The sequence below is a fragment of the Sorghum bicolor genome, chromosome 9 (assembly GCF_000003195.3).
Source record: "Sorghum bicolor cultivar BTx623 chromosome 9, Sorghum_bicolor_NCBIv3, whole genome shotgun sequence".
NCBI lineage: Eukaryota > Viridiplantae > Streptophyta > Magnoliopsida > Poales > Poaceae > Sorghum > Sorghum bicolor.
In genome coordinates this window covers 54,944,174-55,012,942 of record NC_012878.2, presented here as the reverse complement: position 1 = coordinate 55,012,942, position 68,769 = coordinate 54,944,174, and the positions used below count along the sequence as shown (strand labels likewise).

The 68,769-nt window shown below is 44.8% G+C and overlaps 9 protein-coding genes and 1 long non-coding RNA gene across 12 annotated transcripts; 6 read left to right on the top strand and 4 right to left on the bottom strand.

The window, feature by feature from the left end:
• Positions 252-8,562, bottom strand: LOC8082983 (alpha,alpha-trehalose-phosphate synthase [UDP-forming] 1). Its single transcript, XM_021447682.1, has 18 exons — positions 8,174-8,562; positions 7,508-8,028; positions 7,286-7,383; positions 6,792-7,180; positions 5,992-6,106; positions 5,697-5,798; positions 5,253-5,403; positions 4,127-4,215; positions 3,836-3,884; positions 3,574-3,674; positions 3,281-3,468; positions 3,049-3,166; positions 2,462-2,641; positions 2,246-2,368; positions 2,079-2,166; positions 1,870-2,000; positions 1,677-1,775; positions 252-900 (listed from the first exon to the last, which is right to left on the bottom strand). Exons 2-18 carry the CDS (start codon positions 7,995-7,997, stop codon positions 478-480), a joined length of 2,934 nt encoding a protein of 977 aa, XP_021303357.1. The 5' UTR covers positions 7,998-8,028; positions 8,174-8,562; the 3' UTR covers positions 252-477.
• On the top strand, positions 9,763-13,412 carry LOC110430568. Its single transcript, XR_002447916.1, has 3 exons — positions 9,763-10,867; positions 11,053-11,091; positions 11,192-13,412. It is a non-coding gene; the product is annotated as an uncharacterized LOC110430568 (long non-coding RNA).
• On the top strand, positions 37,687-39,408 carry LOC8082982 (GDSL esterase/lipase At5g45670). 2 transcript variants are annotated; one of them, XM_021446809.1, is made up of 3 exons: positions 37,687-38,065; positions 38,186-38,376; positions 38,492-39,408. In XM_021446809.1, the coding sequence occupies exons 1-3, from the start codon at positions 37,813-37,815 to the stop codon at positions 39,212-39,214; spliced, it is 1,167 nt and encodes a 388-aa protein (XP_021302484.1). In that variant the 5' UTR covers positions 37,687-37,812; the 3' UTR covers positions 39,215-39,408. The 2 variants fall into 2 exon arrangements, with proteins under 2 accessions (XP_021302484.1, XP_002441391.1); XM_002441346.2 differs by having other exon boundaries at positions 37,689-38,065; positions 38,252-38,376.
• LOC8067524 lies at positions 39,722-44,711 on the bottom strand. Its single transcript, XM_021448195.1, has 3 exons — positions 44,385-44,711; positions 43,721-44,287; positions 39,722-42,611 (listed from the first exon to the last, which is right to left on the bottom strand). Exons 1-3 carry the CDS (start codon positions 44,709-44,711, stop codon positions 39,876-39,878), a joined length of 3,630 nt encoding a protein of 1,209 aa, XP_021303870.1. The 3' UTR covers positions 39,722-39,875.
• LOC8082981 (protein HEADING DATE 3A) lies at positions 48,588-50,709 on the top strand. The gene is made up of 4 exons (XM_021446821.1): positions 48,588-49,414; positions 49,619-49,680; positions 49,767-49,807; positions 50,480-50,709. The coding sequence occupies exons 1-4, from the start codon at positions 49,220-49,222 to the stop codon at positions 50,707-50,709; spliced, it is 528 nt and encodes a 175-aa protein (XP_021302496.1). The 5' UTR covers positions 48,588-49,219.
• LOC8082980 (cyclic phosphodiesterase) lies at positions 51,003-52,380 on the bottom strand. The gene is made up of 3 exons (XM_002440038.2): positions 51,809-52,380; positions 51,570-51,624; positions 51,003-51,482 (listed from the first exon to the last, which is right to left on the bottom strand). The coding sequence occupies exons 1-3, from the start codon at positions 52,232-52,234 to the stop codon at positions 51,277-51,279; spliced, it is 687 nt and encodes a 228-aa protein (XP_002440083.1). The 5' UTR covers positions 52,235-52,380; the 3' UTR covers positions 51,003-51,276.
• LOC8067523 lies at positions 53,577-55,997 on the bottom strand. Its single transcript, XM_002440037.2, has 2 exons — positions 55,752-55,997; positions 53,577-53,928 (listed from the first exon to the last, which is right to left on the bottom strand). Exons 1-2 carry the CDS (start codon positions 55,901-55,903, stop codon positions 53,850-53,852), a joined length of 231 nt encoding a protein of 76 aa, XP_002440082.1. The 5' UTR covers positions 55,904-55,997; the 3' UTR covers positions 53,577-53,849.
• Positions 56,147-58,721, top strand: LOC110430006 (non-symbiotic hemoglobin 1-like). 2 transcript variants are annotated; one of them, XM_021446819.1, is made up of 4 exons: positions 56,147-56,514; positions 57,805-57,928; positions 58,038-58,154; positions 58,308-58,721. In XM_021446819.1, exons 1-4 carry the CDS (start codon positions 56,192-56,194, stop codon positions 58,515-58,517), a joined length of 774 nt encoding a protein of 257 aa, XP_021302494.1. In that variant the 5' UTR covers positions 56,147-56,191; the 3' UTR covers positions 58,518-58,721. The 2 variants fall into 2 exon arrangements, with proteins under 2 accessions (XP_021302494.1, XP_021302495.1); XM_021446820.1 differs by lacking the exon at positions 56,147-56,514 and adding an exon at positions 57,318-57,690.
• LOC8067522 (50S ribosomal protein L27) lies at positions 59,277-62,209 on the top strand. The gene is made up of 4 exons (XM_002441344.2): positions 59,277-59,506; positions 61,111-61,208; positions 61,301-61,422; positions 61,593-62,209. The coding sequence occupies exons 2-4, from the start codon at positions 61,130-61,132 to the stop codon at positions 61,830-61,832; spliced, it is 441 nt and encodes a 146-aa protein (XP_002441389.1). The 5' UTR covers positions 59,277-59,506; positions 61,111-61,129; the 3' UTR covers positions 61,833-62,209.
• On the top strand, positions 65,637-67,149 carry LOC8067521 (LOB domain-containing protein 42). The gene has a single exon (XM_002441343.2). The coding sequence runs from the start codon at positions 65,822-65,824 to the stop codon at positions 66,821-66,823; it is 1,002 nt and encodes a 333-aa protein (XP_002441388.1). The 5' UTR covers positions 65,637-65,821; the 3' UTR covers positions 66,824-67,149.

The following is a 68,769-nucleotide window of genomic DNA, read 5'->3' as shown; positions in this document are numbered from 1 at the left end:
CTGTACAAGTTGATTCCGTCAGGGCCTGCAATCCCTGTCCAGCCTCACGTTGCTCCAAACCTCCTTTCAACCTCACCTCCTCTAAGCATGCATCCAGACAAGATTTCAATCTCTAATAACTATAATAAGTTGGTAAGACAAAAGAAAAAGAGACGTGGCAGGCGCTGGCGTATTTCAGAAGAACTGTAGCAAACCAGCTCAAATTCGTGATCTAAAAAATTCGCAATGAGAAATCAAAAGCCGGAGAACGATTGTATATCATACCAGAAGCAACCGAACTCTCTAAACTCCTTTATCCTTTTCCCATTTGCTCCCCTCTCGCAGTTTTATCATCAGGAGCATAAATTTTGTACAGGATTGTACAGCACGCTGGCTAGCTACGGGTGTAACTCTGTCGCGCAAATGAGGAATGAATATATTTTTTTTTCTTGCCAAGGTGCTTCTCTGGTAAAGCCCGGAGGCTCTCCACCAATCTACTTACTGCCTATCCAGGAACATGTAATCAGCACAGCTGGATTGGAAGCCAGCTGTTGCTGTTGCCAGCTCCTTGAGGAAGGAGACAACCTCCTCTGACGAACTCAGCAGGTAGCGGGCGTTGGACCGTTTCCTTCCAACGGCGCAGGAGAAGTAGTTCTCGCCCTTGAGATCAAGGACCGAGGACCCTTCGCGCCAGTCATGGTTGCTGCTTGCGCTGCTGTGGCTTGAAGAGGATGACCTCTCGGATGCAGCCTGAGCCTGCTGCGCCTTCTGTGTCCTGGACTGTGGGTTCCTGGAGTTGCTCCTGCCGTTCGATGGTGGCCTTCCGTTGGGCCTCCGGTCAAGTGAAGCTGAGCCACCCTCTGGTTTTATTTTGGATTCAGAAGGGTACTCGGGATCAAAAAAGACATAGATATCCTCATCCTGAAACACGAGGAAGCAGATGTTAGCAAACGAACCAAAGTCGAAAAGAATAGGCACAGAAATCATAAATCAAGAATCATCAGTATCAAACTTAAATAAGAATTTCTAGAGTATGAACTTAAAAAGATGGAAATATGTGGAATCCATAGAGAAAGCTCAATTTTGCAGAACTGCCATCTGCATGCATATCCAAACTGTCAGCAACTTTGCTTGGAAGGATATTCCATAGAGACTCAGTCTATTCATTAATTCTGACTACTAGACTCATCTTGTATTGTTGGATTAGAAGATTGACGAGGATGCTTGCATTAGTGACAGTATTTTCATTAGCGTAACAGTATCAAACTTAATGTTTTATATGAACAATTGATGGTTCTTCTTAAGACGTAACTATCCTAACAATGATTTGTAAATGAGGGTAACAGGGTACTTACAATTTTACCATAGTTGAGCAAGTAAACGAGAGGAAAGACACAGTTCCCACCTTCACTTTGACAGTTTGACTTTGATCCATGCATATTTCAATTTTCATATAAAAAGTTTTTATTTGATTGTAAATGTCAAGAGCTCTACCTTTCAAATAAGGGAAAGAGTTTTATATACAAGATTTTCACATAAAAGGTAAACCACGAATACTGAATTTTCTAATAAGTCCACATCCTTCTGCCTAGCATTAAAAACAAATGCATTTTGAAAACCCTTTCATTTCTTCATTCAGTTTCTTTATCCTAAATAAAACCAGATCAGAGCAACAGCGTGAAGCATTGGAAAATTACCTTCCCAAGGAAATGCCCTATACACAGGACATAGTCAATTGGAGTAACCATGTTTTCGCTGTGAACTATCTCCCCTAAAATGCGATCAATTGCAGCACCCTATAGAAAGGAGACAAATGATCTGTAAAACCTCAACAAGGCTAACATGGAGAAAACCATATATCATCATGAACCATCTTACAGCACCACTGACCTTTGTAACTCCAACAGACCGAACTTCAACTGACCGACTCCCTTGAACAACATCAACAGCTGCATTTGAGATCGGACCTGTCCACAAGTGCTGCAGCATATCTCTTGCTTGTAGCCTTCCAAATTCAACATCTTTGAAATAGAAAGTGGAAATAAAATGTTACTGCACAGACCTTCTTTAAAAAGAATGCTTGGAAGATCAACACTTACCAGCATACTTGTAGTTCCACACAAATGATGTTTCACGATGTTCGAAATGGGATCTTGGGGTTCTTTCTGTAAAGTATTCAAAAACATGCTGGAGAAAAAAGAATGATATCAGAAGCTTCATATTAATTTGATGCAACATAACATTATTATTCATGATACAGACGCACCTTTACGCTGTCAACCCAATCCATGTTCAGATGCTCAGGCATTGTTGTCATCCATTCTCCATAAGTCGGGCGTAAAAACATCCCATGCTCTGCTGCCAACCACATTTTAAATTCTCCGAAATTCTGTACACATGGAGAGATATGTTAGTTCTAATGGAAAATATAAAGGTCAATCGATCAAATCAAAATAACAGACAGGTCTGCTCTGAGTATTACTTCATCAAGAACACTCCTGTCACTGCCACTAAGAACAATAACTGTAGTGCGCTCATCTTCACAGAGGGCTCTCAGAGGACCCTTTAAGTCAGGATGCAACTTGAGTTCCATTTCCTTGATTTGGTCACCACCCCTTCTCCCAGAGGATTCGACTGGTTCAGTCAATGTTGAATTGAAACCCTACATCCAGTCATGTACAAATAACAGGAATTGTTGAAGTTGTTACTGTCAAATAACAGCGAATGTGACTCATAAAGTAGTTGAAAGTGCAAGGGTCCTGAAAGCCTTCTTATGGAAATTCGAAAGTGAAAATTTTACTGGATTCCTATATCAATGTAAAAAATCACTGGAGACTTGAATGTAACACAAATGTGTCATGATGATCTAGTCTACCAGAAAATGTAAGGCAACAACCAGAGTGAAGACAGTAGCTGCATAAGAGCAAAAGATGTAATTGTTCAAAGTGACTCTACAGAGAATAAAGTTGCTACCAGATACAACTGAGCCATTTTCAAATAGAACGACAGTTAACATGGTGAAAAAAAAATCCACAACTATCAAGTATGAAATAAGAAATATAGTATTACCAATATGAGCAGACGATTTTTAGAGCGCAAATATTGCTGGATTGCCGTTTGACTAGGAAGTCCAGGAGGAACTTGTCTTGTCCTCAGTAGTGCTTCAGCAACCGTGTCATTTAGCTCACTACATGAAAAAGAAAAGGATAATCATCCGAAAAATTGAGTGGTAACAAATTTATAACGGAAGGGACTTGGTCCACCGAATGACAAACTTGGCAACTGGAAATGAGAAACTCACAATACAAAAGTTTCAGCCCAATCTTGAGCCGTGTGAGTTGTGACATGAGCATAGTTGTGCCTGTGCCGTTTCTCTCTCTCATCGGATGGCATCGTCAAAGCGTGCCGTATTGAGTCTGCAACTTCTGTAATATTCCAAGGGTTTACTAGAATGGCGCCAGCTCCAAGTGATTGTGCTGCCCCAGCAAACTGAAATTGCAGGAATAGAATAGAATAGAATAGAATAAATAAATAAATAAAACTAACCCCCACCCCACCCACCCAAAAAAAATGCATGCACAATCGGTCAGGTACCTCACTAAGTATCAAAACTCCTTTCTTAGACCCTTGGCATGCAACATACTCATAGCTCACAAGGTTCATCCCATCTCTCAGTGATGTTACAAGAGCAACATCTGAACAAAAACAGTGAAAATTAACGTAGGCATAAACAAAATCCATTAAAACCTGGTGTAAATCGGGTATACTGAAGTTGAAGAAAAAGCATCTGCCCAAATGTCAGTATAAATAGATTTTTTATTTAAAAAAAAAATATAAATAGAATTTTAATGATTACCAGTGACTGCATAAAGAGCACACAAAGCATGGAAATCAAGAGATCGGTCCTGCAAGGAAAACATTGTTTCAGATTCTTGTAAAGAAAATGCATTGAAGTTTTTATGCAAGGAGTTAAAACATTGATACTTATTTGTAATACATAGAACAGCAAATCAGATAATATCAGTTCTTCAAAATTAGAACCTTAAAAACGGGTACTGCCTTCTCAGAAGCAGATGTGGTATAATGCTTAAGAAAAATTAGGTCCTAAGACAGATATGGAGGTAGCAATTTAAAGTGTGAAAACTACCAGATGATGAATAGGGACAGCAGTCAACGTTCCGAATCGACCGTTTATGCGCCCAACAATTTCATGCACTTGGCTTGTTAGCTTTTGATCTGCAGATCATAGTGACTAGTTATTCAGTGATAAAAAACAATCATGTTGAACTTGCAGAACAGATAAATGGCAGTATGGTACAAAACCAGCAAAAATCAATCGTAAAACAATATGTTTAAATTTCTCCCAAAGCAAAGGTTCTCATAAGAGCATTAAACCCATTTTAAAAAGAAGTGGTGCTATGGGATACATGGCAAACCTAGCAAAAGTGATTACTGATTACTAATAAGACTTATTTCAACCACAAACAAATATGTGGGTTCGTTAAGTTGTAGAGCACCTAAAAATTTGACCAGGTATGCATGAAACACAATTATAGAAACATTCATTAACATAAATCTAATATGTTTTTTTTTGGCGCTTATCATACAAAGTGCTCCCTCTGGTCACATTTGTCTTGGATTTCCACAAAGGTTTCTGTGGAAGCTAATAAAAATGTAATATTGTGGACGTGTTTTTTTGAGACAAATATAGTAGAAATTGCAGATACTCTAGGACCAAACTCACCTTTCATCTAATAAAGGAAATATATCATTGTGCATGTAACACAATGTAATTTGACCACTAATCTAGCGCAATAGCCCTATGTAAGTCGCTGAAACCCCCCTTGCTGAGGACAACACAGCATCCCCAAGAGTCAAACATTTTAAGCATATAGAATCTTTCAGAACTCTAATGTCTGCATAACTGAATCATTAGAGCTTACGATTCAGTATGTGAAAGTTGAGTAAGCTCTTTACAAAATAAAGCGTGCAGTAGGATTATCTGTCTCATTATTCAGGTGTAAACATGGATGTGCAGCCGAAACAAAATGTAATAAATACCCAAATAAAGCCTCCTATGATAATGATAATAATAATATAATTTCAGTGCAGCTGACTTGAAAAGGGAATTCATATAGAAGATGTCAAGCTGTAAATTAAGAACTCATGCAAGCAAGCAAATCATATTTCTGAACCTTCTATGCTGCACACATGCTTGCAGACTTGCATTAAGTATTAGCAAATGAAGGGGAGAACACAGAAAGCGCTCATACACTCAGGGACGTCAGTTCTTGTTGGCACAGCAATCTGCAGTAGAACAACTTTGTCGTTCCAGTCTGGGTTTTCCTCAAGAAACTTTTCAAAGGCCAAAATCTTTTGTGGAATTCCCTTAATCATGTCAAGTCGATCAACACCAAGCATTACCTACCACATTAGCAAAGAACACAAAACTATATTAAGGAACAACAATATATTCAGTGCCAGCAAAAAAAATCAAAGTTAAAGGAGTTACAGAGGTAACAACAACGTACATGAAGAGGGGAGGGGGGGGGGGGGGGGGGGGGAGGTAAAAAAATAGTGATGGAAGGTTTAAGAAAAGGTAGCAACTGATAAGAAAATCAGATATGCCAATAGATGATCTTGTTTTCATATCTGATTTCTTATAAAAATGATTTTAAGTTTGTCCTAGAGTAAGTAAAAGGCGAGTGTTTTCATACCTTTCGACCAGCAAAACGTTGTGTCAATTCACTGATGTGCCTTTTTACTGCTGGAAGCTCCAATGCTCGCTTGAAACGATCAGAGTCTATCCCAATAGGAAACTGAAGATTTCAGCCAAGTGAATGAAAAGAATCATTCACTCATTTCGCACATACATTTTGGATAACTCATAAATAATCAACATGACAAAGAAATGTGCATAAGGAATTATCAAGGGAATGGAAATAAGGTTACAATACACTTTAAGTACGTGTACAACATATGGCTCACAAAAACATCAGTTTTGATTTTTACCGCTGCAACCCTGGTTAGTCTTCCTTGATCTTCCACACCCTCAGGGGTACCCTCAAGTCCAAGTATTCTAGTGCAAGCACTCACAAAATGCCTCGCATAGTCGTAAGTATGAAATCTGAAGAAAAATAATAAGAGCACCATCAAATAACTCACAGACATAAAACTGATAATTTCATATCATATGACACATTGGCCTGTATTTTTTTTATCTTGGTCCTTCTTGAATAAATTTCTTGGAAATTTACAGAAAACTAAAAGTTACTAAATACATTTAGGATTTTGAATCTAAACCAAACTTCATGCATAGGTCAGAATCAGTTCAAAATTTTTTAAAAAAACATCACCAAAATTGTGGATCCAATACATTCCTACCGTGATAGCAATATGTCACAGAAACAAAACAAAATCATCACAAACTATAGTACCGCTTCCTCTGTTATACAGTGAGTAAACTGTCAAGCTTTTCATGCTGTCAAATTAGAACCTTCATTTTCACCAGATTTCATATTCTAAAACTTTGTTGGGAGGTTATAAATATACTAGCACTTTGGCTGTCTGAACCCCTCAAAAAATCAATTAACTATACACTGATCAGAGAGTAACTTTATAGTGGACAAGGAAAAGACCCAATTACACTGTTTTTTTCGGACGTTGGGAGCTGAGATTTGCATGCACAAAAAGCAGAATCAAAGTCATAAAGGTACTTTAAGTAAATCAAGAATAAAAAGGATACCCAGTTAAACTTCTTTGACAATCAAATTCAACAGGACAGCCGACAGAAAATCCATAGGTATGCTTACCCGACTAAATCAGCACACAGCACCGAGCGAAGCAGCTCCAAGCGGGATGGCAGTGTTCGGTAAATCTCTGATGATGGGAATGGCGTGTGCAGGAACCAACCGACTTTCATATTGATGTCATGGTCCTTGAGGCACTTGGGCAGGAACATGAGGTGGTAGTCATGGCACCAGATTACATCCCCCTCCTGGTAGTGCTGGTACACGACATCAGCAAACATCTGGTTAGCACGCTTGTACGCGTCGAACTGTGACTCAAAGTTCCTCGTTGTTGCCAGCCTGTCCTCCTGTGGTAGTCCTAGGTAGTGGAACAGCGGCCACAGGATGTTGTTGCAATACCCATTGTAGTACTGGTGCACAATCTCCTCATCCAGGAACACTGGTATGCATCTCTGCCAAGTTCAAGCAATCCACCCAAAAAAAATGTCTAGATTATCAGAGTGATAACAAAAGGTCACTGTTCTATTGACCCAGACGACATGGAACTGCAACCAAACCTTCTCGGCAAGAGCTTTGGTGAGGGCTCGCTGGCCAACCTCGTCTGGAACGTTGACGCCCGCCCAGCCAATCCATTTCGCGTCGACGTCCTTCACCCCTTCAGAATCAGAAAAAAAAAATCATATGAACTAAGGTACTAGCTGTCAGCGCAGAATTCCGTTGCATGCATCTACAGGTCCAGGCCACATCGCATTTGGGAGGAGATTAAATTTCGGAATTACCAAGCAGGGCGCTCACGAGGCCGCCGGCGCTGATCTCAAGCGACCAGTGGTCCTCGCCGCGGCGGTTGGCGGAAACAGGGAGGCGGTTGGCCACGACGAGGAGGCGCTGCTTCATGCCACGGAGGCCGAGGCGGCGGAAACCGCTGCGGGAGCCGGCGAGCGGCGGTCGCGCGGCGTGCCCAGCGGCCGCGCCGCCGGCATCCTCCATGTTGGCGGGTGACACACGGCCAGGCGACTGGACCCCATCCACGGCGAAGGGCCCCGCGGAAGCCGACGCCGGCTCGGCGCCGTCGGTATCCATCGCGTCCGACGCGAAGATGTCGTAGCGGCGGCCGTGCTCCCGGACCATTCGGTCGACGCGGATCGGGGAGCCCGCGCCGCCGCTGCTGTCGCCGACGACAAAGGGCGATGAGGTTGGCATCGCCGCCGCCGCGTCGCCCCTCGTGGAGTTGCTGATGCTGCGCTGTCCCCCCGCGGCGTCAGAGCTCATGCGCCGCCGCGACTCCCCGCCGTGCCCCGGCCTGCAGCATTCATAGGCGGACGCGCTTGGTGAGCGACGACGACGAGGCGGCAACAGGCGGACACAACAGGCAGGCCGCCCATCACGCCACGCAGGGAGGCGGCGGGTTGGTTTCGGACGAAGCGGAAGATGAAACAACGACTCACCCGATCCCGAGTCGCCGCCTCTCCGATCGATCGATCGCCCCCGGCGCGTGTGGGAGCCCGAGCCCTCCTTGAGCCTGGCAACAGCTGTGGCGGCTCGTTCGCAATGGGAGCAGTGATTCGAATCACGAGACGGCCGAGAGGTGGTGGCCAAGGGTTCGGAAGGGGAGGAACACCGGCAGCAGAGCCGCTACGGCATGCAAACGCAACATGCAAAAACGGGCCGCCACGCCTCGAACTCGGACGCTTGTTTGCGAGCACGCGAGTGATATGCAGGTGGGATGGAGGGATTGGGGCTTTTATCGGAGGGAGCCGGAGGGAGGGAGGGAGGCACTCGCAAAGTTTTTGCGGTACAGCTATATAGGCTGGCTATACGATACCCATGGCCTTGTTGGCTTGAGTTATGGCCATGGCTCTCCTTTGCTTCCGGCTTAAAACATTTTCTAGACAGCTATTAACACTGCTCGTAAAGGTTGATTAGTTATTGAAGAAGCTGCTTATACCAAAAGCCAGACGAGCGTAGATTTTCTACACCTTCATTTAGGGTACTCTCTTGTGGGACCCACATGTACGGAATTTTAATTTTGAAAATGGAAAATCTCGGCAACGGATCGGAGGAGCTACACGATGGAGCTGGAGGTGGGAATCTTTGTGGGCGTGAGCGCGGCTAGGCTAGGATGCACGGAGAGCTACAGACCACTACGACGAGGAGCTAGCGTGGCTTCTGTTTGTGCAATGCTTGCTACCAATCCCCGTCCACCTCTGCCTATGTGTGTGCCCTGCCGCTTCATGCTTCTAATTATGTGTGTCCACTCGATTTTGGGTTGGAAAGGAGGCACTCGATCGATCTTGGAGCACTAGTGAGTAGTGACGAGTCAGTTTTACCATTGACAGATCATAGAGATAAGTTTACATGATCGTGAAGGTACTTTCCAAGGCAATTCTGTTTCTATGGTTTTCATTTAATTTCTAAAGTAATATTTTTAGCATTTATTAATGATCAAAGTTTGAAAAGTTTGAGTCATGAATTTTTTCACGTGACTCAGGGTCCACTATCAAAGATACAAAATATTTAATCTTATTTACCTCTTCATTTTTAACATAAAAGAAGCAATTTCTCACATTTTTTTGCTTGAATGCTTTCATATGGTGTCTAATTTGAATATATGCTTTCTAAATTTCCACGCATCAAGAATATTCATGCAAAATGGACCTATTTTAATTTTTATAAATGCTTTCTTAACTTGCGATAATTCCATTACACATGCCAACCTCCGAACGCAAGTTTAGGCGTGAGACATGACACAACAATGACGTATGCTTTGGCTTAACTTGCAGCCTATAAAAATAGGCAATGGCGAGTAGATGAGGCCTTTGATGCTTAGGGTGACCTGGCTAGGGTTCTCCCCAAGCGTTGTCGACCACCTCCTTTGCTCGATCCCCTCCCCCTCCTCCTCCTCCCCCTCCTCCTCCTCCTCCTCTTCTTCTTCTTCTTCTTCTTCTTCTTCTTCTTCTTCTTCTTCTTCTTCTTCTTCTTCTTCTTCTTCTTCCTCCTCCTCCTCCTCCTCCTCCCTCCCTCCCCCACGCCCCTACCCCTGTTCCTGGTCCCTACCATTGATGTCGGTTTTGGTGTGGAGCTTCCTTCTATTGTTGCCAGATCTGGCACAGGTTTTATCTAACTTGGTCCCCATCACAATTTTGATCTCTGATTTTCTCACTGCTAGGTGGGATAGCTATGTCTTTATTGGTAGGATCATATCTAGATTTGAGAGCAGCTTGTCGCACAGTGCGGTTTGCGTCGCCAACTCACTAGTGTGGGACAACGTGTTGAGGCCGGTGTGTGCTGACATGCAGAATTGGATGCCACAAACCTTCCTAGGACCCTGGCCTCTATCCCTGGTCCCTACCATTGATGTCATTTTTGGTGTGGATCTCCCTTCTATTGCTATCAGATCTGGCACAAGTTCTGTCTAACTTGGGTCTCCATCACAACTCAAGTCACTGATTTTACTGTTGCTGGGGTGGGATAGCCATGTCTTTATTGCTGGGCTCAGATCCAGATCTGAGAACAGCTTGTCGCACAGTGTTGTTGTCGTCGCCAACGCATCTAGTGTGGGACAACATGTTGAGGCCAGTTTGTGCTGGCATGTAGAACATTGGCTGCCAACCTTCCCAACACCCCCGCCCTTGCCCCTGGTCCCTATCATTGATGTCAGTTTTAGTGTGGAGCTCCCTTCTATTGTTATCAGATCTAGCACAAGTTCTATTTAACTTGGTTGCCATCACAACTCCGGCCATTGATTTTATCGCTGCTAGGTGGGATAGCCATGTCTTTATTGGTGGGCTCAGATCCAGATCTGAGAGGACCTTGTCTCATATAGATGTTGGTGTCGCCAACGCATCTAGTGTGAGACACCATGTTGACGCTAGTGTGTGCTGGCATGCAAAACATGGGATGCCACAACCATCCTAGCACTCCTTCAGCCTATGTAAATGTTATCCTCTAGTTGTTGGTTCTTGTTTCACCGTTGGACATTATTGGGGAGGCTGATGGTGGGGATTGCCTCATCGTTGCACCTGATGGTCCCCCACTCCCTCTTTCGCTATGGTTTCTTTACCAAATGAGTCTCCTACACCCAAGATCCAACTAGCAATTGCAATTGTGGTGCTTCTACGCCTTGTTCTGGTGTGTGAAAGGTGAGAACTCTATTTGTCAATGAGCTTGTGCTCTATGTAGATTTATTGTCGATGCTTCCATTCGTTGACACAACTAGTAGGTTGTTTGTTGCCATATTTCTATGCCCAAACAAGGAGGCCCTTCTAATGGTCAACTACATGTTGTGCTTGTGGTGTCCACTCACTGTGCTTCCCCATCAAAATAGGGTGTAATCGAGATTGTCCACGAGGGAGTGCTTTCATTGGTTAGTTTTGTTTCTCCCTTGAGTTTTTCACAATTGATCTTATGCTTCGGTTTGGCTCCCTAGTTCTTGCTTTTGTGTGATGAGATAATCTTTGATGTAGCGGTCTTCCCTTTGGCTTTTATCGCTCTAGTTGGTGTAAGGCTTCCATATTTGGTTGGGATGATACCATCACAAGGCCCTAAGCTTTTGCTATCAAGAAGGATTGCAAGATGATGGGCTAGCAACGATCAAGTTTAAATCATGATGTTCAACAAGCCATCAGGCATCATGTCATGAAGAGGTAACTATACTTCTCAGCCTCTTTGTGGACAATGGGTTGTGTGGTGTTCTCCATAAGCGAGCTTGTTCACCAATTTGTTTCTTACTTCATTGCTTTGTTCTACTTGTTTCTATGTGCTCAGCTACATCTGATCATAAATTGTTTGTTTGTAATAACATTAACACTAATGTTAGTGGTCTTTGCAGACTCATTTCCAAAGGGTTGTAGGTTGCACCTCTCGATATGCATTCTTGGTAAGCCTAGACTTTCTAGGACCATATCATAGGTTGTATTTTTCTCTTCCTTCCAATCAAATAGATGCTTAGAGATGTCCGCAAAAAAGACATGTCACAAAAGTGTAATACGCCAACTTCAAGTTATGACTTGTTATGACGGACCCACACCAAATAGGGCCAACATTATTCCTCTCTCTCTCTCCCCTCTCCTCTCTCCCCTTCTTTTCCTAGAAACCAATACCTATATAAGCAATGTCACAATAATAGAAACATGATTATGGACTTATGTATAACTTTTCAAACATTTCATACCTCGATTCAGGTTGAGGTTTGAAGTTAGAGAGCACTAGAGAGTGATCTAAACCTTGAGCACTTTTGGGCGCATCAAACAACTTCTGAAATATTTGTACTCTTAGAGGTGAAGCCTTCTAGACGCTTAGGTATCACCCCCGGCTCCCAAACATGTGATGAGCCATAGGAATTGTGAGGGAACCGTCCTGTCATTGGAAGGAAAAAAGATCAAACTAGTCAATTGGGAGAAGTGGTTAAAAAAATTTGACTCCTTAGAGCACTTCAAACTAGATGTACGGTATACCGCGATGAATTTGACTTTCCTGAATCAATGCATTGCATGTCTTTCTTTGTTTTAATTCACTTTGTTTAATGATTTTCATTCAATTATATGGTTGTACACTTGTACATGTTTGTAAATGTAGGTGAAATATAAATCTAATGCATCAAGAGACATATCTCTAAATTTGGTCTAAGCTAGAGCTCAGTAGAGATTAGTTTCTTTTTTGGCTATGCTTTTATGACAAAACCAGACTGATTGGTTTGGTAAAATAGAGCATTTAGTTTTGACATATTCTAGTTTATGGACAATTTTTTAACATATGTTACCAATTTGGGCGTCTTGATTGTTATGCCATATTGCTCATACACCTTTGTTTTTCAAGAAATCCCACCATGGAAATGAACATATTTACTCCATCTGAAAAACCTAGACGCCATCAAAACGTTTTTTTACCCGCTCTTCATTCAAAATAGAGTTTGGACTTCGGATAAATTGGTATGATGAGGTTGGACGTATTGCCCAGCTTGCCCGATGTGTAGACAAATTGCTGAGAAAACATACCACATGCTTGTGGACTGCAAATACAATAGGAGGATCTGGGCACCACAATGCAAGAATGATGGAAGAATATCACAACGGAGCAAGACACACCTTGAAAAGCGATCAAAAGTTTTACTCTTCTTATCTCTTGGTAAATTTGGAAGAAAAATAAACGACAGAGTCTCTAGGTATCAAGAAGCTTCAATGACATCCATTATAAATTAAATATCGTTAAAGTGAAGCGGGGCTAATCTGTAGCAGGGGAGAAACATCTAGCAATTTTTTTAGCACAAGAATATAGCTTCTCTTTCATTCCCTTGGGTGTATACACTTTCTTCTATATCAATTATGTCAATGACATAGGTACAATCCTGTGCCCGTCCAATTAGAAAAATGTTACACCCACCACCGACTAGAGCCTGCCATGATTGAATTGATTAGGAGCTGTTTGGTAGAGCTCTATCTGATTCTGATTCTCTATAAAAGTTGATTCTCTGAATCACGATTGTGAACCACTTTATAGAACTAGGGAAAATACTTTTTTCACCTTTTAGCCTCTTAGCTCATTTAAGAGAATCACTCTTCTCTGAGAAACTGTTTGATCGAGCTTCTACTGAATTCAGTAGAGAATCGACTCTAGAAACTCTGGTACGAAGATTAGAAAGAGAGCGTGAAAAAGCTATCTATCCTCTTGGGACAAAATGGAAAATAATTCGTGAATGAAGAAGGAAGGGCTTGTTTGGCACAGCTCAACTTTATTAGTAAAGCTGTTTTTTTAGAAAATAGCTTCATGAGTGACTTTCTAGATGAAGCTAAACTGTTTTGGAAAAAGTGTTTGGCAAAATAGCTTCACCAACTACTTCATGCATAGTTGAGAGAGAGAAATGAAGGAAAAGCTGCAATAAGCTACTTTTTTCAGCTTCATCCAACTTATGTTTTTGTGAGAGGAGGAGAAAAACAGCTTCATCCATAAAACTGTTTTAGAAATAAGTGTTTGGCAAAAAAAAAAACAGCTCACAACAAGAGCTGTACCAAACAGGCCCGAAGTAGTATAAAAGGAACAGATGGAGGTGCACGTGCAGCTGCGGGAGTCAGGTTCGACACGACGACTTGTGTTGATGAACGGGCGGCGCGCGTACGCGGCCGAATCACGGCTGCCAGATTAAAAATATCAGCGTGTCGCCGATGGCGACGGAAAAAGGGCATGACAGGGATTCGGAAGCGCCAGCCAGCCGCTGGAGTGGGAACCCAACACAGATCGATCGAGCCTGGCTGCGCGCGCGCCCACAGCAGAGCTCGCGCGGACGCAGCCCACAGCAGGGACCAGGGAAAGGGTGCCAAAGTACGTGCTCCGCAAGGGAACGGCGCCGTGTCACCGGCGTGCAGTGCAGTGGCATCTTTGACGTGCGACCAGCACGCGTGCAACGTAACCCCGGTCGCCAGCGTCACAGTCCTTATCTCTCTGTTCTTCTTCCCGGAGAAGACGGGGGAGCATTTCGTCGTCTGCCCGGCCGGCGGCCGCTTTTCAGCATTTGCGTCCGGGGAAGACACTAAAAGTCAAAGGCCGGTAATATAACGTAAACGTTATTAAACGGACGAGGTTTCCGGCACGCCGGAGAGAGGTATAACGGATCCAGAAAGCCGGAGAAGAAAGCTATACGAACTTCAACCCGAAGCTTTATGTGCTTAAGCATTCTGGTGTGCACTCATTTGCGAATGAAACGGCTCCGTTTTTTTTATCGATCAGAAGTCATCGAGAAAGCACACGGCATGCCACCGCGCGGCCCATGCAGTATCGGTGTGTGTGTGTGTGGATCTGTACCCAGCTAACAACCATGAGAATGCAATGCCTGGATATACATGTACACGCGTGTGTATATATATATATATATATATATATTACTTTGTAGCGGGCTAAAAATAACTTATTTTGTAGCCACTTTGAGTTACGATAATTATTATATTAATTTACAAAATTATAGTAACTTCTTACTAAGTGGTTTACTATAACATTACGATAAGTTATAATAACTTATTTTATAGCCACTTTACCGTTAATTTTATTAGATAGGGAAAATATAAAAAAATGCTTTATAGTACAAAAAATAGCAACTCGTCTAAACACTTCAACCAGGATCGAAAGAAACACCAAAACAAGATAAAAAAACCTGAAATCACTCTCCCCCGAAAATCCTTCACGATATCTGTGGGGACAGGGACGAAGAAAATTCTTCTTTGCAGGAACGAGGATAACCCAATCAATCTCAATAAGAATTCTCTATTGACGTCTCTTAGACAAGTAGGCATGCTCCAAGGCACTTCTAGTGTATATGTTGAAACAATGATCATGTCAAAGGACTCAAAGTTACGTGAGAGTGCATATGGCATCTAACTATTCAAGCTGCTCACGTTTGCACAGTGCCGCAGGCACTCAAGTACAACACAGTAGAGGTCCTGCTGCCACTCAGAAGCAGCCTAGGGAATAGGGAATCGAACGAAAGAAAGAAAGAAAGAAAGAAAGAAAGAAAGAAAGAAAGGAGCTTCAGGGAGTACACATAATCTGTCACACGATATGATGCTCACGTACGCTGGGACACAAGCTCGTATCCTCTCTCTTTGGACAGCTGGGGTGCGAGGCATTATTGGTCGATCGACGATCGGCACTTTAAAAAGGGCCAAGATATCGCCGTGCGACGCCGCATGTCCTTGTCCTCTCGTGATGGACTTGACGCTTCTCAACACAGTGAGGTGGCGGGTCGTCGGGCTGGGATGGTCCACGGCGGCATGCAGTTCCCGTGAGAGAAGCCAACACCTCTTCCAGTTCCAGCTGCTGCCGGCCGCCGAGGGAAAAGACGTTTCGGCACTCTAGCTTCTCGTCACGCTTGTAGAAGCTGTGCACTATGTATAGTAGCTCGTGCTTTTGTTAGCACAGAGAGAGCCTCAGGCAAAGTAAAGTACTTTTAAACCTCGATCTAGTCTAGCCTTTCTTCGCTGCTTTATTACAGGATATGTATAAGAATAGACACTTCCTCCACTCAACACTGACTGTTGAAGTTCAGTTTTGCTGGTGACTGTTGAACGTAAGCGCTGTATGTAGTCGAACTTCCAAAATTTGGACCACATTGAGACAAAAAATAGAGGACGTACGTGGATTTGCAGCTGAAGGATATTTAGAAGTAACATCACAATTTATGTACACAAACTCAAACGCGTGATGATGGGTGGCGCGTGACGGGGTTGGCAACAGGAACGGCACAATGCGACTACCGTCCCTCAATGTGTCTCTTCTACAAATGCTGTTGAGTGAACCCCCAACCCCAAGATGGATTATATTAATTTATTTGGACCACAACGTATTTTTACTTGTCCTAATTAACCCGGTCTCATATGTATTTAACTAAAAATATAAAAAATATATTAACTTCTACAACATCAAAAAAGATAATTAAGCTATAAAAACATTCAATCATATTTCTAATGAAGCTTATATAATGTTAAAAATATTATTTTTTATAAATATAGTCAAACTTAATATAGATTAACTTAGAACAAATAAAAATACAGACAAAGGGGCATATCATAACATACCAAGATCAAAACCGACTGAAGTGCTTTGCAAGGGTAGCGTATGGCTAGAGCCTAGAGCTACCTCACTCAACTACTTCCTCCGTCCATAAAAGAATCAATTTTTAGAGTTGTTCTAAGTCAAAATTTTTAATCTTTAACCAAATTTCTAGAAAAAAATACTAAGATTTATAGTACCTTTTAGTATCATTAGATTTATCATAGAATAGAGGACGTACGTGGATTTGCAGCTGAAGGATATTTCAAAAGTAACATCACAATTTATTTACACAAACTCAAACACGTGATGGGTGGCGTGTGTTCGCACACTCGCATGAATTATATGCAGGTCACTATGAGGCTTCGTTTGGCACAAAGGGGGCGTACTCCACGTGAGTTACCGTCCAAGAGGGGATTGGGTTGATCCCCTCCTTCCACCCAATCCCACCCTCAAGCGTGAGCGGTGGCGGTGCCCTCGTCGGCAGACCTGGCGGCGAATCGGGAGCGGCGGCGGAGTTGTAGGTCGCGAGGCTCACGACTCGCAAGTCGCCAGAACGAAGCGATGCGATTTTCCAGCGTCGGGTGAGGATAATTTTTTCTCCCTTGGATCGGCGTGGATCAAGCGGGTTTTTCTCCAACTTTGCGTCATCCAAATGCAGTTTCGTACATCCACATGTGTGAAACCCCGACGTGGGTTGCCTTCCATGGGAGGCCGGGATCCACCGCTAATACCTGTCGATCCAAGGTTTCCCAAACGAAGCCTGAAGGAAGAAGACTTTGTACGTGTTGGGGTTGGGGGGGGGGGAGGGGGGAGAGTCCATTCACTGGTTGCCGTAGAAGGGACTTTGGGGGGGCGGTGATTCTAACACGGCTATGGTGGATGCGCTGTCCGCCAAAGAGTAGTAGGAGATCGACAACGGTTGGACAGGGTTGGCAACAGGAACGACACGATACAATCACCGTTCCTCAATGTCTCTTCTACCAATGCTGTTGAGTGAACCCCCAACCCCAAGATGGACTAGATTAATTTATTTGGACCACAACGTATTTTTACTTGTCCTAACTAACCCACCTCATATGTATTTAACTAAAAATATTAAAAATATCTTAACTTCTACCACATCAAAGAGATATTAAGCTATAAAAAACATTCAATCATATTTCTAATGAAGCTTATATAATGTTAAATATATTATTTTTTATAAATATAGTCAACCTTAATATAGGTTAACTTAGAACAAATAAAAATATAGACAAAGGGAGATATCATAACATACCAAGATCAAAACCGACTGTAGTGCTTTGCAAGGGTAGCCTATGGCTATAGATGGCCATCGGGCCGTGCCGGCCTGGCCCGGCGTGCCGTGCCGTGCCGTGCCTGCCCCGGGCCGCGCCGTGCCGTCGTGCCGGCCGGGCCGTGCCATCACCGTACCTCGTGCCGGGGGTATGGCCCAAGGCACGGCGGGCCACCGAGCCAAGGTCGTGCCAGGCCAGTAGCAGGCCTATATTTTTCTTTTTTTGTTTAGAATTAGCAGGCTACATTTATTAACATGCAAATTAGGATGGATGGATGGACCAACAGACCTACATTTTCTTTTTTTTTAGAATTAAAAAGCTATATTTTTTACTGGGTCATTAAGCACCGGGCCATCGGACCGTGCCTGAGCCGTGCCACGGGCCACGGTGGCGGCCCAGGCACGGCCCGGTGCCGTGCCGTGCCCGGTAGTTGTCGGGCCGCGGGCCGGGCCAACGGACCACGGGCTGCATGGCCAACTATACCTATGGCTAGAGCCTAGAGCTACCTCACTCAACTACTCCCTCCGTCCATAAAAGAATCAATTTGTAGAGTTGTCATAAGTTAAAATTTTTAAACTTTAGTCAAATTTTTAGAAGAAAATGCTAAAATTTATGGTATCAAATTAGTATCATTAGATTCATTATAGAATATATTTTCATATTATGCATGTTTTATGTTATAGATGTTGTTACTCTTTTTTATAAAGTTAGTCAAATTTAAAAAAAAAATTGACTGACACGGATTCTAAGAATTGATTCTTTCGTGGATGGAGAGGGAATATTCTTTCACCATAGTAGGTACCAGATGCTAGCCATTCATACATGACATTCCGGTCTCCACAAGAAAGAAAGAGGTGCATGGCGGTTTTAAGCCGTGATTGAAGTGTCATAAGAATTTTACAAACACTATTAAATAAATTACCAATTTAGCAAATATATGTTCATCTTGGTAGTAGTTAGCATATATATAGCATAAAAAACAGCACGAGGTTACTAAACTTTCTATTTTCGGATGCGCGTGATAAATATTTTGGAAGAAGAATTTCCTTAGGCCTTGTTTAGTTCTTTTTTTTGCAAAATAGACACCGTAACATTTTCGTTTATAATTAACAAATATTGTTCAATCATGGACTAACTAGACTCAAAAGATTCGTCTCGCAAATTATAGATAAACCGTGCAATTAATTATTTCTTTTATCTATATTTAATGCTTCATGCATGTGCCGCAAGATTCGATTTGATGAAGAATCTGAAAAATTTTGCAAATTTTTTTAAGAACTAAACAAGGCGAGTTGAAAAAAGACAAAAAGTGTCAGATTCGGCTTTGTTTTTTTTCGAAAATGCTTATCTAGATTTTTCGGTGGTAATGAATATCAGCAATGTTTTTCTTTTCAGCAAAACCACTGTTGTTGCCAGCAAATAAGTATTATACACAGGAATATGTTTCTTGGTCATTGTCATATCAATATCTAGATTGATATATTCAGGCAGAACAATGAGGTGAGAAACTAAGCATCTCCAAGAGTTTGCTATTCCATTTGGTATACTACAAAATTTGGCAAAAGTTGCAAAAAAACGTTCTCCAACAATTTGCTATTCACACTTGCCAAAATCTTTCACTTGCCAAAACCTTCCTCCGCGCGGCGGATTCCTTCGCCAAATCACGCGTGAGGCATTCTGTTTTCCTTCGCGCGTTCCTAGGAAGCCGACGTCGCCCGCACTGCGGCATCACGCGCGACCTCCTCCTGCTCGCCGAACTCCGCCAGACAGATGGCGCACTCCGCCAGCAGCTCCTCCGCCTTCGCCTCCTCCTCGCCCTCCGCGGCCGGCGCCGCGCCGCGCGCCGCCGCGGCCGCGTACACCAGCTTCGGCAGCGCCTTCAGCGCCTTCTTCTTCGGCCCCTTGCTGGCAGCGGCGGTAGTGGTGTGCTGCGCGTGGTGGTCTGCTGCGCTCGCGCCGGTGGCCTGCTGCGCGTGGTGGTGGTGGTGGTGGTGACCGCCGCCGCCGCCGCTGCCGCCGCTGCCCGGGTTGCTCGAGGGGGACGCCGGGGCGCCGCGAGTACGACGGTCTGCTGCTCTGGAGGAGGCGCCGTGAGTACCCTGTCTCCACGCCGCGACGCAGTCTGCCCGCGACAGATCACGAAGGGGTTGGAAAGCCTCCCGACGGTTACTGCTGGGCCCATTTTTTGTGGTTTGATAAGGCCTTGTTTAGTTCCAAAATATTTTGCAAAATCGACACTGTAGCTTTTTCGTTTGTATTTGACAAATATTGTCCAATCATAGACTAACTAGGCTCAAAAGATTCGTCTCGTCAATTTCGACCAAACTGTGCAATTAGTTTTTATTTTTGTCTATATTTAATACTTCATGCATGTGTCTAAAGATTCGATGTGACGGGGAATCTGAAAAATTTTGCAAAATTTTTTTGGAACTAAACAAGGCCTAAGTCTAAATTGGCAAACTCTTGGAAATGCTCTAATATTTCACCTGTCATTTATTTTACGGAGTTGCCAAACATCACAATTTGGCAAGCTAGAAATAGCAAACTCTTGGAGATGCTCTTGCTATTATCGTTGAAACAAAGTACGTGTTATGCACTCACAGAAGGTGATTAATGTGTATTACACGAACCAGCATCTCACATCAGAGAGTTGAGCTGTCTCTAAAAGCAGGCCTAATCAACCTTTACCCCCCACCTCCTCTTTTGTCCAAGCAGCTCATATCTACCAGAAGACGATTGCATATCGCTCTCTAATCCTTTCATGATATTCGACAGTATTGCGCGGAGATCTATCCGTCTTTTTCTGAAGATCTCTACACATATATGGTTGTCGTTACAAATATGTATGATAACCCTTAGTTTATACAGAGGAACCAAAAAACAAGAAAGAACACGAAGAAACAAAGAGAGATCAGATAGGTGCGTGCGCTGCACGCACGCGGATGCAAGATGCTAACCCCTCCAAAAATCGATCTGACACCACTAATGCAAGAATTACCTGGAGCTGGCTTTGCTTCTCGCAAGACACAGCCAGAGTCAATCTTAGGCCCTATTTAGATTGGAGATGAAATTTTTTTAGGTATCACATCGGATGTGTCGGAAGGATGTCGGGAGAGGTTTTTAGAAACTAATAAAAAAACAAATTACATAGCTCATCGGGAAACTACAAGACAAATCTATTAAGTATAATTAATCTATCATTAGCACATGTGAGTTACTGTAGCACTTAAGTCTAATCGTAGAGTAACTAGGCTTAAAAGATTCGTCTCACGTTTTTCAATCAAACTGTGTAATTAGCTTATTTTTTATATACATTTAATGTTCCATGCATGTGTCCAAAGATTCGATGGGATGGACGAAAAAATTTTGGGTAGAAAACTAAAACAGGGCCTTATTTATTTGGATTGCATGCGGCTACTAGGCCTGACAAAGTTCCCTGCACCAGCGCTCGTACGTACCTAATGTGTGGGTTTAATAAGCAGCTAAAACAACTTATTTGTTGGTCTGAAAAATTATAACTGAAAATATTATTTATTAATTTATTATATATATATAAAAAATACTCCCTTCGTATCCTAATTAAAGGACGTTCTGCATTTGAAGCCAACTGTATGAAAGAAAGACGTTCACCCGTTTTAACATTTGTTTGGACGCTGATACCCCTTGCATGCTCTCGTCAGTTATTAATCGCAAGCGGCAGCGAGCTTGTTCGCATGCTCGTCATTAATCGCTCTGTCCGCATTGAACTGTCGACCTCTAGCCTCGGGCTGTGCAGTCTTGGCCAGCGGAGCTACAACTGATTGTTGTACAAGTAGCACCGCGTAATGTATTTAATAAGGGCAAGACAGAAAAATTAACTCATAATTAATTATCTCTTGGTAATCGTACTCATGTCCTAAATGTCATCTAGTAATTAAGATACGGAGGGAGTACTTAGTATTGATTAGCAGAAAAAAAATATGATTTATAAGACACAGGAAATGAGCCAAAACGTCCTGGTCGGCTGGTCCAAACAACAAAACCTCAAGGTCAAGGACGAGTCTCCTCAACAGTCTGGAAGAGTCGCGAGGCATAGGCACCTCGCTTTGGAGTTTGGACCGCAGCACGGATAGCTAAAAAATTCCTTGCCGACCTCAGGTCGCACGCACCGGCGCCGAGAGATCTGCTTTTGTTCGACAGCACTTCTTATCCGCGTAACAAGTTGCCCGGAGGAATATTTGCAGTTAGTCCAATGGATCCTCGCCCTGTTTCTCTTTTATCCAGAGAGCACCAGCGATCCATCGCGGCGGACGTGGAGGCCGCGAGCCTGCGCCGGCGCCCCGCCCCCAGCCACCAATGCAAAAAGATCCTGATTCCCCCGTCCCACCCCACCGCGCCCGTCGGCCGTCGCCCTCACCCGGTTCGCCCGCGCCCGCGCCCATGCCCACACCACACCACCCCCGCACAACAAAAGCTGCCGGGTTCCGATCCCTCCCTCCCCTCCCTGATCCACCTGCTGCACGCGATCGATCAAATCACACGTCCGCGCCCGCGCGCAAACCGAGCGAGCGAGCGTTCGCGCTCGCGCCAAGGCCCCGGCCCCCGCCCGGTATATTCCCCGTGTCCGCACCGCCACCGTGAGCGTATTCGTGTAGTATATATATTGTCCGATCGCGGTGCGGCGCTTTTCCGCCCGAATGGAACGGAAAAAAAAAGGGCGTGCGGATTTCATTTCACGGGAGGGGAGCGAACGAGTAGGCTCGCGCGTACGCGTCCTCCTCCTTATCTGATCATCACGGGGGGCGATTCGTATCAGGGGCGCAACAGGAGGAAAGGGACGGTCAGGATGCGCGCACGCGCGCGAGGAATCGGGTTCCATTCCCCTGCTAGCTAACGGTGCGGTGCGGCGCACAGGCGTTTGGGATGGCTGGGGGATGTGGATGCACGCCGCGTTATGCCTTGCCTCTCGGTCCTAGCTCAACTTGCACTGCCTGATTCCAACCAGTTACGTGTAAGTTTGAGAGCAAAACATTTGCTCGACATATAGTATTGGTCGTCTCGATTAGTCGAGTGGCTAGCTATTTTTTCGAAGCATATATGGAAGGGATTTCGCTATTTTGGTGATCGCCGGGGAGGGGGGAGGTAGTAGCTGTTGCTGTGCCGGCCATACTGCCTATAGTAAGGTGTGTGTGCATGCGTTAGGTTCTTACCGTGCGATAAGGCTTAAGAGCAAGTCCAGCCCAAGTCCCTAAATTAAGCTCTTAAACTTTTATTTACAAGCTATGATAAACAAAAGTTGGGGCTCAAATTAACATCCAACTCCAATGAAAAAACAGACCAAGTCCTTATCTCACATATTCTTGTCTTGATTTATGGGTGGGGAGAGAAAAGTGGGTGGGATCCATTGGATAGGGGGTTCTGTGAGGGGCTGAAACTATAATTTGCGAGGGCATGGAAAATAGAAGCCCAAGTAGGAGGTGAGTTAGAGTTAATTTTTTGGATCAAGTCTCTAGATTTAGAATAGAGACTTGTTTATGAGGTGGGTTGGAGTTGCTCTAAGAGCACTGGCGAAGCCAAGGCTCGCCACCCTCGGCTAGTGTCTGAGCTCACGAGTGAACACGTTATGCACAACATAGCCGGAGGAGCTCTATAGAGGCATAGACACACACTATGTACATGCTAGAAGGTGGTTAGTATGTTAGTCTCATATGTAATATGGCGGATTCCAAATCTGTCGTGTTTAGTTTCTAGAACGTGCTTTATCACAAACATTATTATATAGCCTGTATATACTGACTATAAAATCAAGAGAGCGGTCCCAAGAAGATTTACAGCTTGTCATATAATTCTTTTAGTACAAACTATCTTTTTCTCAGTAGTGCTTTTGTAGACGGTAGTTAGTGGTATATGGATTAGCTTAATAATTGGTTATCTCATTTTAATTTCATATACTATGCTCTATATTATGTGTTAGGTTACATGGCTCGGCCTCTGGCTTCTCACCACTCTTTGCAATGAGCTCTACTAAATGGGTAATAAAAACCGCTACTTAAAAGAAGCACGGTGGAGCTAGAGCCAATTTTTTTTTATAGAGGAGCTGGACCCGTAAAAATGTAGTGTGGCTTTTTCGAATTTCTCCTCACAAATTAAATATAAATTATTACAAAACTATCATTGAAGTTGTTTTTGTCAAATATTCTCTAAAATGACTTAAGCTCTATCGAAAAGCTACTCCACATAAGAAGCCAAAAACATTTTAAAGGAGTTAGAACCCTGCTCGAATGTTGTAACCCTGCCAAACGAATCGTTGATGTTATGTTACATCTCACTTGCTCCTCAGGCTCTATACTGCTTAAGAAGATGGATGGATGGATGGAGGAATATGTGCCTCGGCCCCCTGCTTTCTTGTGTCCCTTTTCGGATGAGGTTTGCATACAGGTTTATACCCCGAAATAATCCATTTCGCTATCGCCAAATATTCCGTCTCGTTGCTGTCGTCTTGCCGTGCCGCCGCTGCAGCTAGTTGTACGACTGAGCACACTGGAGAGTACCGATAGTTACGCATGTGCAGAGTTAGCTCGTCGCCTGATCTTTCTTCCGCGAGATTCTACAGAAATGTACACCTACAAGTTGAAAAACAATAAAAATAAATAAAAATGTAAGTGGCAAATTACAAGTTTTTAAGTCCAACCATGGGTGTTTTCATCTTCGTGCAGTGGGTGCGCAGTGCCCGTACCAATTTTTATATGGCAGGAATTCTAGTTAATTGATTGAAACAGAAAAGGTGAGTGCACCGGGTTCCTTAGCTTTCCTCATGTGTTGCCTTTACATATAGTGTTTCCATCAACGCAAAAAGGCGAAGAACATAATCAGATGCAACTAACAGAAGATTTTCAAATGCAGTTGACAGTTTGCTCGGATGATCCAATTAATCCTGCTCAACCGAATTGGCACATTCTCTTATAACCAACGAAATAAAATACTGATCATGGGCCCAAAAGCGTGTGTCGATGAGCATGGTATTAAGGAGGGCAAGGAGCTCTATTCAGCTTCTGAAAGGCATATTGATATTTAAAAATACAACCAGGCAGTTAAACACTTTCAAACTTACAAGTACGTACTATCTTACTCCTTAAAGAGTTTGATTGATATTGTTTTTTATAGATATAATGTATTTGATATCGCAAATATTATTATGCTGTCAATTACGATATATAGTTTGCTCTCAGAAAAAACTTACAATCTCTTATACTCCCTCTATCAAAAAATACATGATGTTTTAGTATTTTTAGGACATGTTAGTGGTCATTGGAAAATACCAATGTGTACTGTCCCTGTTTATTGAAAGTGCCACTAATTAGAAGGAATTTATGGAGACATGCACAAGCCTCAATCTTAATCTGGTATGAGCTATCTAGTGTCAATAGCAAATTAAAAGCATTAAGTTTTATAGGAAAATTTTGGGGCTCGTCAATTTAAGTCTGATTAGACATTGAAACAAATCTGTTTTTGTCTTTGTATAAGCTGATATGGTATTAGTCTAGTGTCGAGAGCTAAAATAACTGTTTTATGGGACATTTTTTTTTTTAGAAAGGACGATAAGATCTTTACCGATCAATATATTAGGCGAAAAAATAAACAAAAAAAGATACAAGAGTACAAAAGAGGTCACCCTGGAACTGCCCGTGAACAACTACTTATATGGGACAAATTTTAAATCTAAAAGCATCAAGTTTTCTAAAACGGTAAATTTCATTCAAAGCTTAAATACAAAATACAGAGATGGGGCAAAAAAAATGTCCTATTGAAACTTTTTCAGAGCCATCTGGGTAGTACAATTTGTAGAATGTGAGCAATTGCAGTTTGCCTTGCTTTCTTTGGGAGCCACTGAATTTGCATCTCTACCAATTTTAATGATAGAACGCATCAGCATGCTCGTTGTGGTAGTTGTAAAGTCTGCTAGGACCGGTCACTGTGTGGCAGATATAGTATATTTGAGGACGGAGTTAGTAGTGTCATAGATTTCAGAAAAGATCAAGTGACTTACATATGGACATCAAATGCTTCTTTCTCCCTATATATACAGAATAAAACATGCACGTAAAGTCGTTGTTGCTGTCGTTATTGAAGCGGTCATTTTCAGATGTGGTATAGATCCTTCGTCCTAGAAGGAGCAGTGTACAATATATATCCAAAGATTCAACTGATAGAGTACATCAGAGACGACCGTTTGCCCATTTGGGCTGGGCGGTGGTTGTTATTAGCGAGGAGAGAGACGAGCGACAAATCGGCACCTGAGGTCTGCTAATGACTGCATCGTAAGGGGACATGTCGAGGCATGCCTCTGCAGTTGCTCCCAACGAAAAATCACACCAATTCGTCCTGAGCATCGTAAGCGTCCCCTGTGTAGGCCAGTCGTCGTCTTAAGTCAAAACCATCAACCCGGCATATGCATATGCATGCATCCTCCGGCCGGCCGGTAGTGCTCTAACCACCATGCTTCAGGGCCTTGTCAGCCGGGGCGCACATCTCCATGACTCGCGGATTTGGATCACAGACAGAATCGTCGCTCACGATCGGCCTCGATCTGTCACTCATTCAGTCACCGCTCCAACGTGGAGCACGCACTCGATCGTTCATTGCTCATTCTGCTAGCTAGCTTAATGGAGTACTAGTAGTATGTAGTATTAGCTGCTCTTCTAAATAAGTGCACTAAACAACTCCTAATCCAAGAGTAGTTAAGCTCTGCTATTGATGGATCAGTCGATCTAGTGCTCGAAGAGGTCAGGCCGGACTAGCTTTGCTTTTGTGTTGCGAGGTGAGGAGGTAGGGGATAATTAAACGCCAACCCAGCAACCATCCTTTGGTCCTCTAACAATCCAGCGCACACACGCACAACGCTCCAATCGATCGAGATGGCAGCATATATATGCATTCGTCAGCGTCGCGGATCTTTGGCCCAATAAAGTACGTGGAACGTGCATGCATTAGTTGCTGTAAACAAACGGTGTCTAAACTGTGCGAGTATCGCAGTACTCCACTGAGCGTGTGAAGGAGCCGCTGCTGACCTTGCCAAGCAGCGGCATGCAACGCCATGCCCGTCGCCCGCGCGAGCCAGCCAGCCGGCGCGAGGCAAACGGCGGCAGGCCAGGGGTAGGGCTCGCTAAAGGCGCCGCCTCAGCCGCCGGCGCCGGCCCCTCCTCCCAACAAAGCCCGCGCGCATAAGATATTCAGGATCCGGGCGAGACCACACCAGGGGCAGGGGCTTTTGGGCAAAAGCGGGCGGTGAAGTGGACAACAAAATTTTGCAAAGCTAGGCGGGCGACTGGCTGCTGCGGTGCTGCTAGCTGCCCCTCCGCCCCCGCCGCGAATCAAAATGGCTTTGTGGAAAGGTCAGCAGGGGAAAGCAACAATGATGACCGGCTTTTGCATACTCCTTATTTTAGCTATAGCAGCTTCCGGCTACGCCCTGTACGTGTTGGGTGGGCTAAAATAAACTCCTAGCAACTTAGTTAAAAAAAAAAGAAAGAATAAAGGTAAACTTCACTCCAAGTGATTCAAGGCTTCCTAATTTTTCTGCCCAATCCAAGAGTGTCACGTGCTTGTGCTTGTGCTTGTTTTTTATTTCGTTTCGTTTGGCTGTTTTGTACATCTGCCTCAAGGCACCTTGCCCTTGGTCAGCCGCTAACCGTAAAACTGTCCTTTGTACTTAATGAAATACATGCAAAGCACATCCGTAAAAAAAACTCTGACACGATTATGTTAGGGATATTCGGTGTTCAAATTTCAGAGGCTTACCTAAATTCAATGGGCTTATAAGGATTACTGGGGGAGAAGAACCAACAACGATGGTGGTTAGTGTATGGGCGAGAGGTGGAGGTGGTGCCACTGGCTGGAAAAGGAGGAAGCATAACAATGATAGCCTAGCGACATTCGCTAGGTTATTAGCATGGTGGCGGCGAACACGGTGTGGTGGCAACGAAGGCGGCATGGCGCCGTCGAGCCAAGTGGGAGGAGGTAGTGGCAGGAGAGCTCGGATCGAGGATGAAGAAGATATTGGGAAGGAGGCACATCCGATAGATTTTAGGACCGAGCCGTGGTGCAGGGCAGTAGATCTAGCGGTGGTGGAGCCGTCGTATATCAAGGCAGGAAGCGGAGGCAAAGGCACTTGGGGGCGGGGTAGTAGTTCCTACCGTGGAGGAAGCCATCATAGCCGGACGGGGAGGCGGAGGCGCTGGGGCAAGCGGTGTGTGTGTGTGTGTGTCAAAACTGGGTACATGCAGGAGTGTGGGCGAAGAAAGAAGATATGATCTAGGGTCCACTATTTTAGATCTAAAAGGTTGAAAAATGAGTGATCGTTACTCTTTAAATAGTTTGTTGTTATCTAGACTCATTAAAACAGGCTATAGCTTATCTAAACAGGTCAAGTTATAGTTTGACTTGTAGTCATTTTGAATTATCGGCATCTAAATATACCTATGGATAGCAATCCTACCCACGAGTTGTGGCTAATTAACCATGGTAAAATTAAATTTACTCTTAAAGGCACATGTGTCTCATACATATTTTCTTTGGATGTGTAAGACTTATGCCCTTAAAGGGCAAAAAAGACTATAACTGAGAGTACCTACAAATATTGGATACAAAATTTTATGGGCACACCCGCAAGTGCATGTAGGTGAATTTATACTTACTCAACCCATATTTTACTTAATAACCTGCTGTCATCCCTAAACATGCCCTGAGAAGCAACCATGCATATTTGGACTCGAATGAGTATAAACTGGCCATAACCTATTGCTCATGGCATGTGTAATGTACTGTATGCATGTATAAGGTTGTGTCTAGAGTTCATTTTTGTTTCTTACATGTGCATGCATGCATGTCGTCGTCTAGCTACTAGACAAGGGATGCTGAAGTCACGAAGCACATCGATGTATCATGCAGGCATCGATCCAGCAAAACCTTAGCTCCCAAGGAATTAGAGGTGCATGACAACGATCGTCTTTTCCAAATGTGTTGCCCTGCTTTCGATAATTTAGATAGGATTACAGGGAAAGGCGCGCGAGGAGAGGAATTGCACACTAGCTAGCTAATTAAAGGAGCAGCCAGCTTTGGAAGCATCCACAGACCGGCCGCGGCCGGGCATCAAAAGATTGAGACGACGACGCTACGCGATTGGATGCCCTAGTAGGCTTTAGTCACATTCAGAGGCATGTTTTTAAAAGCAATTGTTTTTGCCCTAGTAAGCTAATAAAGGCACCTCGATCACTCGCCACCTCTCTAAGCATGCATAAGCAGTGGCATTGTCAACGTAACATGCACGACCACTGGACTAGTTTTACTAAACAAATTGCACCATGAATGCAAGCAACAAATTCATGCATGATGACTGCATGTCTGCATATATATTACATTATCATCGATTTGTTAATTCAAGGCTCGATCAGGGGTCAAATAGTACTGGGGCATCAGACGTAGTGGTAGCTAGCTTGGCAGGCTTTTCCTGATGTTTAAAGATATCTTCTTCTTTTTCTTAGGAATGTTTAAAAATATCTTTGATGAATATATAGCTGTACTGCAGGTAGCTTTGCTAGTTGAAGCATCTGCGTGACGATATATATGTGTTAGAGAATTGTAGTGGGCAATCGGCATCTGAACACAGCAATCTCTTGTACAACTGCTAGTACATGAAAGTTGAGTGGAGCCTATAAATTATATACCGGGGGCTTAGTAAATCGTACTGCTTCATGAACTTGGACAAAACCATCTAGTCAGATGGATGCAATCCACCTTGCTTTCCACGTACGCGTACGTACAGTTTCTCTGAAACGCTAGATAAATTAATATCACCATGCAGTTCTATTCTAACCTGATGATCGCACTACAAATGCATTATTTACGATCGACTACACGCGAACATAAATATAGCTGCACGATAAGCGCACCGTGTGGTGTCTAACTGTCTGCATACAATTTGAGTTCTGTACAATTTAACAGGTGTCAGCCCTACGTCGTAAGCCGCCGAAGGAAACCATGCAGCACGCATCTAGGCAAACATCTAGATGAAATTGCACTTTACAAATCAAAGTGCTGCATGCACTGTTGAAAAATCTTCACCGAAAAGGAGCAAGATTTCTTCACCGGCTCTTTTTCCATCCACCACGCATCGCCATGCCTTAGGGTAAAAATATATATGCTTGCAAGGCTACAAAACTGCAGGCGGCCAGCAGGCTTTATTTACATGATCCTTTGCACCCACATTGGCATCTCAGTGAGGTGATGGATCGGTTGTTGGGTCTGCCCTTTCTGGGGTTTCAACCCGACATATGTATCTGTCCCCAGATTTGCAGCGCCTTTTTATCTTTAATTTTTTACAGTACCTCACGGGAGAAAAAATGCGGCTGCAATGACTTGAAAAAAATAATGCCTGCCTGCTGGCGCGCTAGCTCGACTCGACCCCAAAGATCTGCAGCGCCTGATCCACTTGTGCATGCATGCCATCGATCTCTTGTAGTAGTCTCGATCGGTCTGCATCTCCAACTGATGCTAGTTTAATCTTGTCGTCAACAAGACACTGTCAGCGTGGAACTGACGGTGAAAGATCAGTGGAGATATTCGAACCCATGATCATGCATTAATCTTTTTTTATTCGAACAATACCCATGCATGATCATTAACCACACCAGTCTCATAACACTTTGTTAGTGGGAAACATAACTGATTCTAGCTACAAGCAAGGACATTCATAACAGGCCATTCGTTTTACTGGCGATGAGAACCTTGAAAACTAGTATAGGTCAAAATATTAAACGTTTTACTATATTGTGCCCGGGTGAAAAGCTTCGTCTCTCCTACACCTAATAAATTGTGTAAGCACGATATAAGAAAAAGTTAGGGTACGGTGTTTTAGAGGAGTTTTACACATATAATTAAAAGATGTCAAACGAATTGGCTGAAATATATAACAACAACCGAATTTACAACCTACTTTGTTGTTCCACCACTCATATATAACATGGTCTAGCCACTTATTAAACCCGCCTGTACCGCGACAAGCATGCAGATGTGTGGCTTATCTTTCACCTTTTTACACTCACAGCAGGGTGCACACAATATAAGAAGGGTTGGGAGCCCTGATGGATCATCCCAAGATCATATCGGCACATCCCGCATAGACTGAGCTCATGCTCTACCGTACCCATAGACACAATGATGCAATCCCCTACTCGGAACCGTCCTGAGCACACGATACATAAGCAATAAAGATCATCTACACTGGATGTAGGATTGTAGGGTATTCCGTGTCTGAAACAGTATAAGCCTATAAGGCGCAATATGCAGTATATAGGCTTATCCGAAAACAAAATAATTGTTACCCATAATAGATAATCAGTGGATGCGTGTTCAGTACGTCCAGCTGCTTTACTTTTGTGTTGCTGGGATCCAACTATTGAGAATATTGCCTAACGACTCTACCAGAAAAGACTAACGATTCCAAAGCTAAGTGCGGCTTAGCCAATCAAAAGATGAGGAGAATAACTGCCAAAAATGTCAGTGTCTGCTATTATTTCTTTTACTACATAGTAGCTGGGTGCATTTTATATACTCCCGGGAGTAGTTACTCTCATGATCAATAAATCATGCTGGGTATGTGTACATACTCATATTAAGATACTCTAGATTTTTACTACGTGGAAACTTTTTTTAAAAGAGCCCATATTTTTAATATATTATTTAATACTATGATAGTAGCATATAAAACAAGTATAACCATATACTCTAAGTATAATTACATACTTGATCTGGATTGCAAATCGCAGGAAGCGATCTGGACTGCAGGATGATGATGCATGTGCGTTCTATGCCCAAGCGCATTGCTCACCCACGGTGATCGTGACCTCGCTGAATACTGGACTAAGTGGCACTGGCGGGTCAACACAACATCAGGCCCCTTTCGACTCTCTGATGCTCTTGGTGACTTGGTTGCTTTGGAACCAACGGAACACGACGGTCTTCGGAGGAGCAATGAGGACGGCACCGGAGATGGTAGCAGGCACCATTGAAGAAGGGGAGCAGTGGGCCTTGGCGGGTTACACCCCGCTCGTTGCTTTAAGCTTGCCTTGGTTACAAAATGCTCTTGCTATGTAATTTCAAGTTTTCTACTCAGTGGTGGCAGGTTTCTTTGCTGCGGTTTTCGAGACCCCTTGCCTTGAAGCCGTCTTCGTGCTTGGTTGTGTACTTGTCTTTGCTTTCCTCTCAATGAAAAACAGGCACACACCCGGTCACGAAAAAGATGACAAATTGACGTAGCTCTTGCAAATTCACACTAGAATATTTATAAGGATATAGTTGATAGATATTGGAAAACAACACAATAATTGTCATAAGCTGGCTCACACAAAACGACTCCGGATCCTTAGGAGAAGCCCTCCCAAACGCACCAACCCTAGAGAGTAGTACTAGAAGCAGTTAGTGAAAAATAATAACTGTCTGTTGGTGATAGTGAGAACTACTTGGCTACTCATTTCCACGTTGAAATTTATCATCAGAGACTTCAGCTACATATATAAACATCCAATTATTTTCCCACTTGACGAGAACGAGAGACCTTTCGTTAATCAATAGTCGAAGCATAGGGTTACAATCTTCAAGCACAAAATGCTTCACACACATTGCTTCACAAAAATTGCTTGATGCACATAGGCACCTATGGTAGTCAAGAAGTCAAGCCTACCGATAGAGTAATTTATCTTTTTTTTTTGTATATATGGTCAAAATTGCAAATAGGTGCCATACCAAAAAAAAGAAAAAATATTGTAAAAAATATTAAATATTTTTACAACAATATATATTTTTTATGTTACATGTGTATTGGTTTCCAAATCTTATAATAAAGGCAACATAGGAAAGCCCTGAGAGAGGATCATGAAAATAACAATCTAAAGCAAAAGGGGAGAGCCTCACCACTATAGTGGAATATCGCAATTGCACCGTCCATATCAATTGGATCAGGTCTTTCGTATCTCATCGAATGCTTACTACATCGAATATTGCCACCATTGAAAATGATAGATAGAACACATATTATCACCAACCAAAAAATCATGTTTTCCCCTCTCAAAGCATTTGAAACTTCCATTCTGCTTTAGGGCAACCATTCTTGGCTATAAATGGGCAGGAGCACACTATATCTATCTCCAAAATAATGCACATCTCATTTTTTAAAAGTCAATTAATTTTAAGTTTGACTACATCAGTATTGAAATATTATCAGTGTTTATTATCTTTAAATAGATTTATTATAAAAATATATTGCACAACTTATCTAATAATACTCATTCCATATCATTAATACTATATATATTTGATTAAACTCGATATTAGTTGACTTCTAAAAAAAGATATATACCCTTTTTTACTGTGGGAGTACACTAGCATTGGCATTTTTTTTAAGTTTAGCGCACAGCAAAAGCCCGCGGTTTCTCCCGGGGCACTGAGCTGTGACCGACCACAGCGGGCCCACGCTGCTCTCTTCTCATCTTCTCCCCGCTGTGGGTGACGTCACGCGCGGCGCCACACGAGCGTGCAAGGGGAAAAGAGCAGCACGCACATGTGCCCTGCAATCTACGGAGGCACCAAATCTTCCTCGGGAAACCCGCTAATTGGGCCGGGCCCTACACCACTGGCATGCACCGAGCTGCCGCCGCTGCCCGCTGCGCGCTTTCCCCGTCCGACTCCGATCTCGCGCGAGATCTTCCCCGGCCGGCCCGGCCGCGCGCGCACCGCAGCCGCAGGCAGGCCGCACGGCTTTTTTTTTTTTCCCTGCTGCCCCGCGCGCGCGCGCGCACGTACGCTAGCAGCCTAGCATGCATCCAAGCCGGCGGCCATGCCCCAGCAGCGAGTGAGCCGGTTGTCACAGCGGCGAGATCGCGATCGAATCTAGAGGACTTTGCAGGCACCCCGGGCCTTTTTCTGGGCTCGGTGCAACTTGCAAAAGGGGGTGTCGTTGCTGGCACTGGCAGTACCTCCTCAGTCGTGTGGCCTGTTTCCCGGCCCGCACGCGCCGCACGTACTAGAACCCTTTAGATCACGTCTTCCTCTTGTCTGCGCTAGCCATCTTTTCCCGCGCGCGATTGAGGAGGCTTCGTGTTTTTCTTCGCGATCTTGGACGACAGCGCACAGGCGGCATGCAACAGTGGTGTACGTTGTGTGTACTAGTATGTAGCAGTGTAGTGGTGCATGGTACGGTGTCAGCCCGCCAGCCATGCAAGTTCTTCGGAGCAGGGGCCAATATATGGTGCGGCGACGTACGCTTACATGCATGCATCTGCAGGGACGACGTGCGTTGCAGCAGATATATACTATCTCCCAGCAGCACGATCCATCGATGCGCCGCCTGTCATGCTGGCTATGGCTAGCTAGCTAGCTAGCTGCCTATAGCTAGCTAAAGAGATCGAAGAAGTGCCGGCCGGATGCTCGGATCCGCTGTCCGTTGCTAGATCGCGCGCGGAATAATTGCATTGGCCCAGACGAGAATGAATGATATCGTTCTGTCGGGAATTTCTAAGGTTTCTCGTCCTTTGCTCCGGCGTACGTCTGGCTCGCGCGGTGGAAAATAAAGCGTCCGACCGGGCGTGACACCAAAGTGTGTGAGTGGCTAGCTAGCTAGCTAGCTAGCTCATGCGTCCCGATCGAGGAATGTGGCGCGGTCTCCGGTCGTCGGCCGGCCTCCTCTCGCGCGAGACGATCGACGAGACGTAGAATAATCGATCAACATTGGAGGATTCGACAACGACGGCCGACGACGATCGACGCGTGTGTGCATATGGATGCATGCATACCCGCGCGCACACACGCGCGCGCGGCGGGCGTCACTCGTCCGCTCGGCGGCGCGCCACGAAAATTCGTGCTGCTTTTAATTTGCTCCCTGTCGTGTGTGGTCTCCGGTGCTAGCGCGGCTACCGTATCATCGCGCCCGGGCAGATTTGTTTGCCAGGGGCAGCATGCAGGGTCAACGAGACAACGACGACGAGTACTACTACCTAGCTAGTACATACGTGTAGTGCGCTGGGATACGGCAGCAGAGAAAATCTCTCGCGCGTGCAAAAATGGTGGTGGCACACGTGACGTGCGTGTCTGGCCGCGCCGCGCGGATTTTTTTTACGTACGCCGTGCCGGGGCGGTGCCCAAGGAGACGGGAGGAAGTCGATCGCGCGCGCGTGGGCCTGTCCGTCGAAGAAAAAGGAAAAGGAAACGGGCAAGAGTGGCCGGTGGCGGTGGTGGGCATATAATGTACGGTGGATTGGCCTGGCCACATTGTAGGGCTGGGGACTCAGACAACCGATTTTTTTGACATTTCGCGCAACCTGCGTTGTTTACCGGGGCATGCAGCAGAGTCAGAGCGCGCGTACGTAAGCGGATATAGGAGGCGGCACAGGAAACGTGCGTTTTTTTTTGGTTTTTCGAGCAAGGAAACGTGCGTAATGGATTAGAGGTGCGGAGGCCCAGCAGATAAAAATTGGGTGGAGGAAGCAGCACGACCCATGAATAGAGCTGCGTGTTATTGGGCTTCTCGAGATAGGCTCAGTCAAGTGGGCCGGATTGCCCATTGTTGGAACAAACTCCTCCGTTTGGCATTTGCAGAATTGCAGCTGTACTAGTTGTGTGCACAGCACACGGCACTACTAGCGAGCCAACAACTACTCTTCCTCCAAGGGTAAAAACCAAAGGAGCTGCCGCTGCCCACTGGTTCAAATCACACGGTGCATCCTCATCAATGAGCTGCTGCGACGAACGACGTTACCGGCGCAGCTGCAGCTCTGGTCATCTAATCAGCAGTTCACCACTCGATCTGTCTGGCAGCACAACTTCAGGACCCAGCAGCAGTACTAGTGCCTACTGCTGAGTTTGGAAGCCACACGGCCTATATTGGCTGACAACCCGGATCGATCGAGCCGTTGCCGTCGGTTACTCGGACACCACCAGCCATATTCACCCCTGTCGAGCATTACTCCTCCCAGCTCATGGCCGGTGCATTTTGGAAACAAAAGAGCCAAGAAGGCAAAATTTCCTACCACGGCGGCGCATTGAATCCACCTGCTCTGCTGTGTCGCGCTTGGCACTATCCATTCCACTATGGGTACGGGTATGTGTGGGGCGAGTGACTAGGAGCATTCAGCGTCGTGTACTGTCCACGCGGACGCGGCGGCAGCGACCAGCGAGGGTCAGATTCTCGGCAAGGGCAAGGGCGCGCATGCAACTAAGGGCTTGTTTAGATGCAAAATTTTTTTGGATTTTGACACCGTAGCACTTTCGTTTTTGTTTGACAAACATTGTTCAATTATGGAGTAACTAGGCTTAAAAGATTCGTTTCGCGATTTACAGACAAACTGTGTAATTAGTTTTTATTTTTATATATATTTAATACTCCATATATATGCCACAAGATTTGATGTGACAGGGAACCTTGTAAAATTTTGGGTTTTTGGGTCTATCTAAACAAGGCCTAACTGCCCGCTCCGGCCGCATGTGCAGTGTCCTGGCGGCGGCGTCCCCGGCCATGGCATATCGGGCCATTGGCATGGCAGGGTGGCATATGGTACGCTTCGACGGCCTCTCGTTTTTCCAAACCAAGCGCGCCGCATTCACAGTCTGTCTCGCGCGCCGATGATTGAGGCCGCGCCACAATAATAACTGTGCCCGGCCGATCGGACATGGACGGACGCGCGAGTGTGGAAAGAAACAATGTGAGGATCCTAGGGGGGTAGATCACATGGACGAAATGTCGTCGGCGAGTTATTGCCGGTGAAACCTGGCTGAGTCTGGATCGAGCAATAATCTTTCAGGTTTCAGGAGCACCGGTCCTGCGTTACTTAATTGTGGTAAAGGGCCGGCAGGCAGTTCAGTTCAACGGGAAAAAAGGGCTGCATCTGCCGCGCACCTGCACGGTTGTAGCAATAGAGTAGCTTTTATAGGCAAAAGAAAATTGTATTTGAGTCAATGAACTCCTAGATTTTATTCTTGAAAAGCCTATGTAATCTTATTTGATAATCAATAAAGTGCGCTATGCTTCGCTAAGAAAAAAAAGACTTGCGTATGCAAAATAACTGCAGTACCGGACGTCCTGCCCCCATTCCCTCTGTCCGATCTCCTATCAGTGATAGATTTCACTGACAGCTGTTGGTGCAGCTACGCTTCGTACCGCGCGGTACCACCGTGCCATCATCTCTAGCCATCGGCGTACGCTACGCCCCAATAATTTGCCAGTAGGGTTTACGGTACGGTATCAAAATCTCAGTGTAACTTGTGCAGTATAATCACCAAAACTGCTGCAACGTTTTTCTGAAGGGGTCGAGCTGGCGCCGCTGTGATTGAAGTGTGAATTCAGCTAAGAGCTTGCCGGCTCATGTTTCCGTGTAAGGCCTTGTTTAGTTCCGAAAAATTTTACAAAATCGACACTGTAGCACTTTCGTTTGTATTTGACAAATATTGTCCAATCATGGACTAACTAGGCTCAAAAGATTCATTTCGTCGATTTCGACCAAACTGTGCAATTAGTTTTTATTTTCGTCTATATTTAATACTTCATACATGCGTTTAAAGATTCGATGTGACGAGGAATGTGAAAAATTTTGCAAAATTTTCTGGGAACTAAACAAGGCCTAAAGCTGGACCCGGCCGGCCCAATGCTCCAGTTGCCCGTGGTGTGCTGCGCCCTACTACCCCCCAGCCGCGCGGAATTAAATGAGGGCCCACAGCCCGGACCTAACGAGGGTCTTGAGAGCAAGTATTATAGCAGGCTGTAAGCCAGCTAAATGCTGAGGTGGAGGAGAGAGAAGAGGAGAGAGAGTAAAAGCAGGCTGTAAGCTTACAGCCGGCTCAAACACAAAAACCAAGAAAGTCTGTGAGACAAACATATGGGCCATGTATTAATAGTGATAAGCTAACCATTATATGAGTGGGCTGCAAGAAGACTGTAAAGAAATCTTACAACCAGCAGCTGGCTGTATTATAATACTTGCTCTGAGAAGGCCCAACTAATCTCCACTGTCTCAAATCGAATCCATGCATGACCGCTGAAAAAATAAAGGAAATAAAAGATTGCTTTTCCTCTATCTACTTTAATAATTGGAATTGGTGTCAATGCCATGCATAGGGGTGATGATATAAGACCAGCATCCCTTTGCAGGTTGTGATGCGTCTCGCTCTCGCAGTCGATCGGCTCTGGCTCCGCCCGCTTGATTACTACTCAGTACTAGACTAGATCAGAAATGGGGCGGTGCGCGTGCGCGTGGCAAATGGTCGTCGTGGGTGCCTTGGCCGTGCTCGTCGCGGCGGCGACGACGGCGCGGGCGGCGCCGCAGGTGCCGTGCTACTTCATCTTCGGGGACTCGCTCGTGGACAACGGCAACAACAACTTCATCGTGTCCATGGCAAGGGCCAACTACCCGCCCTACGGGATCGACTTCGCCGGCGGCCCTACCGGCCGCTTCAGCAACGGCCTCACCACCGTCGATGCCATCGGTAAGCAGTGAGCAAGCTAGACACTGCTGATGGATGCAAATTATGCAAAGTCTAGCTGGGTCTCGTACGATATGCCCGAGCAGAGCATTCATGCATGGCGTGCTGTGTCGGTCACTGCAGATCCACTAGCTACTTACATGCGTGTGCCATTGTTTGCTTCATGTCCGTCCGTGTGCATGCATGTAGCTAAGCTCCTGGGCTTCGACGACTTCGTGCCCCCGTTCTCCGGCGCAAGCAGCCAGCAGCTCCTCCGCGGCGCCAACTTCGCCTCCGCCGCCGCCGGGATCCGGGAGGAGACGGGCCAGCAGCTGGTACGTACGCATGGTCAAAATTCAAAATTTTACCGCGCATGCATGCATGGCGTTCTAGCTCTCGTTTCAACTTAAACGTAAACTGATGAGCGAGAAACCAAATAATCAAATGCAGGGTGGGCGGATCAGCTTCAGCGGGCAGGTGCAGAACTACCAGTCGGCGGTGCAGGAGGTGATCAGCATCCTGGGCGACGAGGGCTCGGCGGCGACGCACCTGAGCCGGTGCATCTTCACGGTGGGGATGGGCAGCAACGACTACCTCAACAACTACTTCATGCCGGCCTTCTACAGCACGGGCAGCCAGTACACGCCGGAGCAGTACGCGGAGTCCCTGGCCGACGACTACTCCCGTCTCCTGCAGGTGATGTACCGGTACGGCGCCCGGAAGGTGGCGCTGATCGGCGTCGGGCAGGTCGGGTGCAGCCCCAACGAGCTGGCGCAGCGCAGCGCCAACGGCGTCACCTGCGTCGAGCAGATCAACGCCGCCGTCCGGATGTTCAACCGGCGGCTCGTCGGACTTGTGGACAGGTTCAACAAGCTCCCCGGCGCGCACTTCACCTACATCAACATCTACGGCATCTTCGACGACATCCTCAGGTCACCCGGCGCCCACGGGCTGAAGGTGACCAACGCGGGGTGCTGCGGCGTGGGCAGGAACAACGGGCAGGTGACGTGCCTGCCGTTCCAGATGCCCTGCGCCAACAGGCACGAGTACCTCTTCTGGGACGCCTTCCACCCGACGGAGGCGGCCAACGTCCTCGTCGCCCAGAGGACCTACAGCGCCAAGCTCGCCTCCGACGTGCACCCGGTCGACCTCCGGACGCTCGCACGCCTCTAGCTAGTTTAATTTCGCGGTTCTTCGTCTTCAGTCTGATTTGTGAATTTGTGACAGATATGTCTAGCATTGTGTGAGCGTGATCTTCAGTCAGTTACATATATATAAAAAACAACGAACGGTTATTCCAAGTGTGTAATTAGTTTGGCACGCATTACTCCCAAAACAAATAGTTTGGCATTTTGCCGTTTTGGAAACCATGTATGCGGTTTGGCTTGAATATTTTGCAGCATTGGGAACACACGCAGGCTTCTCACCAGCATGGCAGCATTCACTTGGGGGAAATTCGAGACTAGCTCGTGATACAAGAAAACGACAGCATACAGCACATTACAATCCCGACGTGCCCTGGACGCGGCTGCTTTGTACCGGCAAGAAGTTCGTGCGAGGAGTTCACGGGCGGCAGCGGCCCATGCAGCAGATCAGGGACGCGACCGCACGGGTCAACAAGTGATGCTGTGCTGATCACCGATTCACCGATCGATGTGAGGCCAAACAGAGATGCAGGAGTTGCACGCGATAACATAATATATATAATCACTGAATGTTTCAAGTTTTGACGTCATGACTTGGCACCCCAATTTCAGTTTATACAGGTGCTTCACTTACAACAAAGACCACTTACAACTTGTACTGGATCTCCGCGTCTGGCGTCATGGAAGCCTCATTCTCCCGGGGCTAGTGGCGGTGTAATCGAATGCACAGGCCAGGGATTTTCTTGGTTGGCACTTGGATGCTGTACATGCTTGGCTCCAGGATTCAGCTTCACAGGTCTCAGAGTGCTGACAGCTTTCGACCATGCGGGATGCGATTCTGTGTTTCCAAGTCGAAGATCAGCTTCATCTTCGTCGTCCAGACAGATAGGCTGTGACTGTGGCTGCACATCTGGTCTGGATCCACGGAGCTCCAAACCTGTTTCTGCAAATGGTAACACATGTAGCCCCTTCTGTGCGGCGGTGCAAGGTTTCTTTGGTAATGTCATGGGAAAATCGTCCGTTTCTGCTGGTCTTTTGCAGTTCCTCAAATGTTCCAAGCCCTCAGGCCTTGATCCCATCATAGTCCACCTCATGCTCTCAATTCCGAATACTGCGTTGCCAGGAGCATTAGAATTGCTCACTGGATATGGTGTGGGAACTGATGGGTGAAAGGTAGTGACGGCTCCATGAGACGGAGCATAGTCAGCGCTGAAAACCTGGGAAGGGAAGACCGAAGGGGGCAATGGTCGGAGCGACGTGAATTTTGTTTGAGTTGTTAGACCTGGGGCTTTCTGAACAGCATAGCCTGACGCAAAAGAGGATGCCGTGGTTCTTGGTGCCATGTTGCTGAACTGTTGTTGAGTAAGATAACTGGACTGGTACGATGCTGGTCCTTTTTCCATGAAGTTTCTGGCACTGCTCCTTGTATTGAAAGATGACTCTGGTGCAACAGTTTGAGTGTTTCTGCAGTATATAGAACCCAACAGCATGTCTTCAGCGTTACTCTGAACTTGATTTGCCATAACTGGCTGCTGATTCCCTAGCTCATTTTCATTGCGCCAGTCCACTGGCTGAACATAAGGATTATTGGCTGTTGCTAGTTCAGGTTGCTGATTGCGACCATTTGTTCTGAAACTACTGGTACCAGGCACAAAAGCCCGTACAGCTGCTGGAACAAAAGAAAAATGGGATAGGTTTCCAGATGGTTGTCTCTCTCCATCTGAAAATGTAGACGGGGGATAGACCAGTCCTCCATGAAACAATTGTGGAAAAACTTTTGTACGTGTTCCCTGGAAGAACTGATTTTCAGCTTGACTTTGTTTACTGGAACATGGAGTTTCAATATTCAGACGTCTACAATGAATGCTGCTGGTCCCAAGTGTAACTGTTTTTCCCATAAGGCGCATTGTTGTTTCGGCATTGTGTTGGGTGTCCTGCCCAAAGTTCTGGCTTAGACAGCTATTTCGCATCCCAAGTAGTTTCTGCTCTGGATTATGATGCCCCAAACATTCAGAGCAAAAACACTCCATCGAAAGCTCTTGCTGTTTGGTGCATGGATACTTGTTGCTCGGAGTTGTATAATAATGAATTTTTGTTCTTTCAGAATTTGGCAACTGCCTGACATCTGTCCTATATGCCATTGGGGCTGTTGCAGTAAAATGAGGATCTGCATGAAAAACAGACTGATCTATTGCACAAATTTGTCGAGCATGATAGCTGGGTCTCAAGTTGACATGATCCATGCAGGTAATAGGACTGAAAATGGTTGGAGAAGCTGAGGGACATGAGGATTTCTCCCCCAAACACTGCCTCCTAAAAATGTCAACAGAATTAGGGGTGCTGCCAGGATGAATCTTGACGAATTCACCTCGTGAATTAATAGGAAGGCCGACATAATCATCACGGTTGTGATTGTTCCTGCATGCAGATATACAATCAGCGGCTTGTGCTGGTTTATTTGATCCTGTTGAGGAGCTTATGCTTCTCACCATGTTACCAGATCTAACAAGCTCAGAACTAACTTTGCTGAAGGCAACTGCCCTCTCCTGGAATGTGCTTCTGCTCCTATCATATAAACAAGAACCGGAAGGCTGTGACAATGGGCTCCTATCACCTGATACTGCCTTGGCTGCCAAACTAACAGGATTAAATGATGCTTGTGATACCATATGGTTTTGTTCTCCAAGGCACTCGACATCAACACTTAAGCTATTGTCACCATTCAGATGAGAGTCCACACCTTTGAAGCTTTGACAAGGCACCTTACTAGATAAGCATGCCAAACTTGCAGAGTTCAAACAGGTACTGCCATGAGAAGCTTCTATGCAGTGGTTCAGATCCACTGAATTGCCCAGTATAGTGATATCTTTTGGTTTGGTAAGTGGGATTGTACGGCAAACAGCAGCTGGTACTAAATTTTCAGATAAAGAACTGGTAGTCTCAACAGACCCTGATATAGCTTCGGCTTGTTGATAAACCAACTGTTGCTCATCTGTATTGTGGTGATCACGACCTTCCTGAGTGGGTTGCTCGAATGTCTGTACAGATTGTGGTTGCTTTGTATTCTCTTCAGGTAGATGTGTAGTCCTTCCAAATTTGACAGTGCCATCAGAAAAGGTAACATGCTTTGATTTGCAGGAAGAAGATTTACACCTCATATCTGTGGTATTCAGTACTGTGCTAAAACCTGCTTTTGACAGGTTCTTACAAATGCTTTGAGCTTGGACACTGTTTGTCATATCCTTTTTGTGTCTTTCCAAAACTGACTTTCTGTTTCCCTTCTTACTTTTCTTATCCAGTAAGACTGAGACCTCTTGCTTTTCCTTTTTCTTGAAAGAAGAATTCTTGGGCTCCCTATTTTTTATGGAATGCTGAAACGACTTAGAAATTCTAATTGAGGTCACCTTTACCCCACTGTTTTTCTCCTGAAATGATAAAAAAGCAAATGTATCATCTCCTGAGCTATATAACAAACATCTGTAGACATTTTCTGTTATATATTGTATTTCAAGGTATTATTTGAACCTATCAAAAAAGTGGGAGGTGAGAGGATTCTATTACTTTCACCATTCTATAGTGTATATACTACATGCCTACATTACTTGGAAACTTTATAAGTATTTTTTTCAACAGTAAGCATCCGCAGTCAGTCAACCAAACTATGGCATAACTCTATAACAAACAAACAGAAAACACTTCAGCACTTTGCAAAACCTTATGCAAAAGTAAGTGTATCTATAACAATTCAGCAGGCAGGATTATCGCATAGGAATAGAAACTACTAAGAAAGTACCTTTGAATAAAAACAATCTAAGCATCTAACTCAAACAACATGAAAATCAAGAATGATAAGGGGCATTCGACACATGAGGCCAGTAGACACCACAGATGAAAACTAAAGGGAAAACGTGACAAGTAACCAGACATTCCAACAACAGCTAGAAGGTGGTGAGAAATTTTTCTAACACCTTAGTCACTCACAACAAATATAGTGGAAACAGTCAATAAGTTGCAAGTTTTAGTTACAACTGATTGGTATGCATCCAGACTATACACTGGCAATACTTATGTCATCTGATACACCTATCTAATGATCAAGGGCAAGGCGAAGCACACCTAAAACTTTTGTCTGGTTAGCAATTTAACCAGAAGCAGGAATGGATGAACATGATATTAGGGGAAAATCCACAGAAAAGTAAGTTTGAATCCTCGAGGCTCAGTAAGAGCTTCCCATCAAGTGATTATTCGTGGATCTATTTTCTACTGTTTGTTGCTCAATGACTATTCTCATGGCTACCGTATTATCCCTAGTCATATAGAGCTACCCCAGTAGCACATCATGAACTCCCAAGGAGTTAGCGATCTGTGCGTATGGTCAGCTGAACAATAAGATCCACTTGTAGCGTTTTATACAAAGCTCCGGCAGACCTGTACTTGCTTGAGAATACAAACATTCTATTGTGCCCGACAAAATCGCAATACCAGAAATGGAAAAGCAAGTCAATAGTCGATGCAATGAAATGCAATGCGCTACCTTTTCTCTCACATCGACCCCGGCCGGAACCTTCTTCTTCTTCTTGGTCTTAACAGTGACAGCGAGCACTAGCTTTCCCTTGTCCTTCTCCGCCTTCCTCCTCTTGGCAGCCTTCTTCCCCTTCCCAGACCCTTGATGGCCGCCGCCTCGGGGAACCCGCGGCACGGCGGCAAAGAGCTCGGCGACGGAGCGCTTGCGGCGCTTGGCCGCCATCCTCCTCTCCACCTCGACCTCCTCCTCCTCCACCGCCGCCGCCTCGTCCTGCCACCACAGGAACCGCCGTATCTCCACCGGCGGCAGCGGCCCCGCGTCCCCGCCGAAGGGCCAGCTCCCGCCGCCCTCCGGCCCCGCCCGCGCCCGCGCCCGCGCCGCGTACTCCCTGCGTCGCAGCGACAAAAATGAACACAGTGGCACGAGATGAACAGCAGCAGCAGCATTGGCGCAAACAATGTGGTACAGTAGGAGAGAGGCCTGGCCGGGCGACCAGCGCAATGCCGTACCGGATGGAGAACGCCGCGCCGGCAGCCGCCATCCCCGGCGGCGCGCGGGGCGAGGGGCGAGGAGGAGCTAGCCTCTTCGCTTTCCCCCGCCTCGGTTTCCCGCGTCGCTGCGCCGATGGAGCGAGAGGGAGGGGAAAGCGACGCGACACGCGAGGCGGACTGACGCCTGACGGAGGCGCGCGGAGTGCGTCGTGTGGACCTGCAGGTTCTCGCAGTGGTCCTTTCTCACTGTTCGGGTGCGGAAGCGTCACGTTCCGCGCTCGATTAGTGCTACAGAGACAGCACAGTGGCAGCGCGCCGGGCCGGCTGGCCCGCCGTCTGCCGTGCGGCGGCTGACCGGCTGAGACGTCAGAGGAGGCGTGGGCGCGGGAGTGGGAGTGGGAGTGGGGCAGGCACCTGGCGGACAGCGGACCGCCGGACCTGCCGCTGCCTGCCGGGCCGAGAGCGCCAGGCAAGCGCCCCTGCTTGGGAATGAAATTTTTTTGGCACATCGGTGTCGGAAGGATGTCGGAATAAAAAAACAAATTATATAGCTCATCAGAAAACTACAAGACAAATCTACTAAGCATAATTAATCCGTCATTAGTACATGTGGGTTACTGTAGCACTTAAGGCTAATCATGGTGTAACTAGACTTAAAAGATTCGTCTCCGCGATTTTCAACCAAACTGTGTAATTAGTTTATTTTTTATCTACATTTAATGTTCCATGCATGTGTCTAAAGATTCGATGGGATGGATGAAAAATTTTTTGGTGGGGAACTAAACAGGGCCTAAGCTTTTCAAAAACGGATGATTTTTTACTTTACTTCCGCCCAAAATCCAAAAACTTTTCAAGATTCTTCGTCACATCGAATGTTTAGACACATGCATGGAGTATTAAATATAAACGAAATTAAAAACTAATTGCACAGTTTGGTCGAAATTTACGAGACGAATCTTTTGAGCCTAGTTAATCCATGATTGGACAATAATTACCACAAACAAACGAAAGTGCTACAGTGTTTCGAAAAATTTCGGCAAGGAACTAAACAAGGCCCTTGTTGACTTCTAAAAGCCAAATGAAAAAGGTTATCTAGTAGATATCGCTTAGGTAGTAATTATTTTATTTTCAAAAATACTGTAAAGTCACGTAATCACAGTTCACATGTTCGCATGATCACATGCATTTGTTTGCCAAAAAAAACATTCGGTACAGACATTGGTATAGACGTATGAGACATAGGCTCCGGAAGCAATAGAACAATGCTACTTCTATGAACAAGCTCAAGAAATAATAACCATATCATCACAGCGTGCCCATTCACAACGGAAATTTGGCGCTACGCGCTACAAGCACTTAGCCTTCATCTATTGCCCGGAACGGATTCAACTCTGATCTGGTGGCGACGATTGGGCTATCCAATGTTCAACAACAGAAGGGGTTAGACTCGTTTGTGTTTATCTCTTGGCAAGTATGGAAGGAACAAAATGCGAGGTATTTACGCAACTCATCCGCTTCGATCGTTGAACTGCTCTAGATCATCAAAATGGAGGCGGATCGCTAGATCGAAGCCGGGGCAGTCGTGCTTGAAATGCTCGTAGCAAGATAGCTATGCCTCTAGGTCTAGCGACTCTAGGATGTTATTTTTCATAATGTAGCCTCTATTGCTCGGCTGGTAATTCTTGTACCATAAACTGCTCTTCTCCTTAATGAAAATGATATGCTTGCTTATTTGAGAGAAAAAGTATCTAAAGAAAATTACTCTTTTTCCTCTCTATCCATTCTTTTGGGCCGAATTTAGTCTAGGCTAGCCTCTCTCTCCTTTCTCTATCGCCTAGCTACGCCCAGGCTCCTCCTCCTTCTCTCTCTCTCACACACACCCTAATAGCCACATAAAAATTAACATATTAGGGCTATTATCACGAACGGGTGCCCTTAGGACTAGGTTATCAAGCCTAAGCCAAGATCAACTTCTAAGCACTTCCCTAAGGCTCTAGCTTTGTTAGAATATGAGTTGTATACGAGTAGATGTTGGAGTTGTATACGAGTAGATTTAGATGTTGGAGTTGTATACGAGTAGATTTTGTAAACATGGAGGTCTCCTAGGTCTCCTATTGTAACAAAATCTACTCGTATATAACTCCAACATCTAAATCTACTCGTATACAACTCCAACATCTACTCGTATACAACTCATATTCTAACAAGCTTGTCCATTAGCCTCAACCTCCACGTATGCACTTGACCTCCATGTCACACAGTTTAGTGGTTTCGCAAACGGTTAGATTGGCTTGCAAAGGCACCAAGTGCTCCATCTAACAAAAGAACGATGCTCTTACCGAAGCACGCGTCGTACTCCCTCTATCGATACGTGCCAGCCAAATGTTTTTTTTTATTTTGACTAGATTTATTTATAGAAAATATTAGCAACAAAATAGTCAGCCCATAGCCATTCTTAGAAAAAAAAGGGGGTCAGCCTATAGCCCTAGACCGAAGGCCGAAGCCGCGACGAACAGCAGCTGCTTGACGGGCGCCGGCATTGTTACGGAGGTGCAGCAATGACATTTGCCTGCAGCATGGACCCGGACGGAAAGTAACATCGAATCTCGCATCGACGTCATGCAGCACGCACGGCGGCGCCTTTGCCACCGGCCGTGAGCGCAAGCTAACGTGCTTTCAGCCTTTCACGACCGAGTGGAGATGAACTAGGCGCGATGCCTACGTCCGAGAAAGAATCAGGTGGCGGGGCCTTTGGTAGATGCAGCAGATAGATGCCGCCATGGCTTTTTTGTCCACCAATAACGAACAAGCATCGCACACGCCTGACAGCCACAGGCCCAAGAATGCTGAAAACAACACAGCAGATCAGATGATTTCAATACGAGAGGAGGCATTACTCCAGTAAAATCAATCGTTGGAGCCTAGACCGGTTACAAGTCCGGCGACACATGATCCTGACAATGGCTATGATCTAGACGGCCACATGATCCTGACAATGGCTATCTAGACGGCCAGGCTAGGTATATGAGATGTACCAGCAACATGTTCAAGAAAACCTAAAGCCTTCGAGCCCAAGACAAAATCACAGGCTAATCAACATTGCAAGCAAAAAGAGAGAATCACAAGGGCAGGCGAATATTGTCCACTCAGTAAAGATATATAAAAGGAGCGTTCAAAATGTTCTCGTATTTGATCGCGTGCCTTTTGGGAACATTTTTGTTATCTCCAAGGAAGATATGCTTCTCCTTTCTCATGTTTAATATTCACCGAGTACTACGGGGCACATCACTGCTTCAGTTTCAGCATCTGACGAGTAAATCAGATATTGTCCCCAGTCACTCAACCATAGCCACAGTAAAGACTAAAGTGTCATAGGACAACAGATAGTAAAAGCTTCTAAGGTATATATGCACATTTACCCGCCCCCCATGTGCTGGATTCTACTTTGTTAGCAAGAGGGACAAACTAGAATCCTTATCGAGTTATCATAGAATGGAGAAAAGTTGGTCATCTTCCAATTTATGCCCAGAAAACCTTGCATATACCAAATCTGAATCTGGCACACAGCTAAGACATCTCCTACAAATGTAGCTCACTAGGTGAACCTAATGCATCATGAATAAGTAACGACAGATACCAGACCTCAAAATTACTACTATGTCGGCATGTTTGCCTCCTGGATTATATAACAATACACAAAAACAGAAATCAAGCAAACCAGGGAACAAATGTTATAACAATTCCATAATACTATGCCACAATACATGTTAAAAAACACACTGGAAAAAAAAATCATATGCGACAGAAGAAACCCAACAAAGAACAAGGATCAAATTCAGTACGACACCAACTACCTTAGACATTTGGCGAAACTTTGTGTAGAACAAAACAAAGGGTTTCAAAAATTCGATGGGAGCTTGCTTCGAAGGTGCCCTCTAAAATTGTCTTTCCCTGCTTCAACAAGAGTACAAGATACTAACCCTGTCAGAAGCAAGTCCCCTTGTAAATGATGTTAAGGCACCATGGCTCACCGCCTTGCTACCCAGTACCCAGCCACCCAAGCATTCCTGGACTAAACAAAAGTACTTCAGCTGCAAGGTTTTTTTTTTCCTGTTCTTATTTTTACAACATCTGCAATTTCTGGATTCAAACGAAGAAAAAACACTCATGCAACAAAGAGAGCACAAAAAAGGCAGTAGCTAGTATCAAACTACCTCAGATCTGCAGAACTTCCACAGAACAAAAGAAAAGGCTTCAGTAATTCCTTTGGTAATAACAGAAGAGTCATGTCCCTTCCATGATGAGAACTACCTCGTCAGCATCAGTTGAAGAAATTCCAGTTATACATTATACATGGTATTAATGCACCAAACCTCACAGTCAGCCTTTGCAAAGGGGGGCCTGTTTTGTTATTCCTACTGTAATTTATCTGTGATCCCTAGGTTTACATGGTATAGATTTCTGTACAGAATGTGGATTCTCAACAAGTGGAAATACAACTCAATGCTAGTGTATGGTCTTTATGTGGAAGAACAAACACTAAGGTATGCAGCACAAATTTCAGATTAGACGAAAAGAGAAACAAAACAACACTAATTAGATGTCTAACCTAATATGCTCTTGCAAGGAAAACAAAACATACTAAATGCACCTCAATGTTCACACTACTACAGCTGACTGCAAAGCTGCCAGTAGTTTATATGCTTTACTCCAGCAAACCCCAGCAATGTTAATAACTAAGTTGCTAAAGCATATAACTGAAAAGACTATGCAACATTGCAACCTGACTACACCACAGAGATCATGCTTTGGCAAAGAAGCACACCTCAGCTATCTGGGTGGACGTATGACATGACAATGGTATCTCAAATGCTAGAAGTTGAATAAGACAGCCTTCCTCAACTCCAGTATAAATAGTTCATGCTCAGACTGCAGCTTCCTCAGTCCCACAGGGAGGAAGTTCAGAGTTCTAATAAGAGCAGCAGCCAATATCATTCACAAGTTATTTTTCTGCAACATGTCAGCAACCAATCCTTTGGTCACGGCTCATGTCATACAGGATGTGTTGGATCCCTTTACACCAACCATTCCACTAAGAATAGCATACAACAATAAGCTACTTCTGGCAAGTGCTGAGCTAAAGCCATCTGCGGTTGTAAGTAAACCACGAGTCGATGTCGGTGGCAATGACATGAGGGCTTTCTACACCCTGGTGAGTCAAGCAATTTACAGATAATGCCACCGATTGGGAGAATGTATGTCAATCCTTTTGTTATGTAACACATAAAAGTATTGTGCACTTTGTAGAGGATTTATCAGTATTAGTTTGAAAAAATTCAATAAGAACAAAATGCCTTAAATCTAGCAGTATATCAACATGTCTATATGCTAACTTGTTTGTCTTTGACTTGAGAAGGTACTGATTGACCCGGATGCTCCAAGTCCAAGCCATCCATCACTAAGGGAGTACTTGCACTGGTAAATAAAGTGCAATACATTTCACTCTTCCTAGATTTGGTTCTTTTTAGTTTGCCTTATTATGATATTGGTTCACTATTCTGTAGGATGGTGACAGATATTCCTGAAACAACTAGTGTCAACTTTGGTATGAATGCATATAGTTATCTGTCATTCCATTGTATTTCTGCTTAATACAGTATTTGTGGAGCTTAAGTTGTAGTCTCTTCTTGCTTCTCCGACTACCACTGAACTGATGCAGATAAGGATATACATGAAATCAGCAACCATAGACTGATTCCTAGACCAGCTTCTTAGGTGAATGCAATATGCCAGCTTAGCGCTTACATGCGTAGTAATATCATGAAAGACACTAACTTAGTAGCATAACTAATGAAGCAATCAGGTAGAACTGATCTAACCCAGTACCAGAGTCTGGAAATATCAATATTAAACACAAACAAGTATTTAATAGCATAAATAAACTGGTATAGTATGGTTCACAAGGCCCCTGTTTGCCCTTTAATTGGTTGGTAACCTTGAGGACAATTACAGCAGAACTAGGTCCATTTACAGTTGTCATATTAAAGTTATATTCTAGTACATTTTTTAGTAAATAAAGTTTTTCATACTCAATTTTACCTGAGAGAAACAGATATTGGAAACAAAGCAGCCATTAATTGTCTCAAACAAGAGGAGCTATCTCTAAAAGGCCTCTATCCGTCTAAATTGAAAGAGTTAAAAAGAACAAATGACAATGTTTCCACACACTTAGTGCTCCTTAAACTCTTCAGTAGATAATGTCAGGATGCCCTTGCAGGCCAAGAGCTAGTATTTTATGAGCGACCGGACCCAAGATCTGGCATCCACAGGCTGGTATTTGTGCTGTTCCGTCAACTTGGCAGGGGGACAGTTTTTGCACCAGAAATGCGCCACAACTTCAACTGCAGAAGCTTTGCACGGCAATATCACCTCAGTGTTGCCACTGCTACATATTTCAACTGTCAAAGGGAAGGTGGATCGGGCGGAAGAAGGTTTCGGGAAGAGTAGAGACCATAGACTACTGCATGGTCACACTATGAAATATCATCAATAATGTGCACTATATTGAATGTCAATGCACTACCTCTATATGCTGAATGTTATGTATCTCAAACTATGATTGTAATGACTTGAAGGGTTGAGAGCTTAGTCTCTTAACAGAATATAGACCAATATTACTAGTATATTCCATGATTAATCAGATATTACAAAATATTCTCCAGGAAGAAACCGGTACAGTTTCAGGATCTTACTAGAGTACCTGCTTGTTTCAACAGGTATTAAACAAACTCAGCACAATCTGAATAATCCAAAGTATATCTCATGGGAAACTAACAGAGCATCACAGATTGTACATTATTCCTTACTGTATCAGAATAGCACAGCACATTATTCCTTATTCCCATTGAAAGTATTATGCCATACCAGTTGCTTAGAAAGTAGTCAACAAGACACTACAAAGCATTACAAATTCCAGAGTTAACTTACAGTAGAGTCACCATGGAGAGGAAACTAATCACTTCTTCTCAAGATGGCACACCTCCACCAATTCCCATGACTCCAAGCTTAAACTAATCACTTCTTCTCAAGATGGCACACCTCCACCAATTCCCATGACTCCAAGCTTTTATCTGCGGTATCCGTTCTATAGAGCGCAAGCTCAGAGATCTCAAACTCTAATCCGCAGATATCCTTGTCCAGCTCCTCTGCCTTCTTCCTTGCCTCCTCCTTCTCCTCATCTGTAAGGTCTCCGTATAAGAGGCTGACGTGTGGCATGTATGCTGCAAATTCCACAACAAGTGTTAAGTGTCAATAGTCACTAACATGTGATTTTTCATTCAGGAACAGGATTCAGCTAGTACACTCACGAGTTTTTCTCTTGTAACCGAAGCGGGCACAGCAGTGATCGCTCGCTCCCACCACCTAACAAAATTCAGAGAATTCGATATAAGACAGCCAAATGATTCCAATGCACACTGCATTACTGCAATGCTGCCTCAGCATTTCCTCTGGATTTCAAACCCAACTGGAAGTTTTAAACTCGGAGCAAAAAAAAAAAAAAAAAACTTAACTAAGGGAACCTGTACGAAGAGAAGAGATGCTTAACCTCGGGGGTGGGCTCGAGCAGGAGGTAGACGCACTGGTAGAAGAAGCTGCCACGGGCAACCCCCGTGACACGGGCAGTGTAGGGTTGGACGCAGGCGGCGGCGGCGCGGAGCACCTTGATGGCTTCCGAGCGGCGGCCGCGGAAGTCACCGACAACGGTAGCGTGCGGCTGGAAGGCGGGGCCGCCGTACGCGGCGCGGAGGCCCTCCATGATGCGGCGGAAACGGTCGCGGACGGGCTCCGGCGGGAGGGCCCACACGGAGTACACCTCCTCCGGCGACTGGTCGGTGGGGTCCATGCGGACTGCGACTGACTGGCGGTGAGGTCGGAGCACGAGACGGGGAAGCGGCGTCAGAGGCGGCGAGTGGCGGAGTGGGGAGCGGGCGGTGGTGGGGGGAAAGGAATATGCTGTGCAGCCGAGAAGCATCGCGGTTCGCGGGAGGCGGAAGATGAAGCGAAGTCGGTACGGTGGCTTACGGATGAGACACTGGCTGGTGGGTCCGAGACGGGAACACAAGCTGGCGGGCCCCACAGTCAGTGGAATGCGTTTACCGTACTCTGATTACACGTGTTAGCGTAGAATCAACCCTGTTAACAATGACTAATCAAGTCTGGATCTAGATCTAGTGTGCAAAACACAAGCACCATAAATCGCGACTACTTGCATTGACTTTAGGAATAACAAAATCCTGTCTTGCAAATGGATCAAATACTGTACAAAACAAGCAATGTCCATGCCACATACTTCATACATTAAAATATGGATGTGAATACAAATTCAAATTCAAATATTCCCACATTTGAATGTATACCAAATAGAATAGAGATGAGATGTGAATGGTTACTTTCAATTAGGTCAGTCAAATTTAGACACCTCAATATAATAACATATGATAAAATCAGGTAGTTTATGCAAGAAACAAACCAAACTTTGTGAATTCTTTCACACCAAGGGCATTGCGAGTGTAAATCTAATCTAAAAAAGAACAAATAGAAAAGGGATAAAAACATTGTATTCACCGTTTTACTCCATCCATCCCAAGATAACTGTCATCCTAGGATTCTTTGGAGAAATGAGTGTTATAGCAAAATGATGCATGTGTCCCTACAAAAGGTGTTTTTAATATGCAATAATAAATAATTACACTTTGAAAACTAAGAACGTAGCTAAACCTACTAATTCTAGGTTTTTTTGGACAAGAACCTACTAGTTCTAGGTTGGCCAAGAGCTAAGATAACACTCGTGGGATAAAGGGAGTATTCCATAAATAGGGGGCCACATTTTCTTCCAGGGCGAATTGGCAAGGGTTATTGGACGTGTTTTAAAGAAGCGTTGGGGTAGGAGCAGATTCCAAATAGTTTAAGAGGCATTTTTGAAACATGGATCCCCTTAGGTCTTGTTTGGCCACACTTCAACCAACCTCAATCCATATGTATTTGGTTGTATTGGGCTAATCCACCCCCAATACATGTAGATTTGGATGGATTGAAGTGCATCCAAACAAACTGTAAATGTGATCATTACAATATCAAAATCTTTGCACTCACAATTGTGCTATGGGGTTCGTGGAACATCAGAAACAAAATAGGGAATGAAAGGAAATTTCCAAAATCAACTGTTGAAGTGTTCTAAATCTCTTGTGCTGTTGTGCATTTTGTATTTTTGCTGAAGGGCGACTGCAACTGCTTGCACGCCAAGCTGAACAGAACGAAGTGATGGCCTGATGATTTGGAAGAGTGAGGATAGTACACCTTTTTCCATGTACGAATTCATCTGAAGTACAGGAAGTCTCGACAAAGATAGTACTGTATACAGAATGTCCAAATATCCACCATCATTGAGTACAAATCTCACTGAGATCAAATATCCCATTTTGCAAAACTATTTCAGAACCTCGCACCAAAGATATGTTCCATTATTCAGTAAAATTTCCATCGGGATTAAAGGTCCTACAAACTACTAAACATTTTTTACAAGGACTAATTCAAAATCCTGGATATCACACTGCCAATGCATTATACGTAACAGTGTGTAAGATCGTCTAATGCTTGTCCTCCTTGGGCACAGCATCTTTCTTGGCAGCTTGGGACTCCAACTCCTTCACTGAAGATTGTTCAGATCTATTTTGAAACACGAAAACACATGAGACCTTATGGAACTATGGATCAAATGTGATGCTCAAATGCTTATAGTGGTTTCAACAGAGCTTCAGAGGAGGAGAGAAGACACACACAACATTATAGTGGCTACAACAAAAGGTGCATGAACAGAAAAAAAAAATGGTAACACTGAAGCACCAATGTGACTACTGTAAACTTTGATGTATATGCACATAATCATTAATTCATTCGAAATTGTGATACTAGATTGCTTATTCTAAATCCATATAGCAATGGTCCATACCAGTAAAAAATTTCAATTCCAGAGCAAATAAGGCCATCGAATAATTTATGGTAAAATGACCAAAGGGTGATGCTTGTGTCCTCATTGGGGTTGGTGTGTGGCCCTATGCCATGAGCACGACGCACTGGCTAATTACAATTTGTACTAGTCGTCTTCGGCTAATTACATCAGTCCTGCCATAGTGCCGCTCATGGACACAAACAAAACCAAAGCTGTATGGCCAAATGCCCCAGGGACATGTTCCTGAGCCATCATCCGGCATCCATACAGCTTGGATGGCATGCTAACTAGCTTTATTAATATATAAAGTAACTAATGAAAACTGCTTAGATGGCATAGAAGGGAGGGAAAGTTTGAAAATAGTGGAACTGAAGAAAACACTATAATCCAATGGCACACAAAGAATTGTTATAAGTTTTGAAGCCATTCAAGGAATCTTCTCATCTAATTGTGGAGTGTTCTGCACCCCGCCTCATCTTGGTTGATTTTATGAATGTTGAGTTATGAACCCAGCAAACAGCACACCTCTCTCTAGCAATATCATTTCTTAAATGAGATTCAGCCACCTGATAAAGAATGGAGGGAACACGAGACATCCAGATCTGGCCACCCTCCCATTGCTGAGTGTTATGTATGATATGCTGTCTCAATTGGGCCCTTTGGGCCAATGGCTATAACCTGGCCCCTCTTGTATATTTGGCAATATGATTAGAGATAGGCAAGGATATCCTCGATGGGTGCTATTTCTATAAACCAGTCCTACGAATCCTTGCCTACATATATGTGTACCTTGCACCATCTCTAATCAATCCAATTGTTCAAGAGTCAATCCTGTCTTACAATGAGCACTCTACCCAGCCTCAGCAAGCACGACATCTAGACCTGTTGCATCCATCAAAATTGTTTTCGGCTTTTCATTTCCATCCACTTTTTTGCCCATACTCTTAAACTCAAGAAATTATATTCCTCTCTTTTTTATTTTTGCTCAGCTGACGTGAAATTTGATAGTGTACCATTTTTTTAATTGCATATCATATTCTATTCTTATATGCATCAACGCATGTATCTCTTCTCTGAAATTTTCTTATCCTCCCTCCCATTCATTCAATCTCTTATGCTCAGAAGATTATCCTTCAGCTCTTGTTTTGATTTGCGCATCGCACTGCTATGCCATTAGCCCATTACACAGTATACATCGCCATCACACCAAGTATTGCAAATGAGTCTCTAACTCTCTATATCACTACCAAAACAAATCAAATAGATCAAGGTTTGTCCCATCCTACTCTTGGATCACTTGGCCTTCAAATTTCATCGGTGAACCAAACGCCACCTAAATTTCAGTCCACTTGGCTCAATTGCAGGTACGAACCCGATTATTAAATTATTAAAACTACACCAAAATAAAAAAAAAACACTGAGATCCAATCCGAGCGGGTCCAATCACCAAATCAACCGCAACGGCTGACGAACGGGTCGCGGAGACTACTAGATAGATAGACGCGAAAAGTACAGAAGACATGGAGACAAAGGAGCGTACTTGGCGGCGGCGGCGGACTCCTCCTCGAGCCAGTTGCGGATGTGGCGCACGTTGCGGCGGAACATGGTGGCCGACTGCTTGACGTCTTTCCGCAGCAGCATCACCGCCGCGCCCACCCCCACCACCGTCAGGATGAAGTTCGTGAGCGCCATCGCCACGCACCTACGCTGCTCTCCTCCCAGGACCAGAAAACCCTAGAGCGGAGGAGAGCCGGAGAAGCGGCCAGGCCGGCCACCAGTCGACCGGAAGAGAAGCTAGCTAGCCCGTGGGCCGCCGGCTGATCAAATGATCCGCACGGCACGGGCCTCCAGCCCACGTGCTCGGCTCGTTTACCTTTCAGGCCCATCCACCTGCACTCTGTTTCGGCCGCGCTGTGGCAGTGCGCTATCCATGCCCATGGGCTCTCGTTCTCATCCGCTCGTCGCTCGTCAGCTCCTGCCATGCCAATCTCAAGTTCTCAACTGCTGCTCGTTGGCTGCTTCCGATCCGTACCGATCACAGGACGCGACGCAGCCACAGCCCACAGGCACCTGCAAGCACAGCGTGCTATTCCTGGGGCTCGCTGCTCAGACCGGGCAGGGCAAGAGCAGCAGGCAGCGAGCATGACGGCGAAGGATGCCAACCCAAGCGGGCCATCATCGGAGGTGACCGCCGCCGGCGGCGGCGGCTGCGGCTTTGGCGAGGAGCAAGAGGCGCTCGTGCTGAACGCGTGGAACGCCATGAAGGGCGAGTCGGCATCGTTTGCACTCAAGTTCTTCCTCAGGTACTGCTGCTGTTCAGGGTCGCGTCTTTACCGCTATTACGCTGTTGAGCACCTCTCAGGTCGCTGTTGTTGCCGTGACATAATGCCAGCGAGCTTATCATTGGAGCTAAGAAATATTAGCCTACTTATTTCTTTTTTAGAAAAATATAGTAAAGAATACATTAGCATGTTTCAGCTGTCTTGGTGTTTCTCGTGGCGAATTTTAACAAGCTCCCCGTGTCCATGATGGATGACTTGAGGAACAGTTTTATTATTGTTGCTTGGTACTTGAATCATGATTGATCATTTTCCCTGTATTTTGTAAACAAATCCAAAATGCTAGGAATATATAATTCGGCATATAATTCCAACCTAGCTAGGCTTCCGTCACATTTAGAATATTGTTACTCCCTTAACCAGAAAAAAATATAATTCTAGCACAGTACTAAGTTAAATTGTCTTAAGTTTCATCTGTCGTCTCTTCTCTCCTTTAGCCTTCTATAGGCTTTCTTGTTGCTCTGCAACAGTTCCTTCATGTACCTTCTCTGTTACACACTTACACCCCCTCTTCTGGGTGTGTTCGGTTGTCAGCTCTGGCTAACTTTGCTGTAATTTTGATGCCCTTTTTTGATAAATTTGCCGAGACTCCCCCCCCCCCACTTTGTGTAAAAATAGTATTTTAGTTCTTAGACAGAGAAGGACCTCCGTCAAGAATGCAATTCTAGAAGTTCTATACATTGCCAAAAAAAAGGTGGAAACGATGCATATTATATTGTTATAAAAGTTTTTTTAAAAAAAGGTAGTGGAAACGATGTAAAATCTTCCACGACGTTGCCAGCACATGGAATCATGGACGGACGATATCACCATTCGCCCTCAAAGTCTCCTGCGAATCAGCACGATATCTTAGTTTTTGGAACCAGAAGATGCCCTGCCCCGCTCGCACATTCAAGAGCCACTCACCTCTCCGGAAAATCAAAGCAGGGTCTCCTGTAGCTAGTTTCTCCCTCGACCAGAGGGTCACTCACCCTGGTGCCTATATAAACAACGATCAGATCTCGCACCAGTATAGCAAGTAGTAACACACAGACAGTAGATAAGAATGGGTTTCAGTGAGGCACAGGAAGAGCTTGTCCTCCGTTCATGGAAAGCCATGAAGAACGACTCCGAGTCAATCGCTCTTAAGTTCTTCCTCAGGTGTGACGAGTGATGACAGTACATTTGCGTGCAATTTGTTTCCTTGGCTAATCACACGTGCTGTTTAAACCATCATTTTGTTTTGTGGCATGTCAACAACAACAACAAAAAAAGGATCTTTGAGATCGCGCCGGGCGCCAAGCAGATGTTCTCCTTCCTGCGCGACGACGCCGGCGGCGACGCGCCCCTGGAGAACCACCCCAAGCTCAAGGCCCACGCCGTCACCGTCTTTATCATGGTCAGCCATCTCGATCTCGCCGCCGTCTTCGTCACTGCCGGCCTGTACGCATGTTTCTAGCTATCCTCTCTCATGATCTCCTGCTGCCGCTTTTTGCTTTGGCTTCCAGGCTTGCGAGTCCGCGACGCAGCTGAGGAGCACCGGCGACGTGAAGGTGAGGGAGGCCACCCTGAAGCGGCTGGGCGCGACGCACGTCAAGGCGGGCGTCGCTGACGCGCACTTCGAGGTAACTCAACATGGTCGCCGACGACGACGAGCAATTAACCTCTGCAAGCTCGCCAATCGCACAGATTCCGGCGCTCCTATATAAGTGTCGTCAGTTGCAGTCAGTAATTGACAGAGACCGACGACCGATCTTGCTTGTCTCTCAAACGTGCAGGTCGTCAAGACGGCGCTGCTGGACACCATCAGGGACGCGGTCCCGGAAATGTGGACGTCGGAGATGAAGGCGGCGTGGGAGGAGGCCTACGACCAGCTCGCCGCCGCCATCAAGGAGGAGATGAAGAACGCCGCCGCCAGCACCACGGAGGAGGCGAAGGACGCCGCCGCCAACACCACGGAGGAGGCGAAAGACGCCGCCGTGGCGTGATGGTTCCTAAATGTTCCAATGCTCGTCGCTAGCTACCGTGGCACGTACGCACACGCACCGCTGCGTGACTAAACGCGCGTTGATAATGATGGGTGCTTTTGGACTGCTACTACTACTGTTGCATTTTTTGTTTGTTAACCACGTCATTGCGATGATGGATAAAACGTTCAAAAAAAAGAGTGGAATTTGACTGTTTTTTTTATCTTAAAATCCTGAAAACCGTGCGAATTTAAGACCGAAAGACATCTCGCGTTGTACAAGCAATGGAGGTGGCGACGTGTAATGCCAAGCTAGCTAGGACAATCTCGGACACCATGGGTGGCTGATTAATTAGTTGCAAGAGAGCCCAAAAAACTAAGTGGCCGGTTTTAAGAGACGAGGGAGTTAAGAGGAAAAACTAGCTAAGGCCTTGTTTGGTTGACGCTAGTAAAATTTAACTCCCGTAACATTGAATATTTAGACACATATTACATATTAAGGGAGACTATTTAAACATATTAAATATAGACTATTTATAAAACTAAAAACTAAAAAATAATTTGCGAGACGGATATTTTAAATATAATTAGTTTATAATTAAATACTAATTATCAAATAAAACGAAAATGCTATACTAACTTTACACCCTCTAACTTTGGTGATAGGGGAGGTACAGTAGATTTTTCCTCTCTTTTTTTTTAGCAAAATGCTGCAGTTGCTCAGGCCATGTTGGGCCAGACGGGCCAAACCAATCAGCCCCTAACTTCTCAAGGCCCAGCAAAAAAAAGTCCATTCCCCTCCCGCTTTCCCGCTGGCGGAGGGGCCACACCCGACGAACCGGCGACTCACGGAGCGGCGGACCCTCGCTCCGTAGCGAGCCTGAGTCCCGCCGCCGACGGCGCCCCACGCCCCAGCCCTTTTCAACCGGTGGCACGAGAACTCTACCGCCGGGAGCGTGCATCTCGCGGCGGCCCTCGCCCCTCCACCAGTCCACCTCCACGCACCGTCGGGTAAGTAAACCCTAGCCTAGTAGCCTTTGCTTGCTCGTGCGCCTCGTTCGATCTCGCTCCTGTGGGGTGTTTCCGGTGACGTGATCCCGCGAATGCGAACAGAACTCTACTGACGGGCGCCCTAATTCGCCAGGTTCGTTGCGGATTCGCTCACCGTGTTGCGGCCTGTGGGATAGTTATTGCGTCTGAAATGCAAATCCTTTGCGGGATTCCGCTTCGGTTCAGCCGAAGGCCTCTCCCCATGGCGGGTATGTCTTGGGTGCGCACCGGTTGTAGTCATAGGGTTCGATCGAGGAACCTTTAGGTCCGAGTTGAGGCGTAGGGCCGTGGGTACAAGACTACAAGCTACCGTGGACCTGGCCAGTGATGTCAAATGTCATTGTGCAACATTAGTCCTTTTGTTTTGTGTATTTAATATACCTTTTTCACCAACATTAGATTTCATATTATTCGGGAAGATCTAGAATGTGAAAGTATTCATTGGTTACAATTTACACAAGAAAACTTGTGGATGTATTCCAGTGAAAGTATAAGCAAATAGTTCTTTGCTGAGTTACTACTAGCTGATAACTCTCAGTACGAAATGCATCGCTACATGGCTATATCCTGCAGCCAACGATCAATTCCTGATTTTGCATCTAGCTCTATACTGTATTGTTATTCACTACTATTGAAATCCTGTCATGATTGTGGTTTTGCCTGGCAAGAGAGTACTATGACATGTTAGTACTTTCTGTGTTTGTGTCATTCTTCGATATATGTTGTACGTTGTATTTGAGTGTTAAGTTAAATTTTGTGGAGTCATACTGTCATAGTTGACATCATAACCTGTTTGAAAAAAATACATCTTGAATTCTTCTACATTATTTTTCTTACAATTTTGTATCTCTAAGGTTAATTATTTATTAGATGTCCTAACCTATAAAAAATTAAAAACAATAAGAAAAAATTATAATGTATTTTTAACAGGGATTATGATGTCCGTTGTCACCTCACAGTTTCAACTTTAAAATTCAATTGGTATGTGATGAAACAAATAAAAATCTTATTAAGGCATAGATTGGACCTACCGAAATAGTTGGGGCAGTAAATCGAACGAACAATTAGTTTAGGGGGTTTTCTGAACATGGCACCTTACTTGGATAGAGTAATTTGGACCTTTTCCTTTGAACCTTGTATTATCTGTTTCCATTTTTTTAGAAATGATTAATAATATATCTATTCAAGTGCTTATGAGTGAGTAATTCATTGTTCCTTTCTTGGTCAAACTGATTATAAACATGCATGTTTGCAGTTTGTCTATATCCTCTTCTATTTTGAGTACTTGCTTGCTGTATCCAATTTTTTTTTCTAACAGGAGCACTAAGGATCAGTATAAGAACATTATAAAGGAGAATTACTAAGTTGCCTATCATGGTTTAGTGGGTTCCCTAGTTTTTCACTTGGGATTGGTAAAAGGCAAAACTAAAAAGCACTGAATTTTTGTAGTGAATGAAACTGAAATTCTGAAAATCACTGGCTGTATGTAGATTTTTTTATCAAATTGTTCTATTAGTGTGTACTGTATAGACAGATATCGTTCACAGAATCCTTCATGGCTGCAGGTGATCTGCTGCAATAAAAATGGCTTCATCGTCAGTGTTCCGGAGAGTGAATGTCAAAGAACTGATCTCAAATGCTTCGGTCTATGCTAGCGCAACAGGTGATAACCTGCGCAGTTGGTGTAACCTCAACTTGCACTTTTCTGCTATTCTGAACAATTATTTTACCTGCCTGAGGTAAGCTTGGTTACAGAATCTTCTGGAGGAATGAGCTTAGTGTTTAGACGCTGGGCTACTAAGAAGACTGCTGGATCAACTAAAAATGGCCGTGACTCCAATCCCAAGTATTTGGGTGTAAAGAAGTTTGGTGGAGAGGTACACCCTTCAAATACATATTACATCTGGTTCTTTTACTCCATGGCATTCATGTGATTCGATAGTAGCATGGTGGTGCTCATTTTCATGTGTCAGACATAGAACAATGGAATTGAAATGATAGTGTTGGTCTGTTAACTGAATGCCTTACAACTGTGTTACTTCTCCAGAAAGTGGAACCGGGAAACTTCATTGTCCGCCAAAGGGGGACTCGCTTCCACCCTGGGAACTATGTCGGCATGGGCAAGGATCACACTCTCTTCTGCCTTAAGGAAGGCCATGTACGGTTCGAGCGCAACAAGCTGTCTGGCAGGAAATGGGTTCATGTTGACCCTGTGGCTGGTCATGATCTACACCCAGTCTACACCAGTGGTTCCACTACTGCAGTCGACCTGGAGGTGCACTTGTAGTGACCACTGACCACGCAGTTGCTTCTCCAGTTCTCCTGCAGATGTTGCTTCTTAAACAGTGCAACTTGTTCCAGTAAAGATGCTTGCGAGTAAGAGATGCTTCCATTACGTAGTACCCTTTTGCTCAACTGAGAATTTCAGCATGTTCAATATTTCCATTTTTATAAGAGCACCTTTTCCGGACACAATATTAGTTTTGTGGGTTCATGTCTGCTAAATTATACGCAAAAGATTTACGTATCATTGTATTAATAAGTAGAAGAGTTTAAACATATGGACAACATGCTTTTATCAGGCGCCGGAGAAGGTCGAACTAAAACAGCCATCTGCTAAATTGTTGTTGACTGATGGACCTGAATTTTATTGTGTGCTTCCGATGATCGGAAATGTCTTGGTATTTTCCTTTCATATTTTTTTTTTTTGAAACGGGATGGGGCTCAGAAAAGTGGATTGGAAACAAGATCAAGATATGTCAAAAAAAAAAAAGAGGATCACATGATCTAATATAAGCATGTACTCCCTTCGTAAAAAATAAATATCTTTCTTGCTTCATGTGTCAAGCGAATTTATCTTTGACTAAATATATAGAAAAATATTAATATTTGTATTACATAATTAATATCATTAGGTAGACCATTGAATCTATTTTTTTGGGTAATAAACTTATTTAAAGAAACAAATGTTGCTAATGTTTTTTACAATTCTAGTTAAAGTTAAAAGAAAACTTTACAATTATCATAACGATTCTTATTTTAGGACGAAGGATTATGTTAGCCACATAAAAATATACACATATGAAGATCGGTTTAATATTCAATCACATGCTATGTGTTAACACGTTAACATACATAACTGATGATTCGTAAGTGTGATAACATAACAAAATGATACGTAATTGCTGGACATGTCACGCATAGACTGAAAAACAGGATCCCGCAAAAACAGCTAGGAAACCCTGTCGTATTTTTGCAAATACTGAAACAAGCGGGATAAAAGTAACAAGGCCTTGTTTAGTTCACCCCGAAAACCAAAAACTTTTCAGGATTCTCCGTCACATTGAATCTTGCGGCACATGTATGGAGCGATAAATATAGATGAAAACAAAAACTAATTACACAGTTTGTCTGTAAATCGTGAGATGAATCTTTTAAGCCTAATTACTCTATGATTGGACAATGTTTGTCAAATAAAAACGAAAGTGCTACAGTGTCGAAATCCAAAAAAAATTCGGATCTAACCAAGGCCCAAGTTTTCTTTCCGTTTGGTTTCATCTCTACTGGATAGGGCTTTCATCGAGGAAAAGTATATTAAGAGACTATTTGGCATGGCTCCTCCGAGTCCTCCTTTGGAGGAGCAATAGGGGAGAACCATAAATTGTAGCTCTTTTTTGTTAAAAAAAAGCTTATCACTCTTTATACACACACCAAAAAATAACTCCTCTTGGGGTATTTTGTGCAGCCCCTGTTGCTCTTCTGCCAGAGCCATGCCAAACAGCCATGATGGAATCAAATTTGAAAAAAAAGAGTGTTTGTTTCATTGTTTGGTTATTTGTGTGAGTACATGTAATTTGTTTGATGTGTCGATCTTGCATCCACTGGCCTTGTTTAGTTCACCCTCAAAACCAAAAAGTTTTCAAGATTCTCCGTCACATCGAATCTTTCGGCACATACATAAAGCATTAAATATAGACGAAAATAAAAACTAATTACACAGTTTACCTATAAATTGCGAGACGAATCTTTTGATCCTAGTTAGTCCATAATTGGACAATATTTACCATAAACAAACGAAAGTGCTACAATAGCAAAATCCAAAATCTTTTCGCATCTAAACAAGGCCTAAGCCAAATGCAGGGGAGAACCTTGGTTCTTTGAATCTATCCACCGAGATAGACTTGGGAGAGAAGCTCGATTCAAGCGTATCCCGTCAGCCCCTATAGGTGAATTCGTTTGGCTTAGTTTTTCCAAAAAAATTTTAAGATTTCTCATCACATCGATTTTTTTAGATGCATGTATGAAATATTAAATATAGATAAAAAATACTTAATTAATTACATAATTTGTTTGTAATTTGCGAGACGAATTTTTTGAGTCTAGTTAGTCTTTGGTTTGACAATAATTATTAAATACAAACGAAAGTGCTACAATAACCAAACCTAAAAATTTTCGCGAACTAAACAAAGCCTTGTTGTATCCACTGACTCAGGCATTATAGCTCGCATACGGCTCTGCAGGATGAGCGGAGTAGATTAACCAAATACGCCCCTAATCACTTTTGGATTAGTAGATTCTGCCAGGAGATTGGCAGCAGATTGTAGCGTTTTTATTATTAGGGAAATTCCCAAATCATGCTGTCATACTCTGAAACCTTATGGAGCTCCCTCTCCTGCTATTTTTCTGTCCTTTTGGTATCCATGAATTTGATTGCAAACCCCCCACTATGTACATAGGTACATACTGATAAAGACAACGGGAACAGAGGATCGGATAGCACTATTTACTGTACTATTTAAATTAGAATCCGAATTCAGATGCAAAACATATACGCAGTTAGACATGAACTCAATTTGTGTGATAGAATTTACTGACAGTTTATCCAATCATTTTTATTGATGATTTAGAAGGATGAAATTATGAGAAGACACTCAACTAGGGATCACCCTTGTGCACACAAAAGATCGTTAACAAAAAAAAAAGTTTCCTGTAAAGTTTACCTTGAGCAGATTCATCCCTGTTTTTTGTGTACTATGTGTTCTCTAAAGCGCCTTGTTTTACAAGTGATTAAAACAGAAACTGACACGGTTATTCCGTTGCCTACATATGAAATAATCCGTCAAAAGGCGTAAAAAACATGGAGAACCTACTATAGAACATTTTAGAGTGGAAAAATTTGAAATAAAAATCTTTAATGAAAAATAAAAAAAAAATCAAAACTTTATCAATCCTAAAATAAAGATAAATATCTACTACAATATAAAATATTAGTATTAGATTAATCACGGAATAGAATGCCATACCATATATCTCTGGAGTCAAAATTAGAAATAATTTTTTTATAAACTTCATTAAATTTCAAATAGTTTGACTTTATACCAAATCTACCACATACAGTATGCCTTGGGAAAGCACGGATACCAAGTCATTCATAATCATAGCAAAATATTAGCAAAGGTCCGTTGAGGGTTCGTGACTCTTCCCTCCGGCTAGAGTTGGACAACGTCAACGTCAACGTGGGGGGTGGAGAGAGACGGTGGGAGCGGGACCAAATCCAGAACCCGCCCCCGGTATTGGCTCCCGCCCACAGAAGCAGCGGAAACAGGGGCCGTCGCTGTACGATTTCCACAAAACCGGGAGCCCCCCCCTCCACTCCAGCCTGGTTTCCTTTCTGCCTTTCCGCCTCCTCTCCTCTCGCCCCCCCACGTTTCTTCCAGCCTTTTTCCACGTCCCCGGTATCCGGCGATTGCTCTCTCCGCTCGCTGCCTGCCTGCCTGCCCACGGGACGGAACGTGGTGGCCGCGCGCCGCGCCGCGCCGCGCCACGGCCCTGCGGGCGCCCGCCTCCTCCCCCCACTTTTGGATCCTTCTGCCGCCTCCAGTTTCTTCGCTCCTCGAATCCTTTCCTCGGACGCGGCTTCTTGCAGAGCGGGGCCGGCGGGCGCCACAGGCAGGCAGACAGCCAGTCTCGCGGTCGCACTCCATCCAAGTCCGGCCGGCCCCGCGGCGCCGAATCCGCCTTCCCCCCACCTCTCCAAAACCACAGGCGCCCCGCCCAACCCAGAGCAGCCACCCAGCCCACTGCTCTGTCCGGTCTCCGCTTATAAAAACCGCCCCCACCCACTCCCTCTCTCTCCATCTCCAACAACTTGGGCGCGCCCGGCCGGGGTTCCTTCCTATACGATAGCAATACAATCGCATCACACCAAGCTCTCTGCTCGCGATCTGTGCGCCCACCACCACCACCTGACCACCACCACCGTCGGAGCTAGCGAAGATGCGGATGAGCTGCAACGGCTGCCGCGTGCTGCGCAAGGGCTGCAGCGACGCGTGCACGATCCGCCCGTGCCTGCAGTGGATCGAAACACCCGACGCGCAGGCCAACGCCACCGTCTTCCTCGCCAAGTTCTACGGCCGCGCGGGGCTGCTCAACCTGCTCGCCGCCGCGCCCGACGACGCCGCCCGCCCCGCCGTCTTCCGCTCCCTGCTCTACGAGGCGTGCGGCCGCATCGTCAACCCGGTCTACGGCTCCGTCGGCCTGCTCTGGTCACGCCAGTGGCACAAGTGCGTCGACGCCGTCGACGCCGTGCTCCGGGGACACCCCGTCGTGCAGGTCGACGCCGGGTCCGCCGCCGCCGCCGCCCCGCCGCTGCTCGGCGGCGGCGGCGCCGGCGCCAGGTCTGCCGCCGCGCCGGCCGCTGCCTACGACATCCGCCACGTCGTCAAGGATCCCGACGCTGCCGCCGCCGCTGACCTCCTCCGCGTCGCGCGCGGCGGCCGCAAGAGGTTCAAGCGCGCGGGCTCGTCGTCTGACGCCTCCTCTGAGGGCAAGGTCAAGCCCCTCAAGCCCAAGGCCGAGGCCGGCTGCAACGAGCGCGCGTCGCTGTCGCCCAGCCCTCCTCTGAAGCGGCAAGAACAAGAGGCGGAGGAGATGGAACCGGTGCCCATGGTCGTCGAGCTTGAGCACGGCGAGGAGTCAGCCGGCAGCCATGACCACCACCACCTGCAGCTGCAGCAGGGGTCGTCGGAGGAGGACACCGATGTGGAGGCGGCCTCCCACGTGAGCCAAGCCGAGGCCGAGCCGCCGGTCAGCAGTCACAGCCAGAGCCAGGTGCTGGTAGCGGCGGATCAGGAGGAAGAAGAGGAGGTTGGGCTGGAGCTCACGCTCGGGTTCGAGCCGGTCGTCAGGCAGCAGCCGAGGTCTTCCTGCTGCGACCGCAGCGGCTTGAGCGCGGCATCGAGCCTCATCGGCTTGCGGCTGCAGCTGCCAGCCGCCTGAGGAGAGCGAGCCACATCTCATCTCACCGAACAAAGAGAGCAGTTTTGCGATCCTGCGGAGTTTTTTCTTTTTTTAAAAAAAAAAAAGTTTTGGACCCCGCGGTGTCAGGAGACAAATAGCAGCCGACATCAGATTTCCTAGGTTTCGTTTATCTTTTTCATTTTTTTTTTGGCTGGCTGTAATTGTAAAGGCTGATGGACTTGTTTCTTGCGTCCTGTACGGCTGTGCCCATGTGATGTACATGTGTACTCGCTTGTTGGCCAGGATATGCGAAGCGTTCGTTACTCTACATAACTAACATGAGTGAATTTCTTGCAAAGTTAATATTTGGAGGCTCAGAGCTAATCCCGTGTTTCCGTCTCACATTCGAGCTCTTTTTGTAGAAATTCTTTGAACAGCGCCTGCAGTTATTTTGTTTACCAAACGGGCCACATGAGAGGTTGGACTGCCAAGATTGCTTCCGGAGGCGGTTGGGACCAGTTGGAGCCCAAAGGCTCGGACGAACTCTCCCTGGGCCAGGGATCAGCTGATCCCTGATGGGCTCCTCAGAGGCCCATCTTTGGTGGGGTGGGCCACCATGACCTTGTGACTTCAAGCCTGCCTGCCTACATCCCTCTACTTTGGGCCATTTTTCTCCCTCTCCCTCTTCCTCAAATACACTACAAAGATCTGATAAAAAAAATAATAATAAAAAACACTACCAAGATGGAGAACCCGCGAAGCTAGAAGTTTATATCTTTATTGGATTTTGCTATAATGCTAGCACGGTACTGAAGCAACAATAGGGTTAATGATTACATGGAAATAATAGGAAAGATGTTAGAAAATCATTGACATAAAGCTGTAAAAATGACTCACTAGCGTTTCAATATGGCAATTTCAAAACACAAGGAGCATGATTTTAAATAGCAAGCTATTAAAAATAGTGGCAACTTTTTTCAATAGCTATGAAGCTATAGCAACGCTATGACAGATAGTGTTTTTATAAAAAAATATAGAAAACACCAGTAATTGATGCAAAATACATGAAAAATATGAAATTCAATAAATACAAATATGTTTCTAAGGTTCCATAAGTCCAAGTGACATTACCAATTTGATATTACAACATGGTTCATGAAACTCCAGTGTTTAATTATCCAAAATACTGAAATTAGTAGCAAATGATAAGTAGAAAATAACTAAATTGTCATTATAGTCTATTGGCAAAATCTGAAATAGTGCCGCTATTTGAACGCTAAAGCTATACAAATTAGCGGCGCTATAGCACACAATAGTGGTCAAAGTTGGCATAGCGGCACAAATAGGAATAGCTTAGTGTCAAGTCTCTCCTGTAGCTATGTTTTTTCCATGATAAGGAGGGATATGCACTTAACTAATGGCTTAGTATAACTCGTGACAATGAATTATATATGGACTGAAATATGTTTTACACAATAGCTAAATTGGTCCGAGCAAGATGACAACGTCTCACACAGATGGAAGAAAAGTTTAGAGATGAATGTAACTATATCTTCATTAACATTTATGTTGTTGCACTGATCACATGTATTATATGTCATTGAACCTTTACATGTGTCGACATTTTTAATGTCCACATGCGTGTGTCATGTTGATATATTTGAATAATGTAAATCAATGTATGTGTGTGTGCAAAATACAAATAAAATTCCTTATCATTCTTTAGTGTGCAAAATGTAGACAATCCTTAGGAATAGGTGTAGTCGATTTTGGTATTAGCAAATAAAACATCGAAAAGAACGACGAAGGAGGTTGTTTATTTGAAGCAAGTAATTACATTTGTCTATCAATGTTACAAGATGAGACAACAAAATCATGACCTGTTTATAGCATCATTGAATTTTTGAAATGTATTTTTGGCCTGGAGAGTTTGATAAATGTGCCAAAAGCAAGACCAAAGCTTTATAACTGTCGGACAACAATTA

Coding starts and splice junctions, on each gene's coding strand:
- LOC8082983 (XM_021447682.1), bottom strand. CDS start 7,997: ATGAGCTCTGACGCCGCGGGGGGACAGCGCAGCATCAGCAACTCCACG. Junction 5,799..5,991: donor GACTAACCAGGGTTGCAGCG/GTAAAAATCAAA, acceptor TGAAATCTTCAG/TTTCCTATTGGGATAGACTC. Junction 2,001..2,078: donor GTGGAACTACAAGTATGCTG/GTAAGTGTTGAT, acceptor TCTATTTCAAAG/ATGTTGAATTTGGAAGGCTA.
- LOC8082982 (XM_021446809.1), top strand. CDS start 37,813: ATGGGGCGGTGCGCGTGCGCGTGGCAAATGGTCGTCGTGGGTGCCTTG. Junction 38,066..38,185: donor CACCACCGTCGATGCCATCG/GTAAGCAGTGAG, acceptor CGGTCACTGCAG/ATCCACTAGCTACTTACATG. Junction 38,377..38,491: donor AGGAGACGGGCCAGCAGCTG/GTACGTACGCAT, acceptor AATCAAATGCAG/GGTGGGCGGATCAGCTTCAG.
- LOC8067524 (XM_021448195.1), bottom strand. CDS start 44,711: ATGTGCCAAAAAAATTTCATTCCCAAGCAGGGGCGCTTGCCTGGCGCT. Junction 44,288..44,384: donor TCCGCGCGCCTCCGTCAGGC/GTCAGTCCGCCT, acceptor CGAAGAGGCTAG/CTCCTCCTCGCCCCTCGCCC. Junction 42,612..43,720: donor GGGTCGATGTGAGAGAAAAG/GTAGCGCATTGC, acceptor TTATCATTTCAG/GAGAAAAACAGTGGGGTAAA.
- LOC8082981 (XM_021446821.1), top strand. CDS start 49,220: ATGTCAGCAACCAATCCTTTGGTCACGGCTCATGTCATACAGGATGTG. Junction 49,415..49,618: donor TGAGGGCTTTCTACACCCTG/GTGAGTCAAGCA, acceptor TGACTTGAGAAG/GTACTGATTGACCCGGATGC. Junction 49,681..49,766: donor CTAAGGGAGTACTTGCACTG/GTAAATAAAGTG, acceptor ACTATTCTGTAG/GATGGTGACAGATATTCCTG.
- LOC8082980 (XM_002440038.2), bottom strand. CDS start 52,234: ATGCTTCTCGGCTGCACAGCATATTCCTTTCCCCCCACCACCGCCCGC. Junction 51,625..51,808: donor TGCTCGAGCCCACCCCCGAG/GTTAAGCATCTC, acceptor GAATTTTGTTAG/GTGGTGGGAGCGAGCGATCA. Junction 51,483..51,569: donor CGGTTACAAGAGAAAAACTC/GTGAGTGTACTA, acceptor TGGAATTTGCAG/CATACATGCCACACGTCAGC.
- LOC8067523 (XM_002440037.2), bottom strand. CDS start 55,903: ATGGCGCTCACGAACTTCATCCTGACGGTGGTGGGGGTGGGCGCGGCG. Junction 53,929..55,751: donor GAGTCCGCCGCCGCCGCCAA/GTACGCTCCTTT, acceptor GTTTCAAAATAG/ATCTGAACAATCTTCAGTGA.
- LOC110430006 (XM_021446819.1), top strand. CDS start 56,192: ATGCCAATCTCAAGTTCTCAACTGCTGCTCGTTGGCTGCTTCCGATCC. Junction 57,929..58,037: donor CCGTCACCGTCTTTATCATG/GTCAGCCATCTC, acceptor TTTGGCTTCCAG/GCTTGCGAGTCCGCGACGCA. Junction 58,155..58,307: donor TCGCTGACGCGCACTTCGAG/GTAACTCAACAT, acceptor TCAAACGTGCAG/GTCGTCAAGACGGCGCTGCT.
- LOC8067522 (XM_002441344.2), top strand. CDS start 61,130: ATGGCTTCATCGTCAGTGTTCCGGAGAGTGAATGTCAAAGAACTGATC. Junction 61,209..61,300: donor GGTCTATGCTAGCGCAACAG/GTGATAACCTGC, acceptor GCTTGGTTACAG/AATCTTCTGGAGGAATGAGC. Junction 61,423..61,592: donor TAAAGAAGTTTGGTGGAGAG/GTACACCCTTCA, acceptor TTACTTCTCCAG/AAAGTGGAACCGGGAAACTT.
- LOC8067521 (XM_002441343.2), top strand. CDS start 65,822: ATGCGGATGAGCTGCAACGGCTGCCGCGTGCTGCGCAAGGGCTGCAGC.